This window comes from Aegilops tauschii, chromosome 2, assembly GCF_002575655.3.
Source record: "Aegilops tauschii subsp. strangulata cultivar AL8/78 chromosome 2, Aet v6.0, whole genome shotgun sequence".
Taxonomy (NCBI): Eukaryota; Viridiplantae; Streptophyta; class Magnoliopsida; order Poales; family Poaceae; genus Aegilops; species Aegilops tauschii.
In genome coordinates, this window is record NC_053036.3 from 493,891,265 (window position 1) to 493,963,353 (window position 72,089).

The following is a 72,089-nucleotide window of genomic DNA, read 5'->3' on the forward strand; positions in this document are numbered from 1 at the left end:
CCTGTCCATGAGGCACCTCGAGTACGCGGCAAAGGACGCTTACGATGCGTATGAGATATGGAGCCGCCTCACCATCATCCAGGAAGGGCTTCGCCGGGCAAAACTCGACAAGGAGTAGACCAGGAAGCGCGCTAGGTCCTGTGGCGACTATGAGTACTGAAGCAGGTGGTCCCGGCCAATAAAAGTATCTAGAACATTGCTCATGCCATTCTAGATTTCTCATTAGATTTGCTTTCCCTCAAGACTGCCGTTTACTTGTTACAAAATTAGGTTTGCTTGTGTCGCATTTAACCTTGTAGTTTGCTTGTAGTTTACATGCCTTTTGCACAAGTTTATTTCCAGTGCACCACAATAGGCACTTATGTGCCTATGTGCCCCTGATACCAAGGGGACCGTGTGTAACTTGGCTTCACGTCGTTTTATGCAACATTCTAGACGTCAACCAAAAGATTCACCTTCTCTGTGATAAGTTCATTAATGAGGCCTAATGCCTTCGAAAACACATGGAGCTCATAGTCCATGCCCCCCGCAATGAAAACGTGTCAGTGAAAGCTTCTTTAAAGCAGAGGCACACCTTCACGTCCTTGCATCACGATCCTTTCGCGTCCGTACCTCCCTTAGAATCACGTCCGTGCCTCCAGTTCGTTACGTGCGTGCCTCTACGTCGGGTAAAACCGTACTTCTTTCGTGCGTAACATGTTAAGAAAGTTTCTGACAACAAAAATATCAGCAAACCGAGCATTACGTCCACCCTACTGGCACTAAACGTGACGTCATCGAAAATGCAGAGGCAGGAGCGTGCCTTACGGCCAGCTTCCGACGTATCGGGTCTGTGAAGATTTTCTTCCTTCTTAAGATGGGACGTGACTATCGCAGAGGCAAAGGATCCATCCTTCACCTCCATGCCTAGACAAGAACGACGATCGTGCTTGTAACAGTGAAGTGTATAGATGATACATTAAGGAGACATTAGGGACCACCTTGCACCTATTTCATACGTGACCGTGCCCGTTCCGTCGCCACATTCATGCCTCTCACAAAAGTAATAGCCGTGCCTCTGCCACACAACATATAAGTGGAAAAAAAATTCTTTCTACACTTATAAAACCTGGAATGTCCTGGATAAATGTATAATCCCATCTTGCGGTAAAACCATGCAAGACGGTGCTTCTCAGAAGCACATCTGTGGATTTTTTGCGCATGATGTTGAGTGCCTCTCTAGAATCTAACCATGTTGAAACCATATTCAACTCTAACCACACTGAAATCTCTAGAATCAAATATGTGCCCTAGTTGAGACGTTTATTTTGTACTTGAAACTGCAATCTATAATAAAACAATACAGTGTAAAAAACATACGCCTTCCGACCCAAATATGGTACTGGAAACTGCAATTTGTAATAAAACATACACCTTCCGTCACAAATTAATTGGCTCAACCTTGTACTAACCAGTACAATGTGAATTGTACGGCCTGGTATGAAGTTACCGCAAAGTTGACACATTTATTTTGGGACGGGGTAGTACTACTACTTAAGAACAAAGCACGATTGCTGACATGGAAACGAAACTGTCTCCGTTCTGACATCGACGATTGCTTGACATTGTTCAATCTTTACAGGCATACAAAACATGGAAAGCATTAAAACCATGGAAAAGCAAACATCTACCAACAAAACTACACTACTCCCGTCATCGGAGATGTCCACTATCTCCATTCTGACATCGACGTCGTTGGCCTCCGCCTCTTGCTCCGCATCCAGCTCGTCGAAGAGCACATCGGTCTTCGCCTGTTCTTCCCGGAGGAAGCGCCGGTTGGACTTCACATACGCCTCATCTTGGATGGACTCTAGGATAGCGGTCTGCTCCGCCATCAAGGCCGACTCACCGAGATAGAACTCCGCCTCGTCTTCCACGTCAACCCACTCCTCCTCGTCCTCGTCTTCCTCGTCACCAGCCTCTCCTCGTCGTCCTCATCATCTCCCTCCTCGTCGTCCTCATCATCCTCGTCCACGCCTTCCTCGTCGTCCTCGTCATCCTCGTCCACGCCTTCCTCGTTGTCCTCGTTATCCTCGTCCACGCCTTCCTCGTCGTCCTCGTCATCCTCGTCCACGCCTTCCTTGTCGTCCTCGTCATCCTCATCCACGCCTTCCTCGTCGTCCTCGTCATCCTCGTCCACACCTTCCTCGTCGTCCTCCTCATCCTCGTCCATGCCTTCCTCGTCATCCTTGTCATCCTCGTCCACGCCTTCCTCGTCGTCCTCCTCATCCTCGTCACCCCCATCCTCTTCCTCCATCACATCTCCCCCCACTGGATCACCCCCCTCCTCTTCCTCCATCACATCTCCCCCGCTGGATCACCCCCCTCCTCTTCCTCCATCACATCTCCCCCCACTGGATCAACTCCCTGCATGAGCTCCGACGCATCCCCCTCCACTTCCTCCACCTACCCAATCTCCTCCGGCCCCGGCGAGTCCGGAGACATGCCCGCTGCGACCCAAGCGGCGCGCCTCGAACGGATGTCCTCCTGCAACTGAAAGCGATGCTCGAGAGTAAGCATCGCATAAGTAGTTATCTTGTGCCGAACCATGGCGGGGAACGTCACAAACGAAAACAGGAAGATGGATGATTTCCTAGGATTGCCGGCGAAAGAGGGAGAAGCAGGATGATGTCTAGTGGTGGCGGACGCCGCTCGGCTTAAATACCTGCTCCTTGACCTCGGGCGATGAGCCGGAACGGTGACACGCGGCGTTCACTTCGCCGACGGATGAGACGGTCGTCGGTCCTTTTGGATTCCGCAGTGCCGACACGTGGCGTTCACTCTATTAAATACCTCCACCTCCCCAAGAACGGCGTCACCGGAGGAAATGCCCGTCGGACCCTTGGGTTTCCGGAGCGGCGTCCACGTGGCGTTCACACTGAATACGAGGAGACGCCCGTCGAACGGTGGGGTTTCTACAATCAACACACCAATGTGACTCTGTGTAATGCATAACCGTGCCTCTCCTGGCTTCATAGTTGTGCCTTTCAGTGCCAACGATTCAACAGACTCATTTGGAACACCAAGACAAACTAGCGTCACTCTACACAATGCTACGTCGTGCCTTCCTGGGACCCATGACCGTGCGAAGAATATACCACACCAGCGTCTCTCGAATAGGCCATTCCGTGCTTCATAGAGTAAACCGTGGGTATTCACATCTGAACCAATTCCGCTGGGTCTCCCCAATTAAAGAACCTTTGTGCGCTGAACGGCGGTGCCTCTCCGTCTGATCGAGTCGACGGAATCATTCGGAACACAAACACACGGGAGCGTGACTCTATATTATACGACAACATGCCTTTTAGCGCTTCACGCCTCTGCCTGTGACCCTTAACACTGCCACGAACGTCCACGCCATCGTCAGTGCACAAGTCATGTCGCTATCTGGTACAGAAACGTAGCTGTAGTCACTTCACGCCCGTGCTTCTAATAAAAGAAGCGCCACGCAACTCAGCACAGAGCCGTGGCTTTTAAAAACAAGGAAATTACGCTTTTAAACACCTCGACTCTCGAATGGGTCACTCGCAAAGTAAACATTTGGCGTTAACATCTAAACCCATTCCGCTTTGTTTCAACAATAAACTTACGAAACATGACTCCCTGACAGACCCAACCATGCCCTCTTGGAATTCATTTCCGTGCCTCTTCTTCTGAACGAGTCAACGAAATCATTTCGAACGCAAATACAGGCGAACGTGACTCTATATAAAACCACGCCATCTGGAACACCAAGACAAACTAACGTCACTCTACACAATACCACGCCGTGCCTTCCTGGGACCCATGACCGTGCGAAGAATATACCACACCACAGTCTCTCGAATAGGCCATTTCGTGCCTCACAGAGTAAATGGTGGGTGTTCACATCTGAACCAATTCCGGTGGGTCTCCCCAATTAAAGAAAGAACCTGATGGTGCCTTTGTACGCTGAACGCCCGTGCCTCTCCGTCTGATCGAGTCGACGGAATCATTCGGAACTCAAACACACGGGAAAGTGACTCTATATTATACGGCAGCATGCCTTTTAGCGCTTCACGCCCGTGCCTGTGACCCTTAACACTGCCATGAACGTCCAAGCCATCGTCAGTGCACAGGCCATCGTCCGCGGCTATATTCACTTCACGCCCGTGCTTCTAATAAAAGAAGCGCGACGCAACTCAGTACAGAACCATGGCTTTCAAAAACAAGGAACTTACGCTTTTAAACAACTAGACTCTCGAATTGGCCACTCACAAAGTAAACAGCTAGCGTTAACATCTAAACCCATTCTGCTTTCTTTCCATGATAAATGTACGAACGTGACTATGCGAAACACGAAACCATGCCCCCATGGGATTCACGTGCGTGCCTATTTTTCTCAACGAGTCAACGGAATCATTTCGAACACAAATACAGGAGAACGTGACTCTATATAAAACCACACCATGAATTTGTGGGATGCAAGCCCGTGTGTGTGACCCGAAACACTGCAACACAGAAAAGCCACGAACGTACAAGCCTTCATCAGTACACTAGTCATTACAATACTAGGTTCACAACCGTGGATGCAGAGACTTCACGGGCCGTGCATCATAAGTAATGGCGCCTAATTACAATGATACTCGAAACCAAAATACATTTTGTTGACAAGGTAGCTGACAACGAGATTTCACGAGACAAGGTGAGAAACTCCACTCCACTTCTTAACAACACCAGACGCACACAACAGCCAGGGACGCCGCTGTATACCTAGTCCCCACCGACCTTGTTGCTGGTTTGCTCCCGGTGCAGTTCATCAATCTCCTTCTTCAGCGCCTTCATATTCTCGTCATGTCGCTTCACAGCCGCGGCCGATTCCTGCAATGACCGGATGTGCTCTTCAAGGAGATTTCTCGTCTCAGTCGTAATTTCTACGATCCTTGCATTCGCCTTCTCCAAATCTTCCTTTGTTTCCTCGCAAAGCTTCTTCCACGCATAGGTGATCTCCAGCAGCTGCTCGTACATTTTGTCAGCTTTGGAATTGAAACCAAAGCATTCATCTCATCGACCAGATTATTGAGAGTAACTAACAAGGACCTCACAGCAGCTGTCGTCGCCACCCCACTCACCATTCCCTTCTCTCTCGAGCGACAGCTGCTCCCCAATTCTACAGCAGGGGACTTCTGTTCAAGACCATGACGCAGACTAACCCTACCTCCAATTGACTGTAAATCAGTATCAGCAAGACACCCGCATCAAATTAGGAGTCAGCTGACCACAATAATTCATGTTTCACAAACTAAATCAAAGCAGCCGAAAGAAAGAAAAACGAATGAAGGAGAAGCAGAAACAGGGTCAACTTACAGACGAGGAACCCTCGCGAGCCGGGATCTCCTCCCGCGACAGGGCACGGCGGTCCAGAGTAGCCTCCTTCTGCCCAGCCATGGCGGAGATGGTCAGTGAATAGAGATGAGCAAGAGGAAGGGAAGGCCTGGCGGCGGACGAAGGGAGGAGTAGAATGTGGCTAGGGTTTCGAGACTCCATCCGTCCGCCTTAAATAGCCGGAGCCAAGCCCCGGGCGACGAGCCAGAGCGGCGTCACCGGAGGAGACGCCCGTTGGACCATTAGGTTTCTGGAGCGGCGCCACGTGGCGTTCACTCCCGAATACGAAGAGACGCCCGTCGAACCGTTGGGTTTCCGTGATAAACACACGAATGTGACTCTTGGTAAAGCATAACCATGCCTCTCCGCGTTGCACGGATGTGCCTGCCGTTGCGAACGGTTCAACGGAATCATTTGGAACACGAAAACAACATAACGTGACTCTTCACAATACCACGCCGTCACTTCCTGGGACCCACCACCGTGCAAAGAATACACCACAGCAGCTTCTCTCGAACAAGCCATTCTGTGCCTCACCGAGTAAACAGTGAGTGTTCACATCTGAACCCTTTCCGCTGGGATTCCGCAATTGAAGAAACGAACGTGACTGTGGGTAAGACAAAACGGTGCCTTTCTGCTGGGTTTCCATCTGATCGAGTCAACGGGATTATTCGGAACACAAACACAGACGAGCGTGACTCTATATAATACCACACCATGCCCGTGCCTCTCCATCTAATCGAGTCCACGCCTCTATCGAGTAATATACGAAACATCAACAAAGAAGCGTGACTGTGCTTTTGAAAACAAGGAAACAAGCTTTCAAAAACAGCGTCTCTCACATAGGCCATTCGGTGCCTCACAGATTCAACAGTAAGTGTTGGCGTCTCAACCCATTCCGCTGGGTTAAAGAAATGAACGTGACTGTGCGTAATGAAAAGCTATGCCTCTATGGGCTCACCGGCCGTGCCTCTCCTTCTGATCGTGTGGACGGAAGCACTCAGAACAAAAACACAGGGGAGCGTGACTCCATATTATACGGCACCATGCCTCTTAGCGCTTCACGCCCGTGCCTGTGACCCTTAACAGTACCACGAACGTCCTCGCCATTGTCAGTACACAACTCATGTCGCTGCCTGGTACAGAACTGCGGTTGTATTCACTTCACGCCCGTGCTTCTAATAAAAGAAGCGCGACGCAACTCAGTACAGAACCATGACTTTTAAAAACAAGGAACTTACGCTTTTAAACAACTCGACTCTCGAATCGGCCACTCACAAAGTAAACAGCTAGCATTAGCATCTAAGCCCATTCTGCTTTCTTTCCATGATAAACGTACGAACGTGACTATGCGAAAAACGAAACCATGCCCCCATTGGATTCACCTGCGTGCGTGCCTATTTTTCTGAACGAGTCAACTGAATCATTTCGAACACAAATACAGGCGAACGTGACTCTGTATAAAACCACACCATGAATTTGTGGGGTGCAAGCCCGTGTCCGTGACCCCAAACACTTCAACACACAAAAACCACGAACGTACACGCCTACATCAGTACGCAACTCATTACAATACTAGGTTCACAACCGTGGCTGCAGAGACTTCACGTCCCGTGCATCATAAGTAACGGTGCCTAATTACAATGATACTCGAAACCAAAATACATTTTGTTCACAAAGTAGCTGACAGCGAAATTTCACAAGACAAGGTAAGAAACTCCACTCCACTGCTTAACAACACCAGACGCACACAACAGCCAAGGACACTGTTGTATATCTAGTCCCCACCGACCTTCTTGCTGGTTTGCTCCCGGCGCAGTTCATCAATCTCCTCCTTCAGCGCCTTCATATTCTTGTCATGTCGCTTCACAGCTGATGTCGATTCCTGCAACGACCGGGTGTGCTCTTCAAGGAGATTGCTCCTCACAGCCGTGATTTCTACGATACTGGCATTGGCCTTCTCCAAATCTTCTCTTGTTTCCTGGTAGAACTGCTGCCACTCGTAGGTGACCTCTAGCAACTCCTTGTACGTTCTGTCAACCTTTGTAATTGAAAAAAGGCATTCATCCCATTGACCAGGTTAATGAGAGTAGCTCCAGCTGACTGTAAATCACTATCAGTAAGACACACCCGCATCAAATTAGGAGTCAGCTGACCACAATAATTCACGTTTCACAAACTAAATCAAAGCAGCCGAAAGAAAGAAAAAATGAATGAAGGAGAAGCAGAAACAAGGTGAACTTACAGACGAGGAACCCTCGCGAGCCGGGATCTCCTCCCGCGATAGGGCACGGCGGTCCAGAGTAGCCTCCTTCTGCCCAGCCATGGTGGAGATGGTCAGTTAATAGAGATGAGCAAGAGGAACGGAAGGCCTGGCGGCGGACGAAGGGAGGAGTAGAATGTGGCTAGGGTTTCGAGACTCCGTCCGTCCGCCTTAAATAGCCGGAGCCAAGCCCCGGGCGACGAGCCAGAGCGGCGTCACCGGAGGAGACGCCCGTCGGACCATTAGGTTTCTGGAGCGGCGCCACATGGCGTTCACTCTCGAATACGAAGAGACGCCCGTCGAACCGTTGGGTTTCCGTGATAAACGCACAAATGTGACTCTTGGTAAAGCATAACCTTGCCTCTCCGCGTTGCACGGATGTGCCTGCCGTTGCGAACGGTTCAACGGAATCATTTGGAACACGAAAACAACATAACGTGACTCTTCACAATACCACGCCGTCACTTCCTGGGACCCACCACCGTGCAAAGAATACACCACAGCAGCTTCTCTCGAACAAGCCTTTCTGTGCCTCACCAAGTAAATAGTGAGTGTTCACATCTGAAGCCTTTCCGCTGGGTTTCCGCAATTGAAGAAACGAACGTGACTGTGGGTAAGACCAAACGGTGCCTTTCCGCTGGGTTTCCATCTGATCGAGTCAACGGGATTATTCGGAACACAAACACAGACGAGCGTGACTCTATATAATACCACACCATGCCCATGCCTCTCCATCTAATCGAATCAACGCCTCTATCGAGTAATATACGAAACATTAACAAAGAAGCATGACTGTGCTTTCGAAATCAAGGAAACAAGCTTTTAAAAATAGTGTCTCTCACATAGGCCATTCGGTGCCTCACAGATTCAACAGTAAGTGTTGGCGTATCAACCCATTCCACTGGGTTAAAGAAACGAACGTGACTGTGCGTAATGAAAAGCTATGCCTCAATGGGCTCACCGGCCGTGCCTCTCCTTCTGATCGAGTGGACGGAAGCACTCGGAACAGAAGCACAGGGGAGCGTGACTCCATATTATACGGCACCATGCCTCTTAGCGCTTAACGCCCGTGCCTGTGACCCTTAACAGTACCACGAACGTCCACGCCATTGTCAGTACACAACTCATGTCGCTGCCTGGTACAGAACCGCGGCTGTATTCACTTCACGCCCGTGCTTCTAATAAAAGAAGCGCGGCACAACTCAGTACAGAACCGTGACTTTTAAAAACACGGAACTTACGCTTTTAAACAACTCGACTCTCGAATCGGCCACTTACAAAGTAAACAGCTAGCGTTAGCATCTAAGCCCATTCTGCTTTCTTTCCATGATAAACGTACGAATGTGACTATGCGAAAGACGAAACCATGCCCCCATTGGATTCACCTGCGTGCGTGCCTATTTTTCTAAACGAGTCAACTGAATCATTTCGAACACAAATACAGGCGAACGTGACTCTGTATAAAACCACACCATGAATTTGTGGGATGCAAGCCCGTGTCCGTGACCCCAAACACTTCAACACACAAAAACCATGAACGTACACGCATACATCAGTACGCAAGTCATTACAATACTAGGTTCACAACCGTGGCTGCAGAGACTTCACGTCCCGTGCATCATAAGTAATGGTGCCTAATTACAATGATACTCGAAACCAAAATACATTTTGTTAACAAAGTAGCTGACAGCGAAATTTCACAAGACAAGGTAAGAAACTCCACTCCACTGCTTAACAACACGAGATGCACACAACAGCCAGAGACGCTGCTGTATATCTAGTCCCCACCGACCTTCTTGCTGGTTTGCTCCCGGCGCAGTTCATCAATCTCCTCCTTCAGCGCCTTCATATTCTTTTCATGTCACTTCACAGCTGACGTCGATTCCTGCAACGACCGGGTTTGCTCTTCAAGGAGATTGCTCCTCACAGCCGTGATTTCTACGATCCTGGCATTGGCCTTCTCCAAATCTTCTCTTGTTTCCTAGTAGAACTGCTGCCACTCATAGGTGACCTCCAGCAACTCCTTGTACGTTCTGTCAACCTTTGTAATTGAAACCAAGGCATTCATCCCATTGACCAGGTTAATGAGAGTAGCTCCAACTGACTATAAATCAGTATCAGTAAGACACACCCGCATCAAATTAGGAGTCAGCTGACCACAATAATTCATGTTTCACAAACTAAATCAAAGCAGCCGAAAGAAAGAAAAAAATGAATGGAGGAGAAGCAGAAACAGGGTGAACTTACAGACGAGGAACCTTCGCGAGCCGGGATCTCCTCCCGCGACAGGGCACGGCAGTCCAGAGTAGCCTCCTTCTGCCCAGCCATGGCGGAGATGGTCAGTGAATAGAGATGAGCAAGAGGAACGGAAGGCCTGGCGGCGGACGAAGGGAGGAGTAGAATGTGGCTAGGGTTTCGAGACTCCGTCCGTCCGCCTTAAATAGCCGGAGCCTACCCTCGGGCGATGTGCCAGAGCGGCATCACCGGAGGAGACGTCCGTCGGACCATTAGGTTTCTGGAGCGGTGCCACATGGCGTTCACTCCCGAATACGAAGAGACGCCCGTCGAACCGTTGGGTTTCCGTGATAAACGCACGAATGTGACTCTTGGTAAATCATAACCATGCCTCTCCGCGCTGCACGGATGTGCCTGCCGTTGCGAACGGTTCAACGGAATCATTTGGAACATGAAAACAACATAACGTGACTCTTCACAATACCACGCCGTCACTTCCTGGGACCCACCACCGTGCAAAGAATACACCACAGCAGCTTCTCTCGAACAAGCCATTCTGTGCCTCACCGAGTAAACAGTGAGTGTTCACATCTGAACCCTTTCCGCTGGGTTTCCACAATTGAAGAAACGAATGTGACTGTGGGTAAGACCAAACGGTGCCTTTCCGCTGGGTTTCCATCTGATCGAGTCAACGGGATTATTCGGAACACAAACACAGACGAGCGTGACTCTATATAATACCACACCATGCCCGTGCCTCTCCATCTAATCGAGTCCACGCCTCTATCGAGTAATATACGAAACATCAACAAAGAAGTGTGACTGTGCTTTTGAAAGCAAGGAAACAAGCTTTTAAAAACAACATCTCTCACATAGGCCATTCGGTGCCTCACAAATTCAACAGTAAGTGTTGGTGTATCAACCCATTCCGCTGGGTTAAAGAAACGAACGTGACTGTGCGTAATGAAAAGCTATGCCTCTATGGGCTCACCGGCCGTGCCTCTCCTTCTGATCGAGTGGACGGAAGCACTCGGAACAGAAACACAGGGGAGCGTGACTCCATATTATACGGCACCATGCCTCTTAGCGCTTCACGCCCGTGCCTGTGACCCTTAACAGTACTAAGAACGTCCACGCCATTGTCAGTACACAACTCATGTCGCTGCCTGGTACAGAACCGCGGCTGTATTCACTTCACGCCCGTGCTTCTAATAAAAGAAGCGCGATGCAACTCAGTACAGAACCGTGACTTTTAAAAACAAGGAACTTACGCTTTTAAACAACTCGACTCTCGAATCGGCTGCTCACAAAGTAAACAGCTAGCGTTAGCATCTAAGCTCATTCTGCTTTCTTTCCATGATAAACGTACGAACGTGACTATGCGAAAGACGAAACCATGCCCCCATTGGATTCACCTTCGTGCGTGCCTATTTTTCTGAACGAGTCAACTCAATCATTTCGAACACAAATACAGGCGAACGTGACTATGTATAAAACCACACCATGAATTTGTGGGATGCAAGCCCGTGTCCGTGACCCCAAAAACTTCAACACACAGAAGCCACGAACGTACACGCCTACATCAGTACGCAAGTCATTACAATACTAGGTTCACAACCGTGGCTGCAGAGACTTCACGTGTCGTGCATCATAAGTAACGGTGCCTAATTACAATGATACTCGAAACCAAAATACATTTTGTTAACAAAGTAGCTGACAGCGAAATTTCACAAGACAAGGTAAGAAACTCCACTCCACTGCTTAACAACACCAGACGCACACAATAGCCAGGGACGCTGCTGTATATCTAGTCCCCACCGACCTTCTTGCTGGTTTGCTCCCGGCGCGGTTCATCAATCTCCTCCTTCAGCGCCTTCATATTCTTGTCATGTCGCTTCACAGCTGATGTCGATTCCTGCAACGACCGGGTTTGCTCTTCAAGGAGATTGCTCCTCACAGCCGTGATTTCTACGATATTGGCATTGGCCTTCTCCAAATCTTCTCTTGTTTCCTGGTAGAACTGTTGCCACTCGTAGGTGACCTCTAGCAACTCCTTGTACGTTCTGTCAACCTTTGTAATTGAAAAAAAGGCATACATCCCATTGACCAGGTTAATGAGAGTAGCTCCAGCTGACTGTAAATCAGTATCAGTAAGACACACCCGCATCAAATTAGGAGTCAGTTGACCACAATAATTCACGTTTCACAAACTAAATCAAAGCAGCCGAAAGAAAGAAAAAATGAATGAAGGAGAAGCAGAAACAAGGTGAACTTACAGACGAGGAACCCTCGCGAGCCGGGATCTCCTCCCACGACAGGGCACGACGGTCCAGAGTAGCCTCCTTCTGCCCAGCCATGGCGGAGATGGTCAGTGAATAGAGATTTGCAAGAGGAACGGAAGGCCTGGCGGCGGACGAAGGGAGGAGTAGAATGTGGCTAGGGTTTCGAGACTCCGTCCGTCCGCCTTAAATAGCTGGAGCCTAGCCTCGGGCGACGAGCCAGAGCTGCGTCACCGGAGGAGACGCCCGTCGGACCATTAGGTTTCTGGAGCGGCGCCACGTGGCGTTCACTCCCGAATACGAAGAGACACTGGTCGAACCGTTGGGTTTCCGCGATAAACGCACGAATGTGACTCTTGGTAAAGCATAACCATGCCTCTCCGCGCTGCACGGATGTGCCTGCCGTTGCGAACGGTTCAACGGAATCATTTGGAACACGAAAACAACATAACGTGACTCTTCACAATACCACGCCGTCACTTCCTGGGAACCACCACCGTGCAAAGAATACACCACAGCAGCTTCTCTCGAACTAGCCATTCTGTGCCTCACCGAGTAAACAGTGAGTGTTCACATCTGAACCCTTTCCGCTGGGTTTCCGCAATTGAAGAAATGAACGTGACTGTGGGTAAGACCAAACGGTGCCTTTTCCGCTGCGTTTCCATCTGATCGAGTCAACGGGATTATTCGGAACACAAACACAGATGAGCGTGACTCTATATAATACCACACCATGCCCGTGCCTCTCCATCTAATCGAGTCCACGCCTCTATCGAGTAATATACGAAACATCAACAAAGAAGCGTGACTGTGCTTTTGAAAACAAGGAAACAAGCTTTTAAAATCAGCGTCTTTCACATAGGCCATTCGGTGCCTCACAGATTCAACAGTAAGTGTTGGCGTCTCAACCCATTCCGCTGGGTTAAAGAAACGAACGTGACTGCGTGTAATGAAAAGCTATGCCTCTATGGGCTCACCGGTCGTGGCTCTCCTTCTTATCGAGTGGACGGAAGCACTCGGAACAGAAACACACGGGAGCATGACTCCATATTATACGGCACCATGCCTCTTAGCGCTTCACGCCCGTGCCTGGGACCCTTAACAGTACCACGAACGTCCACGCCATTGTTAGTAGACAACTCATGTCGCTGCCTGGTACAGAACCGCGGCTGTATTCACTTCACGCCCGTGCTTCTAATAAAAGAAGCGCGACGCAACTTAGTATTAAAACCAGACGCACACAACAGCCATGGAGGAACGCCAGCTCGTATTAAAACCGTGCCTCGCGTGAGTACACTTCCGCGCCTCTTACAGGGGATCATCTCCCAGGAAGGCACATCTGTAAACACACACACCCACTCCCGTGCCTATCCATGTGAATGAGAAACCGGAATCATATGGACCGCAACTACGCACGTGTGGCAAAAACGTGCTCCCCGCGGCCCCACGAAGTGCCCCTGGTGGAAGCACAACCGTGCTCCTACTAATAACACGCGACATCCATGCCCAGAGCCTACTCATCTACATGTACCAACGAACAAAACAACACGACGACAATGCAACGCATAAATGCCTTACAAATTCTTGTAAGTACAAAAGGCCACATGCCCCAATGCAACGAAAAAACACGCTTCAAGCTCTCTGCCTACACTCCTGCAACGTTCTTGATGGGCTGGTGGGCGAGCGCATCCTCAATCTGCTTCTTTGTCGCCTCATGACCTTCCTTCACAACAGCATACGAATCCTCAACCAGGCTCTTGTACTTGACGAGGACCTCAGCCTTGTCATCCATAAGCTACTCCGCTTCGCCCGACAGCTTCTGCACCAACGCATGGCTCTGCTCATACAGATTCTTCCAGCGGGCGGCCTCCTGATCCTTCTGGTGGAGCTCTTTGAGAAGCTTCTCATTCTCACACAGAGATCGAAATATGAGACCAGTGGACTTCTCCACATAGGCATTGCTTTGCTGCACCAACTTCTCTAGGCGAGCAATGAACTGCTGCTGCTTAATTAGCTCATCGAGCACGTCGTCGCTGGCTAAGGAATTCGGTACTGCCATCTTGCCGAGATCGTCTCCATGGAGAATGCGCTTGTGGGAGGATTTGCCTCCACGCAAGAGATCGTTCGACACCTGGGCAACGGGGCAGGATTTCCCTGCCGCCGCTACAGCATAGAGGCGGCACCTCTCCCTTCTTTCCGCGGCTTTGGTCCTCGCTGCCTGGTTGCTTGAACACCCAGAACCCCTCTTACCTGCCATGGCACAAGCAAGGAGCTACCAGCTAGAAAGAGGTGCCTGTCTCTGGACAATTGTGGACGTGGAGTGTTCCATGAATAGGTACCTTTTTATAACACATGCACACCGGTCAGACGGTCAAACAGAGTAACCGACGCCTTGAATTCTCACAATCTCTCTTAAATACCTCGAACTCTACACGCCTGGGAAACACAAGTACTATCATTTCATCTCCCCGTGCGTTCGCCCACACTACAACCACTCAACTTCTTTCCAATGGTCCGTATATATTCAACAGAAAATATCTCAAACACAGTTAACTTACTGTGTACGTCTGTCTGTATTCCAAAGAAATTACTGTCGAGTTCATACTATTATCCATTGCCATTTTTGTTTTGAAATGATATTTATATCAAAATCTTACTATATCCGTGAATTAACTTGCACGCCTCTCCAGGTGATACCTTAGTGAAAACGTCCGTAACACACACAGGCACGAACGTGACGCTCTCTAATAACAAATAGTGCCTCCCTGGAATGCGCCACCGCGACTCTCCACAACAATGAGTCACAGTGACTCGCCAGAGAAAATACATGTAACACACGCGTGGACAAACGTGACTCTGGCTAATAAGAAGACTTGCCTCTGCCGGATTCACGTCCATTCCTCTCCAAGAGGACGAGTGAGCGGAATCATTTGGAAGTACCAAAGGCATATACCCGTGTTACCGAGACCCTGACCAACGCGTTAACATGCTTCCCTTGAGTTCATCTCCATGCCTCTCCAAATGAACTGGCGAGCGGAATCATTTGAAAGACAAAGGACCATGAAACGTGACTCTCGCTAATAACAAACAGTGCCTCCCTGGAACGCACCACCGCAACTCTCCACAACAAAGGAACGAGTTGACAAGGAAAACATTTTCCATACACACCGTCAGGAGTGTGCCTGTTGCATTGGTAACACAGTGCCAACTCGGCTTCACTTCCACGCACCTCACAGTAACTCGCCAGAGAAAATTCACGTAACACAAGCGTGGACAAACGTGACTCTGGCTAATAACAAGACTTGCCTCCGCCGTTTTCACGTCCATTCCTCTACAAGAGAACGAATGATTGCAATCATTTGGAAATACCAAAAGCATACACCCATGGTAACAAGACTCTGACCAATGCATTAACATGCTTCCCTTGAGTTCATGTCCATGCCTCTCCAAAATGAACTGGTGAGCAGAATCATTTGGAACACAAAGAACCATGAACGTAACTCTGAGTAACGCCAAGCCATGCCCCTGTGGTTCACACAACAAAACTAAAATAAAAAAAATGCTAACATCCCACCGACTAACAGTTAAGACGGCAAGTAAAAAACAAGCTCATGGAAGTACACAAAAAGTTGCATCAATCATGATGTCCAAATGGACGGTCGAAGATTCGAGACGCTTCGCCATTTCCATAAGAGGGTGAGCGCTGGTGGCCTCACTTCCATGCACCTCATCGTGGAACGTCATAGAAAACATCTATAACACGCGCATGCACGAACGTGACTCTGGGTAACACTAAACCATGCCTCCGTGGATGTCACCACACTAAAATAAAAAAACGCTCCCGCAGTTGAGCAAGCAAGGATAAAAACAAGCCCATCGAAGCCCACAGAAAGTTACACCAATCTTGATGTCCAAACGGACGGTCGAAGATTCACGACGGTTGGACCATTTCCCTCTCTCCCTCCACTACTCTCTTCCTTTTGCTTTCGCACCGAAAATCTCGAACACTTCACCAGTTCCCCTCTCTCGAACACCCTCCTCTCTCCTTCTGCCCGCATTGTCCAATCCAGCAGACCAACCAAAAATCCAAATCGCGTTCGCCTCACCCACCAACCGCCATCCACTTCGAGATACAGACAGTCGGTCGGTGCCCGCGAAAGCATCAAAAACCTCTCCCGGCGGCGGCGACGACTGACGACGACGACCCGTTCTCGCGACTGACGGCGACGACCAGTGCTCGCGGCGACTGACAAAAACCAGCCGATGGATGCGACGAATCCCTCACAAGCAATCGAAGGTAAAAAAATATTAATCCATTACATTCCATTACCACAGTTCGATCAAAGCGATTTTCCCCCTTTTTGACGGACATGAACCCTAACCGCCACACAAAACCGTGTTTCCAAAAAGTCTGTCTAGACTTTTCTAGCAAAATTGAACTAAGATAGACACGCGTGCAATAGGATGCTACCCCTACCCGCCGTAGAAATCTGCTTGCAAGATATTTGCCTATAACGTACTATGCATGCCAGAACTATCTAGGACACCGCTCTAGATTCAAACCATGAGAGCATCCTTAAATTCAAAACCTAATATTTACAAGAGATTCTATATATCCGTTGATTGTATCTGTTTCAAATTATGTGCCTCTCTCGTATTAACATCCGTGCTCCAATAATAGATCTAGATGTGTGCTTATAGCGTGAAACAACCTGTGCCTCTCCAACAATACCCTTTTTTTGTCCACGGGATGCATCTCCTCTTTTTGCTGTGAAATTCAATTATGCTTCTACTGCTGCTAACGCCTAAGCATTTTGATGCAGCAAGGAATGGTAATAAGGAAAATAGGGTACCTGCGGAACAGCCTGCCGTGCAGCAAGGTACTATAAAAGGCTCACACAATCCATATAACAAAAACTATGTAGCAGCAGTAGTAAGTTAACCACTAACGTCCACACAATCCTGGGAAATTACACTTCAATGAAATTTTTCACACACTATGTGTATTATTATTCATTCGAGAGCATTTTATCTCACCCTCTAAACCTTACAATTATTGCTCCAATTTACAAAATATCATTTGTACTGTATTTTTTCCTATAAAAAAAGACTTCCCCTCATTGATATGGACTTGACAGCAGCCATACTACTCACACCTGACCCTAATTTCTATCACTGATTGGCCAAACCAAGAGTTAGGAGGAAGACTTGATATAACAAGAAAACAATGGATTGATCGCCTTTTTATGTCAAGGAATGAAAGAAAAGGGCTATCTTATGAATCCATGTAGATTAAGTTCCAGAATCTTTTTTTGCAGTCGTGGAAGACATAGTTTTAAAACTATATCCCATTTATTTCGATGTTGCTACGTAATCTTTTTGTTACATAATCATCGTGCAGGTGACGGAGGTGCAGGAGGAGATATTGAAACGATTTTGTCTGAACTTAATAGTGCATATGCAGAACAACCACTCATCTCTCCTGTCCCGTCAGAAAAAAGAACGAAGCAGAACATGGACAACGAAGCACCCGAGCAAGTGCCAGCACTAGCTTCCAGCAGGGAGGGCCACAAAAAGCAAGTGACTAGCAGCAGAAAAGAGAGGCCATCAGAAACCAAGACTGTCGATCCTCCTAGAGCAAAAAGACAAAAGAGAATGGACAAAACTCAACTCATCAGCGACGGTGCTACCTTGCAGCAGCAGCCAAGTCCTCTAATGGTGCTCCCGCCAGCAGTTACAGGCGTCGAGAATGAACTAACTAAAGCCAAGAAGAAAAACAAAAGACAACGGCTGGAAGAAGACAAGGATGATGCCAGCAAAGAGTCAGAGCGGGATGCTGCCGACGATGACGATGATGATCTCATTCGTACAGAGGGCGATGACGCCGCAGGGGACAATGGTGGTGCCGCAGAAGACCGCAACGATTATGTAAAACACACTTTCTCTACAGATATTTGCTACCGCTTTTCACCCATGAAAACCAAACCATCCTCTATAACAAAACCCTCTTTTCTCAACAGGTAAAGCCAAGACAGAAGCGCACAAAGAGGAGAAACACAAGTGGAAAAGAATTGGCAGCACCAATGGATGATGAACAGGAGGCAACAAGAAATAAGGACAAATGCGAAATCAAGGCAGGAGCAGCATTTGATCAGGTCAATAGAGCATGGAAATTACTCTAAGAACATCATCGGCAAGATGTTAGGACAGCCGGGTTTGAAAGCATAGAGGAATGCCAAGTAAAGCGCTCCATCTGCAAACCGCTTGCAGCACACATGTACGACAACCTGGACATATAGAAAGCATGACAATAACATTCGGTGAAGCTGATCAGCAGAAAGAAATCAAGATTACCAAGGAAGCTATACACAAGGTGTTTGGATACCCAAACGGCACGGAAAAGTCAGCACCAAGGCCAGAAAAGAGCCCAACTTCAATGAGCGAACTGATCACAGAACTTGGCCTCAAGAAAATGGATTTCCATCACGACGGTCTGTTTAAAGAACTAGGAAAATTGCTGAAAGTAGATGACGAACAATCGAACAGGAAATCGGTTAAAATATTTTTCCTTATTTTTTTCCACAACGTTGTCTGTGGAACAACCTCCCCTACCTTCAGCAAACAAGCCATTATGGTCAAGGACTTGGACTATCCAGAAATGGCAAAGATGGATTTCTGCAAGGTAATCGTCGAAAGTATTAAGGAAGGAGCCAAGATATGGCAGAAGCACAGGTTGCTACCTCAGGAAGAAAAGAACAAAAAGCATCTCAATGGTTTGGCACAGGGACCAGTAATAATGTACATTGACTCCCTGCTGCTGCCGACCGACACAATAGAAATGCGCAAGATTGCAAAGACAATGGACAAGACATCATTACCGCGAGCAAACCACCTAAAAGAGAGTGACCTAAAGAAAATAGCTAGAGCGGACATGAAAAGGGACGAAAAAGCACGACCAGATGACTATGAATTTGGCAAGATAAAGGTATATCCCTATTGAATATATATGCATTATCCCTTATAAAAACTGTTTCCAGTCTAACCAATACCATTCTGCCGAAACAATGCAGACATGGAAAGGAACAACAGAGAGGATCTTCTATGCCAGCACAGCAACACCTTCGTATTCAATACAGATGATACCAGCACAACAACAGGAGCACCAGCAAACGACCAAGCTACTACCACCCCAACCAAGCGCCAGGACAAAGCACATGTCAGCACGAGTGGAAGCAAGGAACCAGTCACAGGCACCAGCACAGGATCATATGAAGTATTCGAAGGATAGAAGAAATGTTGAAACAAGTACTCGACGAAACAAAATAGATACCCGGAATAAGGACCAGAGCTGGACACCAATGCAACGAACAAGAGGAGGAATTAGATGAAAACATGAAGAACTCAGTGGTGCAACAAAAAATGGCCCTGATTGATTCTCTCGGACAACTTAGACAATTTCAGGACATTGTTTGCAGAGTGAGCTTACCAGAAGAGACAACGCTGAAGTTGCAGGATCGAGCAGACGCAGGAGCCACAGCTGCACTTATACATGCCAACCACACGAAAGAAGTCATAGCCGCAGCAGAACCAAGAGGGAGGAGAAAAAGAAAGAAGGAAGAACAAGACCAACAAAACAAACATGAAAGGAATAAAAGAATAACAAAATCAAGAACACAGACCTCGAGAATTAGCCAGAGGGAGACAAAAGAACATAACAAGGTGCAAAAAGAGCAAAGCAAGGAGCACGTATCAACCAATACAGCAAGTGCCGAAGGATAGCAAGAACAAGGTAGAAAAGTAGCTGCAGAAGCAGAGAATCAAGATGAGAAACAGGTAAATGAGAACAAATACGTCATCCATGTGACTCGAAAGCGATGCTTTCAAACTTGAACTTAAAAAATCTGTCTTCGATTCTGTCAGGGACACGGCAACAGAACGCCACCGAAACATAAAGGCCAACAGCAGCATGTCGTCAAGAACACCGAGCAAGAGGATGGACACAATAGAACAAGCAACCCAACAATAGATAATGCTCCCTCAAGAGCGTCAACAGGAGCAGTACAAGAGACGAACAGGATCGGAGGCAGCAAAGACGTGAGTATAAAAATCAGTCTCTTCTTTCTAAAAAGTCTCTTCTCTCTAAACTAGAAACGGTCTTGAATTAACTGACAAATCTGCAACAAAATATACACTCAGCCGGACAAGTATCATATCGACGCTCCCGCAAACGAGGCACGGGCTGATCTAGCATCGACCGTTAACAGCACGGCAGAAAAACAAGAAGAAAACAACAAAGAAGAGGTAAAACTTCCAAACCCACTTTGCCCAAATACCGTCAACTCATATTGTTTCATCTATCAAGTATTACAAGCACAGCAAAGAGAAGAGGATGCCCATGCAAAACAGAAAGTTGATATAGAAGAGCTTTTCAGCACAAGAGCATTTCAGATGACCGATACAGGGGAGAAAGCCTCAGACACTCCACCTAGTGACACACCCAAGGCTGGTGTACAAAGCAAAGAAAAAGTGGACGCACAAACGGATATCCCAACCACCGGCGCAAAGGTAAAATTCAACAAGAACCATTTTTCCAAAATTTATAAGAAATGTACTGCCCAGTACAATCTGTCACAGTAATACAAGAATTACAAGCAATCAATCTTGCTTTTCCTTTTTCATGAAACACAGGAAACAAGCGAGAACGGTCATGCCGAAGAACAGCAAGGAGTACAAACAGAACAAACCAAAAAACAAGGGCAAATGGTGACTAAAATGGTACCCAGTACGCCGACCAAAGAGCAGTCTTCACGTGACAAACGCAACCGAGAAGACATGCCACCAGCATCGAAGACCAACGAGGTAAAGCTACACGCACCTGCTCCTACAACGTTAGAACAAAAAAGTTATGTATGCACAGATGAAGTCCAAACTTTATTTACATTTTTTGATTGAACAGAAGAAAGAAACAAATGAAGCAGAAGATGTGCCTCAAGAAGCAATAGAAAGTGCTGCTACCGCTCGACAATGTACAAAACTCCAGAAGACAGAGAAGAAGTGACAGGCACGGCACCAGAGAGATTGAATGTAGAGGTCAAGCTACAAAACCTCTTTCTATAGCATATAAAAAAATGCATCCACAGAAAGAAACACTAACACATTTTAATTACTTTTTGCGTTCCGACAGATGCAAGAAATAGAGTAGAGCACCAATATTCAAGACCAACAAACACAACAACACAAAGTAATGGAACAAGCAGAAGATGTTCTTCCAACAACGAACAGCGTAACCGACGTAGACCAAGCCAGAAAACCTTCGCTGTCCGGGCAAGAAATAACAGGGATGGCAACATCGACGCAAAAGATTGAAAAGGTAAAGTGAGATAACCTACTTTTAAGGAAATTAGATATTTGAGTGAACAAAGACACAAATGCAATCTCATTCACCTACCTCTATGTCTCAACAGCCACAAGACAAAAACGACGACACCATGGATGAACAAAATGAGAAAGATCCAGATGAGCTCCAAAAACCTCCACTCACCGAAGAAAAGGTCGAAGAGGCAGCACCGGCAGAAACGACTGAAAAGGTGAAGCTACAAAAAAATTTCAAAGACACACTAAACATCTAAGTATTTTTCTTAGGGAACGGACACTAAACTACAATGAAAATAACGAGCATATTTAATTATTTTTTAACCATGCTTTTGCACGATAACGCAGAAACCTCAACAAGACACGCACACGGACACAAGCAAAGAAGCAAAGGGCCACAGTGCATTGGAAAATTATGTAGCAAACATTCCAGAGAGAGTCAGACAACAACAAGAAAAAGGCCGCACCATCAGACAAGAAACATTGTGCTGTAAAAGATGTTGCCGCCACAAACACGACGGTAACCCAGGACGTCACTCAAACAGAACGTGAACCATTGATCATACAAAACCTGGCCATCAAAGAAGGCACAAAAGATGAAGGGATTGAACGCCTGTACAACAACGTCATGACAGCGAATAAGGACAAAGGGTAAGTTCATCTTACCACCAAAGAATTATTTTCTTCCAATGATTTCCTCCCTTAAACATTTTATATGTATACCTGTAAATATATAAATATATATATATATGTTGCAGGCATGAGTTTTTTATAAATACAGAGACGTCAACAGTAACGGTCAGCCTCATGGCAGAAAGCTTCGAGATTGGAAAGACAGTGCGCAGCAAAACCATGGCAGTCATGCTACAGACGTTGAAAAAGCAATTTAGGGGCACAAAGAGAAAGATCCTATCAATATACAACACCGTAAGTAAAGCTCAAGTTTCAACAATGAATATCACTCTATCGATCAATCAACCTTTCTGTACAATTGAATTTACAAATCTCTTTTACGCACATGTGACAAAAAAAGCAGGCATCAATACGCATGGCCAACCACGAAGATCCATTGGAGTTCAAAAATAAAGACGAAGCACACATCAGAGACAAGACAATGCCTAAAAGGCTTAAAAGATTCCTTGATCTGGAAGAAGGAGAGAAACTACAAGATTTCGACATGGTAAGCACATCTCATCTTACAGATAAGAGATACAATATCGGCACTACAATTTCGTCTAACGATCAACAAATCATGACTAAATCCAAGAAGGATCCCTTATTTATTTATTTTGCATTTTGCAGTTCTTTCTACCAGTTTGCATAGGCGGGCCTGTTCGACAAGGAGTTGTGTGGCACTACTTCGTTGTTACAATTAACATGAAAAAAGAGCGCTTTTAACTCCTTGACTCTTTACCAGTTGAATATGAAGGCACAATGGATTACTTCAACACAGTAACAAGCAGAGTAAAGAGGATATGGAAGCAAATAAGCAAATTGCTCCAGCTGTCTCCAAGTAGTATTGACCATTTCGAAAAGGTCAAAATGCAGGTGCCACTTCAGGGAGGAACGTAAGCACTACAAACCTTTCTCCTTTTCCTTACTCACTGTAACAATTAAATTATTAATGCAATCCATAAAAAACATAGGACGTTAGGACAGCTTCACCTAAACTGCCCAACCATCTTTGGACAACGACAATAACCAATCATCCTTCTACCTGCAGACTCGACTGTGCGTTCTATATGTTCATGAACGCAAAGCACAGCACCGACGGTGGAGAAACAGTGTCACTAACAAAAGAACAAGTCCCGGAGTTGAGGAAGAAAATTCTCTATCAAATAATCAACCAATACAGAGATACGGCCGCGCTGTCATTAATCAACTACACCAAAGGTTTCTCTTTCTGGAGACAACAAAGTAAAATTCTACTTATATAATTTTCAGAGACACACCAATAAGTTTTTATTTTTTATTTTAACAGATATGTTGAACTCTGAGGTCGATATGGAAGACAGTGAAATGCAACGAATACATTGTGACATAATTCAAGAAGAGATTCCTCCAACTCCCGAGCACATTGGAACGAGCGCTCAAGAGATAAAAGTTATTGACATTAATGACACAAGCAGCGATGAGGAGAAAACAGATTATCATGTGAGCAGCAAGGATACAACCAAGGCGTCTGAAGAAGCACTCATGGAAGAACAAGCCCAGACAGATGCTGGTTTACAGAGGGAACAACACGCGCAGCCAGACACTGATTTACAAAAGGAAGACGAACGGAAAGATCCACCGATAGAACCAGACAGACCACCCCCACATAAAAAGATAGAAGACATAATAGGCTCTCCTTTAGAAGGTGATAATAGGACAAAGAGCGTACCAAGTCGCCAACAAGAGCTTTCCAAACAGAACAAGAACCCTGTTGACGAAGATCGCAAACCAGGAACATCACCCGAGGTGAAACATGCACAAGAAGAAAAGAAGCAGAAAGAGAAGGATTTAATGGAAAAGATACTTGAACAGAGGAAACGCGATGCTGCAGTCTCAGTAGAACTGAGCATCAAAAACAATAGCACACAAAAGGAAACACCAACACCTGGGCAGCCTAACGAGCAGGCGCAGCTATGTAACGACAAGAAAAAGGCAAGGCATCTTGCAAGAGTGCAGACAAGTTCCCCAAAACCCTCAACGATTCAATCATCAGAAATCAGCTCATCAAACATAATCTCAATTAAGAGACCATTGAAACGACCAAAAAAGGAATCTGAGAAAGTCAAGGCTGCATCACTTGTTCCAGGAGATTTCATTTACAAAGAAAAGGCCATACAACTCTATAGATATCTGATGAGCCGACTAGGACAGAAAGAATGCGCAGGGTAAGCAGATTCTCCTAGTTCCATGGAAACGATTACAGAGAGCTGCAGATTCTCTAACATCCAACTAACCATTCACTCACCTACTTCCAAACCATCCTTGCTTGCAGAGAACCGCTATATAAAAGCTCAAAGCGAGAAGACTGCATTTCAGCAAAATCCTTCATGGAACAAGTAGGAAAAGAAGAAACACAGATGGAGGGCTCCATGCTAAACGCATTACTGGAGGAATGGACAGAACAAGAACAATTCAACCCAGACGACAAAACTGTACTCCCTGGAGATTTCGCAAATGTATGCATACCTCACCCACAAAAACACCACCGTCATTACTATGATAGAATATTTAACTAAAACCACACACTCTCTTTCTTGAAGCTGCTGCTCGGTCTCAATTATAATAAAGGAGAGCTATCAGAATTCAACGAGGACAATGCACTAAAAGGATTTCAACTCCTCGCGGGAGGTAAAAACATCTTGCATTCGAAGATGGTAAGTTCAGTATTATTACTGAGCAAATCACCTGTTCTCTTTGAGCTTCAACAATTAAATGAAATTCAATTTTTACATCAACAATGATCCCCTCTCTCAACGTAGATCATGATACCTCATCATACAGACAACCACTACACGCTCTATGTACTGAACAAGTACAGAGATAGCATCGACATCCTTGACTCACTGAACTATGTAAACTACGCCGATTTGTCTTGGAGTCAACACCACGTGCATCGAGCAGAACTGGTACATACTTTTTGTACATTGATTTGCTCTTTTCCTCAAGATAGTATGATACTCTTACTTTTCTCAATGTCGCACCCAAACAACAAAACCATAATGCAATAACAGATGAGAAGGATGTCCGTGCTGATGAACAGGCACCACAAACTAAAACACAAGAACGAACCAGACTGGGGAAGGATAGCAGAAAGGCCTCACAGGGTCTGCACACCAAAGCAAGAAGGAACACAATGCGGTCACTTCACGGCCCAATTTGCGAAATACTATAATGGGAAAGAACTGGTCAAGGACAAAGAGGATTTTCATGTAAGTTACCAGTACATACACGTCAAATAACTTGATTTCTTTATTACCGTAATTAGTTTATTAACAATTGTGAACAACATGTAACTATAAACCATACATTTTGACATGCCTGCAGCCCAGCAAGGTCGATGCCGAATGGAAACCGGAGTACGTATACACACTCATATTCGGTAAAACCAACAAAATAAAGCACCATCAACTTCCTGGAAAACTCAAAGATTTCAAACCAGAGACTACAAACCTTTTTTCACCCATGAAAGGTAATATAACTATTTTCATTTTTACCATCAGTCAACATGACTAGAGCTTCAAATATGTATTTTAGAAACAACAGCCATAATTTTTTATCTGTTTTAACAGAGCTAGACGAAAAAAACCAGCATCAATCAGGGAGCAGCAAGAAATACCCGCAATACCGGCATTCGTTTATACACGTGGATAAGGCAAACGAGCTCTACGACATAGTCATGAGTGACACGTGGCAGGACGAATTCAAAAGGTAACTTGGTTCCTTTTACACCTGAAATTAGTTAAAGTTAGGCAGCAATCACACAAATAAGACAGGAAACTAGAAAGAACCTTAAATTCCTGTTTATCTCAGCTTGCTTCCCAACAAAAATTTCTTCTACTGCCCTGTATGTAAGCAGAAAAGTAGTATTCTCGAGAGATCAACCACAGAGCAACAGCACAACTCTTACTGGATCAAAGCTAAAGAAATATTTGGGCCTGCAAACAAGAAAAAACGTCAAGGAATGGAAAAGAAGGTGCTCGATGAGTTAGCAGAAGCATGGGAAAGCAGCAACCAAACTATACACAAAAGACATAGACTATTATTAGGCCCAAGCTATGTAGAGGTAAATTTCAAAAAAAATCACACTGATCATATAAACTCATCTTTTTGCAACTATTGTTTAATCTCTTGCTACCAATCTATTTCTTCTAACTCGTTTTTATCGTTTTTTATTTGTTGCCTGCAAAATATTCTGGGTTTAAAGGATAAAAGAAAATCTATGAAGAACTTCAAAGATGATTTCACACGAGAAAAGGATATCCTGGTTCCTTTGTTCCTTAAGAAATGTCAATCAGCGAAACTCAAAACAGCAAAAATGGTAATAGCGTTTTCCATACAACAAAATAAAAATAAGCATTTCAAATAGAATACTATATTCTAAACTCTCCTCTAACAATAAAACTTTTGTACCACAGGTATTCATGCCATTTGAAAAGGAAGACCGATACACACTATTCATGCTCGACAGATATAGAAGGAAGCTTCAAATCATCGAACCTGAAGAAACCTCCCTTGAAGAATTGAAGAGGCAAGAATACCTGAAAAATCAACGTGATCGACACGTGCATGATGGCAAACTAATTAAGCAGATTGCTAACATGGAAATCAACAAAGCCAACAAAGAAAAGGAGCATAACAAATACCACAACCGTAAAGACAAACTGATAAGAATTGTAAATAACGCCATCTTTCAGTTTTACAAATTACACTACATCTCTCTCTAAAACAAAAACAAAATGCAATTCCCATGTGCCCAGGTTTAAAGAAGTATACGAAATATTACTGGGTGAAAAATTCGAAAAGGAAAAGACTAGATGGGATGTTCAATTTTTACAGGGCGTTCCAAAGGTGAACAAAGGTGAAACTCCATTTGCTGTTCTAAGGTTCGCGCATCTCTTTGATGGCAACCACTTCGTCGAAGAGATAGATAATTTTGACGTAAGTTTCGCTTAAAACTCGCAATAAATCTGCTAGATATCATACAACTGCATGACCTAATACTGATGTGTTTTTCTCCTTTTTTTCATTGAACTTTTTATAGGATGGCACGGAACAATGGAAAGAACAACAACTGTGCAGGCTACTATTTAGCGATCAGAATACAATCGAACCCAGCAAAATGGGCGATGAGATTAGAAAGATCTATGACGACATCACAGAATAAAAAGTTGTTGATAAGCGAACGAGCCTATCGATATGAGTGTTCTATATCAGATAAATTTTACATTAGCTATTTCCCGTTTAAATTCGGTACTAATACTAATATAGTTGTAGAAAGAGTACCTCTTTTTGCCTGGACTTCAAGCAGTTTAGCTTTAACCGTGTTAACGGTCTCACATTCTTGGTATATAGAGAATCAAAGTTGATTTACCAATGAGTCGCGAAATGCTATGGTTCTTACATATGATTTCTGAATTTATTCAGAAGTAATTCGAAACATAAGAAAATGGTTTAACCGCACATCATACTGTGATAATGAAGCAACAGACTATTTGTATTGATGTAGTTCCTTGATTCTTCAGTAACCAAGCATTCGAACAAAAGCCAGTGCCCCTAAACACTTCCGAGCCTCTTGCGGCTTCACCTCCGTGCCTTTCGTGCCTGCATACACGTGCCTAACGTATCACGCCCCGCGACTCTTACATGGTCGCGGTACCACGCCCGTGTGTCTTCACAAACGTCACAACCGTGCATCTCTAACCGAGCATTCCGACATATGCCTCTGCAACCACACTCTTGTGCATCCGCAAGGTTGATACCCATGCATCGAGAAGCCCCAATCCCGTGCCTTGCGTACCTGCATGCACGTGCCTCATGGTGTCACCTGACACTTGCCATGACTCTTACATGCCCCATGGTGTCACACACCCCTGGCTCTGCACACTTCCAAACCATGACCCTGTAACTATGTACTCGGACCTCACATCTCCTATCCGTCCACGTGCCTTTGGATGCTTTGTGGTGCCTTCATTTCTGTAGAGACTTCACTTCCGTGCCTCCGGCCCCTGTAGTAACACATGCCGGTGGCTCTAGAGACTGCAAACATGTGCCTCTCTAACTGCATATTCTGGCCAATGCCGAGCTTGTGTACACAACTAAACTGTACTTAGCGTCCAAAGACTGCTTTGTATTTTGTTGTTCTTAGAGAAAAGAGCAACATTACTACTTCAAAATAACATGTTTGCCGAATAAACATAGTACTTAGCAAGCTAAATAACTTGTTCAATCACATAAACAAACTACAAACCTGACATAAGCAAACTTGTTTAACCTGATACACATGACACTAGAAAATGCTATGTTCTAACACAAGTAAACTACGAACTTGAAACAATAGAAAGGACAAGCAGAAACACAAGCAACTCCAAGGCCAGTTTTCTAAGTTTTTGTCATCACTAGTAGCCGTAGTAAGGATCGTCATAATTCTTCTCTGCCTCTTTTGCACTCTCCAGACCTTCTCTGATGTTTTCAATTCTCTTCCACGACTCGTAGGTGGTGTACGCATCTATCGCTGCATACTCGATGAGGTAATTTGGCAGTGGGCTGATCCCCCATAGTTTATGATCTTTAACCCTGTCAATCTTATTCTTCATCTGTTTGTAGAACGGGTGGATCACGCTCCCTGCAACATCAGCCAATGAGTGGAACCTCTTTCTTCCCTTGTACGGAACTCTCCATTTGCGCTGGATGTCGATGTACTTGTCGGGGTTGATCTCCAAGCTAGATCTTCGCAGCATCTCTTTGTCACCTTCAATACTGAAGCTGGCAAAGGTGTAGAACCTGTCCTCCTTCAGGAAACGGCGCAGGTGTTGGAAATATGCCCTAGAGGCAATAATAAAATGGTTATTATTATATTTCCTTGTTCATGATAATTGTCTATTGTTCATGCTATAATTGTGTTATCCGGAAATCGTAATACATGTGTGAATACACATACCACAACATGTCCCTAGTGAGCCTCTAGTTGACTAGCTCGTTGATCAACAGATAGTCATGGTTTCCTGACTGTGGACATTGGATGTCATTGATAACGGGATCACATCATTAGGAGAATGATGTGATGGACAAGACCCAATCCTAAGCATAGCACAAGATCGTGTACTTCGTTTGCTAGAGCTTTTCCAAATGTCAAGTATCATTTCCTTAGACCATGAGATTGTGCAACTCCCGGATACCATAGGAGTGCTTTGGGTGTGCCAAACGTCACAACGTAACTGGGTGGCTATAAAGGTGCACTACGGGTATCTCCGAAAGTGTCTGTTGGGTTGGCACGAATCGAGACTGGGATTTGTCACTCCGTATGACGGAGAGGTATCTCTGGGCCCACTCGGTAATGCATCATCATAATGAGCTCAATGTGACCAAGTGTTTGGTCAGGGGATCATGCATTACGGTACGAGTAACCTGACTTGCCGGTAACGAGATTGAACAAGGTATTGGGATACCGACGATCGAATCTCGGGCAAGTAACGTACCGATTGACAAAGGGAATTGTATACGGGATTGATTGAATCCTCAACATCGTGGTTCATCCGATGAGATCATCGTGGAACATGTGGGAGCCAACATGGGTATCCAGATCCCGCTGTTGGTTATTGACCGGAGAGTCGTCTCGGTCATGTCTGCATGTCTCCCGAACCCGTAGGGTCTACACACTTAAGGTTCGGTGACGCTAGGGTTGTAGAGATATTAGTATGCGGTAACCCGAAAGTTGTTCGGAGTCCCGGATGAGATCCCAGACGTCACGAGGAGTTCCGGAATGGTCCGAAGGTGAAGAATTGTATATAGGAAGTCCAGTTTCGGCCACCGGGAAAGTTTCGGGGGTCACCGGTATTGTACCGGGACCACCGGAAGGGTCCCGGGGGTCCACCGGGTGGGGCCACCTATCCCGGAGGGCCCCATGGGCTGAAGTGGGGAAGGGAACCAGCCCCTGGTGGGCTGGTGCGCCCTCCTTGGGCCTCCCCTGCGCCTAGGGTTGGAAACCCTAGGGGTGGGAGGGGGGCGCCCCACTTGACTTGGGGGTTAAGTCCCCCCCTTGGCCGCCGCCCCCCCTTGAGATGGGATCTCTGGGGGCCGGCGCCCCCCCTGGACCCCTATATAAAGAGGGGGAGGGAGGGCAGCCGCACCCAAGCCCCTGGCGCCTCCCTCTCCCTCCCGTGACACCTCTCCCTCTCGCTGAGCTTGGCGAAGCCCTGCCGAGATCCCCGCTGCTTCCACCACCACGCCGTCGTGCTGCTGGATCTCCATCAACCTCTCCCTCCCCCTTGCTGGATCAAGAAGGAGGAGACGTCTTCCCCAACCGTACGTGTGTTGAACGCGGAGGTGCCGTCCGTTCGGCGCTTGGTCATCGGTGATTTGGATCACGACGAGTACGACTCCATCAACCCCGTTCACTTGAACGCTTCCGCTCGTGATCTACAAGGGTATGTAGATGCACTCTTTTCCCTCTCGTTGCTAGAAGACTCCATAGATTGTTCTTGGTGATGCGTAGAAAATTTTAACTTCTGCACCAATCCCCGACAGTGGCATCATGAGCCAGGTCTATGCGTAGTTTCTATGCACGAGTAGAACACAAACTTGTTGTGGGCGTAGATGTTGTCAATTTTCTTGTCACTACTAGTCTTATCTTGTTTCGGCGGCATCGTGGGATGAAGCAGCCCGGACCGACCTTACACGTACGCTTACATGAGACAGGTTCTACCGACTGACATGCACTAGTTGCATAAGGTGGCTAGCGGGTGTCTGTCTCTCCCACTTTAGTCGGAACGGATTCGATGAAAAGGGTCCTTATGAAGGGTAAATAAAAATTGGCATATCACGTTGTGGTTTTGGCGTAGGTAAGAAATGTTCTTGCTAAGAAACCTATAGCAGCCACGTAAAAACTTGCAACAACAATTAGAGGACGTCTAACTTGTTTTTGCAGCATATGCCTTGTGATGTGATATGGCCAAAAGGATGTGATGAATGAAATATATGTGATGTATGAGATTGATCATGTTCTTGTAATAGGAATCACGACTTGCATGTCGATGAGTATGACAACCGGCAGGAGCCATAGGAGTTGTCTTTATTTTTGTATGACCTGCGTGTCATTGAACAACGCCATGTAAATTACATTACTTTATTGCTAAACACGTTAGCCATAGAAGTAGAAGTAATCGTTGGCGTGACAACTTCATGAAGACACGATGATGGAGATCATGGTGTCATGCCGGTGACGAAGATGATCATGGCGCCCCGAAGATGGAGATCAAAAGGAGCAAAATGATATTGGCCATATCATGTCACTATTTGATTGCATGTGATGTTTATCATGTTTTACATCTTATTTGCTTAGAACGACGGTAGCTTAAATAAGATGATCCCTCACGATAATTTCAAGAAAGTGTTCCCCCTAACTGTGCACCGTTGCGAAGGTTCGTTGTTTCGAAGCACCACGTGATGATCGGGTGTGATTGATTCTAACGTTCGAATACAATGGGTGTAAGCCAGATTTACACACGCAATACACTTAGGTTGACTTGACGATCCTAGCATGTACAGACATGGCCTCGGAACACGGAAGACCGAAAGGTCGAGCATGAGTCGTATAGAAGATATGATCAACATGAAGATGTTCACCGATGTTGACTAGTCCGTCTCACGTGATGATCAGACACGGCCTAGTTGACTCGGATCATGTTTCACTTAGATGACTAGAGGGATGTCTATCTGAGTGGGAGTTCATTGAATAATTTGATTAGATGAACTTAATTATCATGAACTTAGTCTAAAATCTTTACAATATGTCTTGTAGATCAAATGGCCACGCTAATGTTGCCCTCAACTTCAACGCGTTCCTAGAGAAAACCAAGCTGAAAGATGATGGCAGCAACTATACGGACTGGGTCCGGAACCTGAGGATCATCCTCATAGCTGCCAAGAAAGATTATGTCCTAGAAGCACCGCTAGGTGACGCACCCATCCCAGAGAACCAAGACGTTATGAACGCTTGGCAGCTGCGTGCTGATGATTACTCCCTCGTTCAGTGCGGCATGCTTTACAGCTTAGAACCGGGGCTCCAAAAGCGTTTTGAGCAACACGGAGCATATGAGATGTTCGAAGAGCTGAAAATGGTTTTCCAAGCTCATGCCAGGGTCGAGAGATATGAAGTCTCCGACAAGTTCTTCAGTTGTAAGATGGAGGAAAATAGTTCTGTCAGTGAGCACATACTCAAAATGTCTGGGTTACATAACCGCTTGTCTCAGCTGGGAGTTAATCTCCCAGATGACGCAGTCATTGACAGAATCCTTCAGTCCCTTCCACCGAGCTACAAGAGCTTTGTGATGAACTTCAATATGCAGGGGATGGAAAAGACCATTCCTGAGGTATATTCAATGCTGAAATCAGCGGAGGTGGAGATCAAAAAGGAACATCAAGTGTTGATGGTGAATAAAACCACTAAGTTCAAGAAAGGCAAGGGTAAGAAGAACTTCAAGAAGGACGGCAAGGGACTAGCCGCGCCCGGTAAGCCAGTTGCCGGGAAGAAGCCAAAGAATGGACCCAAGCCTGAGACTGAGTGCTTTTATTGCAAGGGAAGTGGTCACTGGAAGCAGAACTGCCCCAAGTACTTAGCGGACAAGAAGGCCGGCAACACCAAAGGTATATGTGATATACATGTTATTGATGTGTACCTTACCAGCACTCGTAGTAGCTCCTGGGTATTTGATACCGGTGCGGTTGCTCATATTTGTAACTCAAAGCAGGAGCTGCGGAATAAACGGAGACTGGCAAAGGACGAGGTGACGATGCGCGTCGGGAATGGTTCCAAGGTCGAGGTGATCGCCGTCGGCACGCTACCTCTACATTTACCTACGGGATTGGTTTTAAACCTCAATAATTGTTATTTAGTGCCAGCTTTGAGCATGAACATTGTATCAGGATCTCGTTAATTCGAGATGGCTACTCATTTAAATCCGAGAATAATGGTTGTTCTATTTATATGAGAGATATGTTTTATGGTCATGCCCCGCTGGTTAATGGTTTATTCTTAATGAATCTCGAACGTAGTGTTACACATATTCATAGTGTGAGTACCAAAAGATGTAAGGTTGATAATGATAGTCCCACATACTTGTGGCACTGCCGTCTTGGTCACATTGGTGTCAAGCGCATGAAGAAGCTCCATGCTGATGGACTTTTACAGTCTCTTGATTACGAATCATTTGACACGTGTGAACCATGCCTCATGGGTAAGATGACCAAGACTCCGTTCTCCGGAACAATGGAGCGAGCAACCAACTTATTGGAAATCATACATACTGATGTGTGCGGTCCAATGAGTGTTGAGGCTCGCGGTGGCTATCGTTATGTTCTCACTCTCACTGATGACTTGAGTAGATATGGGTATGTCTACCTAATGAAACACAAGTCTGAGACCTTTGAAAAGTTCAAGGAATTTCAGAGTGAGGTTGAGAATCAACGTGACAGGAAAATAAAATTCTTACGATCAGATCGTGGAGGGGAATACTTGAGTCACGAATTTGGCACACACTTAAGGAAATGTGGAATAGTTTCACAACTCACGCCGCCTGGAACACCTCGGCGAAATGGTGTGTCCGAACGTCGTAATCGCACTCTATTGGATATGGTGCGATCTATGATGTCTCTTACCGATCTACCGCTCTCATTTTGGGGCTATGCTTTAGAGACTGCCGCATTCTCTTTAAATAGGGCTCCGTCGAAATCCGTTGAGACGACACCGTATGAATTATGGTTTTGGAAGAAACCTAAGCTGTCGTTTCTTAAAGTTTGGGGATGCGATGCTTATGTCAAGAAACTTCAACCTGAAAAGCTCGAACCCAAGTCGGAAAAATGCGTCTTCATAGGATACCCTAAGGAAACCATTGGGTATACCTTCTACCTCAGATCCGAAGGCAAGATCTTCGTTGCCAAGAACGGGTCCTTTCTGGAGAAAGAGTTTCTCTCGAAAGAAGTAAGTGGGAGGAAAGTGGAACTTGATGAGATGACCCCTCTCGAACCAGAAAGTAGCGCAGCACAAGAAAATGTTTCTGTGGTGCCTGCACCGACTAGAGAGGAAGTTAATGATGACGATCATGATCAAGTTACCACTGAACTTCGTAGGTCCACAAGGACACGTTGCGCACCAGAGTGGTACGGCAACCCTGTCATGGAAATCATGTTGTTGGACAACGATGAACCTTCGAACTATGAAGAAGCAATGGCGGGCCCAGATTCTGACAAATGGCTAGAAGCCATGAAATCCGAGATAGGATCCATGCATGAAAACGAAGTATGGACTTTGACTGACTTGCCCGATGATCAGCGAGCCATAGAAAATAAATGGATCTTTAAGAAGAAGACAGACGCGGATGGTAATGTGACCATCTATAAGGCTCGACTTGTCGCTAAGGGTTATCGACAAGTTCAAGGGGTTGACTACGATGAGACTTTCTCACCCGTAGCGAAGCTGAAGTCCGTCTGAATCATGTTAGCAATTGCCGCATACTATGATTATGAGATATGGCAGATGGACGTCAAAACGGCATTCCTTAACGGCTTTCTTAAAGAAGAATTGTATATGATGCAGCCGGAAGGTTTTGTCGATCCTAAGAATGCTAACAAGGTATGCAAGCTCCGGAGTTGGAACATTCGATTTGATTAGCTGATCAAAGCGTTTGGGTTTACACAGACTTATGGAGAAGCCTGTGTTTACAAGAAAGTGAGTGGGAGCTCTGTAGCATTTCTCATATTATATGTGGATGACATACTGTTGATGGGAAATGATATAGAATTCTTGGGAAGCATAAAGGCCTACTTGAACAAGTGTTTTTCAATGAAGGACCTTGGAGAAGCTGCTTATATATTAGGCATCAAGATCTATAGAGATAGATCAAGACGCCTCATTGGTCTTTCACAAAGTACGTACCTTGACAAGATATTGAAGAAGTTCAATATGGATCAGTCCAAGAAGGGGTTCTTGCCTGTATTGCAAGGTGTGCAATTGAGCACGGCTCAATGCCCGACCACGGCAGAAGATAGAGAAAAGATGAGTGTCATCCCCTATGCCTCGGCCATAGGGTCTATTATGTATGCCATGCTGTGTACCAGACCTGATGTAAACCTTGCCGTAAGTTTGGTAGGAAGGTACCAAAGTAATCCCGGCATGGAACACTGGACAGCGGTCAAGAATATCCTGAAGTACCTGAAGAGGACTAAGGATATGTTTCTCGTTTATGGAGGTGACGAAGAGCTCGTCGTAAAGGGTTACGTCGATGCTAGCTTAGACACAGATCTGGATGACTCTAAGTCACAAACCGGATACGTGTATATTTTGAATGGTGGGGCAGTAAGCTGGTGCAGTTGCAACCAAAGCGTTGTGGCGGGATCTACATGTGAAGCGGAATACATGGCGGCCTCAGAGGCAGCACAAGAAGCAATCTGGGTGAAGGAGTTCATTACCGACCTAGGAGTTATTCCCAATGCGTCGGGCCCGATGACTCTCTTCTGTGACAACACTGGAGCTATTGCCCTTGCCAAGGAGCCCAGGTTTCACAGGAAGACCAGGCATATCAAGCGTCGCTTCAACTCCATTCGTGAAAATGTTCAAAATGGAGACATAGATATTTGTAAAGTACATACGGACCTGAATGTAGCAGATCCGTTGACTAAACCTCTCCCTAGAGCAAAACATGATCAACACCAGAACTCTATGGGTGTTCGATTCATCACAATGTAACTAGATTATTGACTCTAGTGCAAGTGGGAGACTATTGGAAATATGCCCTAGAGGCAATAATAAAATGGTTATTATTATATTTCCTTGTTCATGATAATTGTCTATTGTTCATGCGATAATTGTGTTATCCGGAAATGGTAATACATGTGTGAATACACAGACCACAACATGTCCCTAGTGAGCCTCTAGTTGACTAGCTCTTTGATCAACAGATAGTCATGGTTTCCTGACTATGGACATTGGATGTCATTGATAACGGGATCACATCATTAGGAGAATGATGTGATGGACAAGACCCAATCCTAAGCATAGCACAAGCTCATGTAGTTCGTTTGCTAGAGCTTTTCCAAATGTCAAGTATCATTTCCTTAGACCATGAGATTGTGCAACTCCCGGATACCATATGAGTGCTTTGGGTGTGCCAAATGTCACAACGTAACTGGGTGGCTATAAAGGTGCACTACGGGTATCTCCGAAAGTGTCTGTTGGGTTGGCATGAATCGAGACTGGGATTTGTCACTCCGTATGACGGAGAGGTATCTCTGGGCCCACTCGGTAATGCATCATCATGATGAGCTCAATGTGACCAAGTGTTTGGTCACGGGATCATGCATTACGGTACGAGTAAAGTGACTTGCTGGTAACGAGATTGAACAAGGTATTGGGATACCGACGATCGAATCTCGGGCAAGTAACGTACCGATTGACAAAGGGAATTGTATACGGGATTGATTGAATCCTCAACATCGTGGTTCATCCGATGAGATCATCGTGGAACATGTGGGAGCCAACATGGGTATCCAGATCCCGCTGTTGGTTATTGACCGGAGAGTCGTCTCGGTCATGTCTGCATGTCTCCCGAACCCGTAGGGTCTACACACTTAAGGTTCGGTGACGCTAGGGTTGTAGAGATATTAGTATGCGGTAACCCGAAAGTTGTTCGGAGTCCCGGATGAGATCCCGGACGTCACGAGGAGTTCCAGAATGGTCCGGAGGTGAAGAATTGTATATAGGAAGTACAGTTTCGGCCACCGGGAAAGTTTCGGGGGTCACCGGTATTGTACCGGGACCACCGGAAGGGTTCCGGGGGTCCACCGGGTGGGGCCACCTATCCCGGAGGGCCCCATGGGCTGAAGTGGGGAAGGGAACCAGCCCCTGGTGGGCTGGTGCACCCCCCTTGGGCCTCCCCTGCGCCTATGGTTGGAAACCCTAGGGCTGGGGGACGCCCCACTTGACTAGGGGGGCAAGTCCCCCCCTTGGCCGCCGCCCCCCCCCCCCTTGAGATGGGATCTCTGGAGGCCGGCGCCCCCCCCCCCCCGGACCCCTATATAAAGAGGGGGGAGTGAGGGCAGCCTCACCCAAGCCCCTGGCGCCTCCCTCTCCCTCCCGTGACACCTCTCCCTCTCGCTGAGCTTGGTGAAGCCCTGCCGAGATCCCCGCTGCTTCCACCACCACGCCGCCGTGCTGCTGGATCTCTATCAACCTCTCCCTCCCCCTTGCTGGATCAAGAAGGAGGAGACGTCTTCCCCAACCGTACGTGTGTTGAACGCGGAGGTGCCGTCCGTTCAGCGCTCGGTCATCGGTGATTTGGATCACGACGAGTACGACTCCATCAACCCCGTTCACTTGAACGCTTCCACTCACGATCTACAAGGGTATGTAGATGCACTCTTTTCCCTCTCGTTGCTAGAAGACTCCATAGATTGTTCTTGGTGATGCGTAGAAAATTTTAACTTCTGCAACGATCCCCAATAGCAGGCTCTTGGGCCTGCAAGGGGGATGACACATTTAAGGTGGATCCATCAAGTATCCACCAAGTACATTCTTATATAGTACGTCTAATTCATGGATGAAATTTTTTCACAAACTACTATGCAAAGTTTAGAAATTAAATACAAACATCAACATGTTATCTGCTTGTTAGCCACGTTACCACATCAATTCAAGGAACTGAACTATACTAGAACATCAAGTATAGAAACTACACTTCACAAAAAAATCTCGTACATCAAATTCATAAATTAATCCAGTGCATCAAATACATAAACTCATCTGGTGAGTCAGGTTCAATATATATTCTGTTGCTTCTACTTCAGAAACTTCACTCATACATCAAATCCATAAACCAATTTAATCAAATTTCAGGGTGCATAACTAATTAAACAGAAGCACGAAGAGGTTGGATTTGTAGGATGGTTCACCATTTTGTTGCCGCGGTGATGTGGTACACCAGACAGAGTTCCTCCACGCATAACTGCAGAACCACTGCCCTCTGCGGAGGTTCGTCTTCCCTGGTATACTCGACATCAACGCCGATATACTGAGGGTACAAGCCGCAGACCCTCATCAGGATCCTGCTGATCATCTTGTCGGCTTCGTCAGGATTGCTGGTGCAAACGACATCCAGCTTTTCCTTGTCGTGGATGTGAACCTCCTTGAGGTGCCTTATATAGTTGTGCTTCTGAGCGGGCACCTGAACGTCGTCGACCTCACTGCTCTGGTCGGAGGTCTCACCACGGGGACGCTTGGCAGATGGTTCCTCCGCCATTACGCTCCTCCAGCGATGGCGGCCTTGAGACAGAGATTGTGAGGAGTTGCTAGTTGAGATGGAGCGGCAATGATGTTTTCGGAATTGAGCGGCTATGGAAGCGAAGTTTCCCTTTTGTGGCAAGGTTTGGGTCGTGGAGGAGGCGGTTGGACGCGGCCTCGTCGTGGTAGTGACGGTGGTAGACATGCACTCGCCGTTGCTGTGCGTCGGGGCAACCGCCGAGTAGCAGTGCTCGCGGTTGCCGGGAAAAAGCAACCGTCAAAGCGTCCGATTAAGCACGAAACAAATGTTTTTGCATAAGCCATTTAAGCACATACTGCACTGGCACGCCTAGATAGTGTGCACTCCGTTCAGTTACTAAGCACGTACTATGTTGAACTGCTCGCACCTTTCCCGACGCACGCCGCTACTACCACACGACCAACCGATACTCTCTGAGTACTATTCGCACCAATGCCTCTACTACAACACTTCCCAACGCAACACTCTCACGTGCCCGTGGTGACACAAGCTGATAACTCTAAAGACTTCACAACCATGACTCTCTGAGTAAGTCTTCGGATGCATGCCCCTTGCCACCACACATTTGTGCATCCACAGAATTGATACCAGTGCCTCTATAATTCCAACGTCGGTGCCTGTAGAGCCTGGTGTTCCATGCCTCACAAGTCAATTAAGACGCTATAGCGAACAAAAAAACACAGCCAGGCGGCACGAATCTTGATGCTAAAATCAGACCGTCGAAGATTACAGACGGTTCCATCATTTCCATCTCTCCCACCTCCACTACTCTCTTGCTTCCTCTCTTCCACAGTAAATCTCAAAACATTCCCCACTCACACAAGGTCTCCTCCTCCGTTCAGTAGACGAGCCCAAATTCGAAGTGCAGTTCCCCTCACAAAACAACCGCCACCGCGCTTCGCCAACCACCCTCCCACTTCGAGATACACACGGTCAAATGGTGCGCCAAACAACACAAAGTACCCACCCGACAGCGACGAAGCGAGGACTTCAACACAGCCGGTGGAGATCACAAAAAAAAGAAGAATGGACAGAATAGGCCAATGGAGGCGAGAAGCCGAACACAAGCAATCGAAGGTAAATACCAATCTATCCCATTGCATTCCTCGAGGTAGATCATAGTGATTTCTCCATTTCCAGGGACAGCAACCCTAGCAACAACAAAAACCGAGTTTTGCACTATCCAAAATCAACTTGTCTAAAAAATTTAAGTACCGTACACACGGGATTTAATAGAAACGCTACTGCTCCCCGCTACGGAATGTTCACCACACGATATGTGCTTAAACGTACTATACCTGCCACATCACTAACTAGAATACCTCAAACGATTCAAATACTGCGAGCATACTGAGAGCTCAAACTTGGTAATTACATCAGATTTTCTCTGCCCGTTGTCCCTTGATTGTAACTGTTTTCAAATTAAGTCCCTCATGTCTGTCACTGCGGTGTTTTTACCTCAGTGCCTCCTGTACCTGCATTCGTGCCTCCTGTGCCTTCAATGTCGCGCCTTATGTGCCTACATCCACGTGCCTCGCGTGACACTTGACGTGACTCCTACGGGACCCGTCGTGCCACGCCCACGAGAGTGCACGTACGTGCCTGTGGTGCCTGCATTTCAGTGCCTTACGTCCCTGCACCCACGTGCCTCACGTATCACTTGCCAAGACTCTTACGTGCCCCGTCGTGCCACGCCCACGAGACTTCCCAATCGTGGTTCTCCAACCGAGTAGTCGCACCCATGCCTCTGCGCCAAACTTTTTGTGCATCCAGAGAGTGCACACTAGTGACTTGAGAAAACACACGTACGTGCCTATTTGTGGATTCACCTTCTCTGCCTTCCATGCCTGCACCCACGTGCCTCACGTGCCTAACGTAACATGCGCCGTGCCTCTTACATGGTCCCACTGCCACGCCCGCGTCGCTCGTGAGACTTCACAACCGTGCCTCTCAACCAAGCATTCTAACACATGCCTCTCCCAACGCACTTTGTACTACATCCACAGCGTTGATACCCGTGCCTCGAGACGCAGCATGTCCGTGCCTGTGTTGGCTTCATTTCCGTGCCTTCGATGCTTACATCCACGTGCCTCACGCGACACTTGTCTGTCCCGTGGTTCTCTAACTGCCTGTAGAACCCACACTTCAGTGCCTCCTGTGACTGCATCTACGTGCATGTAGAACCTGCACTTCCGTGCCTCGTGTGCCTGCATCCACATGCCTGTAGAGAGGCTCCACTTCAGCACTACCACATGACTTCACAAACGTGGTGCCTTCATTTCTGTGCCTTACGTCCCTGCACCCACGTGCCTCACGTGTCACTTGCCGAGCCTCTTACGTGCCCCATAGTGCCACACCCACGTGACTTCACAATCGTGGTTCTCTAAGCGAGTAGTCGGACCCATGCCTCTGCCGCCAGACTTTTTGTGCATCCAGAGAGTGCACATACGTGCCTGTGGTGCCTGCATTTCTGTGCCTTACGAACCTACACCCACGAGCACAACCTGACACTTGTCGCGACTCTTACATGCCCCGTAGTGCCACACCCACGTGACTTCACAACCGTAGTTCTCCGAGTACTCAGACCCATGCCTCTGCCGCCATACTTTTTGTGCATCCAGAGAGTGCGCGTACGTGCCTGTTGAGCCTGCATTTCTGTGCCTTACGTCCCTGCACCCATGTGCCTCACGTATCACTTGCCGAGACTCTTACGTGCCCCGTCGTGCCACGCCCACGAGACTTCACAATCGTGGTTCTCTAACCGAGTAGTCGGACCCATGCCTCTGCCGCCAAACTTTTTGTGCATCCAGAGAGTGCACACTAGTGACTTGAGAAAACACACGTACGTGCCTATTTGTGGATTCACCTTCTCTGCCTTCCATGCCTGCACCCACGTGCCTCACGTGCTTAACGTAACATGCGCCGTGCCTCTTACATGGTCCCACTGCCACAACCGCGTCGCTCGTGAGACTTCACAACCGTGCCTCTTCAACCAAGCATTCTAACACATGCCTCTCCCAACGCACTTTGTACTACATCCACAAGGTTGATACCCGTGCCTCGAGACGCAGCATGTCCGTGCCTGTGTTGGCTTCATTTCCGTGCCTCCGATGCTTACATCCACGTGCCTCACGCGACACTTGTCTGTCCCGTGGTTCTCTAACTGCCTGTAGAACCCACACTTCAGTGCCTCCTGTGACTGCATCTACGTGCCTGTAGAACATGCACTTCCGTGCCTCAAGTACCTGCATCCACATGCCTGTAGAGAGGCTCCACTTCAGCACTAACACGTGTCTTCACAAACGTGGTGCCTTCATTTCTGTGCCTTACGTCCCTGCACCCACGTGCCTCACGTGTCACTTGCCGAGCCTCTTACGTGCCCCGTAGTGCCACACCCACGTGACTTCACAACCGTGGTTCTCTAAGCGAGTAGTCGGACCCATGCCTCTGCCGCCAGACTTTTTGTGCATCCAGAGAGTGCACATACGTGCCTGTGGTGCCTGCATTTCTGTGCCTTACGAACCTACACCCATGAGCACAACCTGACACTTGACGCGACTCTTACGTGCCCCGTAGTGCCACACCCACGTGACTTCACAACCGTGGTTCTCTAACCGAACACTCGAACCCATGCCTCTGCCACCAGCATGTGGTTCTCTAACAGGGTTGATACCCGTGCCTCGAGAAGCAGCATGTCCGTGCCTGTGTTGGCTTCATTTCCGTGCCTCCGATGCTTACATCCACGTGCCTCACGCGACACTTGTCTGTCCCATGGTTCTCTAACTGCCTGTAGAACCCACACTTCAGGGCCTCCTATGACTGCATCTACGTGCCAGTAGAACCTACACTTCCGTGCCTCCTGTGCCTGCATCTACGTGCCTGTAGAACCTGCACTTCTGTGCCTCATGTGCCTGCATCCACATGCGTGTAGAGATTCTCCACTTCAGCACTAACAGTCTCAACACTAAAATAATAATAATATTGTAGCACAAAAAAACACCCAAGCCAAGCATAACGAATCTTGATGCTCAAATCGACGGTCGAAGATTAGAGACGGTTCGATGGTTTCCATCTCTCCCTCCCCCTTCTACTAGCTTGCTTCCCCTTCCGCAAAGTAAATCTCGAAACATTCATCACTCCCGCACGCTCTCCCCCTCCCTTCTGCACACAAACACAAATTCGAAATCGAGTTCGCGTCACCGGACAACCGCCACCGCGTTCGCCAACCACCCTCAAATCCGACATACAAACAGCCACACTCTGCCCGCGACAACACAAATAACCCCGCCGGCTCCGGCGACCAACGGCGAGGACTTCAACAGCGGCGGCGGAAATCGCAACAAAAAAAGAGCAACGACACAATAAGTGGATGGAAGCGAAGAACATCGCACAAGTAATTGAAGGTAATTATCATTCTATCCCACTCCATTCCACCGGGTAGATCGTAGTGATTTTTCCACTTCCAGGAACAGCAACCCTAGCCACCTCTACCAAGGAGTTTTCCAATAACCTAAATCAATTTTCCTAACAAATTGAACTAGCGCAGAGATGAGATTTAATAGAAATGCTACTGCTCTCCGCCCTGGGATTTTCGCCATACGATTTGTGCTCAAAGGTAAAAAAAAACCTGAAACATCAGTAACTAGAATACGTCCATAGATCCTAACCCCGCAAGCATCCTGAGAGGCCAAAACTGATAACCGTATGAGATTTTCTACATCCCTTGTCCCGTCAATGTAACCGTTTTTCAAATTAAGTGCCTCTGGTGTGAAATACCGTGAACAAAGAATAGGTGTACCCTGTGCTTCTAGGGTAAAACAACCCGTGCCTCTCTATCCATGCAAATTTGTTTTCACACCACGCAGGGTTTTTTCCTGTGACACTCGACTCTGCTTCTAACACCTGCCCATTTTTCATGCAGCAATGACAAATCCTCACGAAGAAGCTAAAACCCAGCAAAATATTGACGAAGACCCTGCTGAAGAGCATGCAATCCAGCAAGCTCCTGTCAAAGGTTTGAGCAAAAGTCTCCACTGTCCATCTACAAAAAACTATACTGAGACATTAATAACTTAACTGCTATCCTTGACAACAATAACTTAACTATGTCTACAAATAAAACTACCTGCCACTTTTTATATATTTCTTTATAGAAAACATTAAAAATGTTCGCACACTATCTTATTTTTAATTCAAAAACAGTAACTTACCCAATAAATCTTCAACTATCATTGATGATATTCCTCCCAATATGAAATATCACCTGCAGAGTGCATTTTTGTCTCAGAAAATGCTTCACCCTAACTTCACTTCCCCAGCTGCACTCATAACCATAATTAATATTTTCTTCCATCCCCTGATTAGCTCAATCGGTAACAGTAGTAATAACCTATCTTAACCCAAAAAAAGAAAACTAAAAATCCCCTTTGGGAGTTTCACATTCCTTATGCATAATCATGGAAGATATATATTTTATATGTATATCAATTATTTTAGGACAAAAGAATATCCTTTTTTGTTACCTGGTCATTATACAGGACATGAAGACGGTGATATTGAAAGCGCAGAAACAGACAGCATGTCTCCTCATTCATCAGAAAAGGACACAGAACAAAACATGAGGAACAAACCACCTGCGGAAGAAATGATAACTTACACCAGGCTCAACAGGATTAAACATCTAGCAACAAGCAAAAAAAGAGAAAATTAGATACAAGCACTGTTTTTACTCCTGGAGCAAAAAGGCAAAAGCAAAAGGACAATGCTGAAAACATCGTCGACACTAGTACCTTGCAGCATCAGTCATTACCTCTAATGGTACTCCCGCCAACAGCACCTACCGCCACGATGAAACAAGGTGAACGCAAGAAGAAAAACAAACGACAAAGGGTAGAAAAAGAACAAGACGATACCAATAGCAAAGGTTCAGATACCAATGATGATGACGACGACAGAGAACATGATGCAGATTTCATTCCTACAGACGGCGATGATGCCGAAGAGCACGACAACGACGCAGAACATGACGACGATGTAAAAACACACTTATGTACTAATTTTGAATACCACTATTCAGCACTCATGATCTAACGTTCCTTTCTAACAAAACCCTTTTTTTTCTTCTGAAACAGCCCAAATCTGGCCAGAACGACAGAAAGAGGAGAAAGACAAGCGGAAAAGAATTGGCAGCACCAACAGTTGATGAAGAACAGCAAGAAACAAACGAAGAAGAATGCCAAATCAAGGCAGGGGCAGCATTGGCTCATGTCAAGAAAGCATGGAATTTACTTAAAGACCGTCACACGCAAGATATTAGGACGGCAGGATTTGGCATCATAGAGAACTGCAAAATAACGCGCTCCATCTGCAGACCGCTTTCAGCACACATCTACGACAACTGGACATAGAAAGCATGATAATAACCTTCGGTGATGGTACCGAAGACAAAAAAATCAAGATTACCAAGGAAGCAATACACAAGGTGTTTGGATACCCAAACGGCACGGAAAAGTCAGCACCAAGGCCAGCGAAGAGCTCAACTTCAATGAAAAACCTGATGTCAGACCTTGGCTTCAAAAATACAAATTTCAGGCCAAAAGAACTATGCATGGAGCTAAATAAATTGGTGGAACTAGATGACGAACAGTCAAACAGGAAATTAGTTAAAATATGTTTCCTTATTTTTTTCCACAACGTTGTCTGCGGGTCAAGCGCCGCTATCTTCGCCGCCCGACAAGCTATAATGGTAGAGGACATGGATTATCCAGAAATGGCAAAGATGGATTTCTGCGAGGTAATCGTCGAAAGTATTAAGGAAGGAGCCAAGATATGGCAGAAGCACAGGGATTTGCCTCAGGAAGAAAAGAACAAAAAGCATGTCAATGGTTTGGCACAGGGGCCAGTAATCATGTACCTCGACTCCCTGCTGCTGCCAACCGACACAAAAGAAATGCGGAAGATTGCAAAGACAATGGACAAGACCTCATTACCACGAGCAAACCATCTCAAAGAGAGTGACCTAGCAAAAATAGCTAGAGCAGATATGAAAAGGGACGGAAAAGCACGACCAGATGACTATGAATTTGGCAAAATACAGGTATAGCTATATTGTACATAAATCAGTCCTTCCCTTTTTGAAAACGGTTTCCATTCTAATCAACTCCATTCCACCGAAACGATGCAGACATGGAAAGGAACAGCAGAGAGGATCTTCTATGCCAGCACAGCATCAACTTCGTCTTCAATTCACCAGTTAGCAGGAGAACATCGCAAACAACAGCAACACTAGAACACGACCAAACTGCTACCACCTCCACCCAAACGCCGGCGCGAACCACGTGTCAGCACCAGTAGAAGCAGGGAACCAAAAAAAAGCATCAGCACAGGACCAGAAGAAAGATTCCAAAGGATAAACAAATTGTTGGAAAAAGTGCTCCATGAAGCAGAACAGATACCCGCAGTAACCACCAGGGCTGAACACCAATGCAACGAAAAAGAAGAGAGATTGGATGAAAAAAACAAGAACTCAGTCGTGCAACAAACAATTGCCCTGATGGATTCATTAGAACAACTCAGACAATTTTAGGACATAGTTTGCACAAGGTATCTGACAGACAACGCGACCCTGCAGACACTAGAGCAAGCAGATCCAGCAGCCTCAAGTACACTAGCCGATGAAATCGTAGCCACAACAGAACCAATAGAAAGAAGAAAAAGAAAGAAAGAAGAAGAAGAAGAGAGGAAGAGAAGAACAAAATCAAGGGACATAGGCATTGACAAGAAGAAGATAAAGCGGCAAAAACAGGTAAATAAATAGTAATGCATGGTGCCATACGCACCCTAAAGCAAACCCCTGTTTTCATACCTCAACTAAAAAGAACGGTCTCAATGCTTTCAGGAACGTACCAATAGCACGCCAGGCCAAGATGAACTCCAACAGCAGGATGGTGTCAACAACCCCAAAAACAAGAATGAACGTAACAAACAAAGCAACCTCACAACAGACAATGCTACAACAACAACTACCCCAACACAAGCACAAGATACGATCAACGTCAGAACCTGTGAAGAGGTCAGTATGAACATCCATTTTTCCTTTCAAAACTGGATAGAGTTATAAGTTAACTGACAAACCTCCAACAAAATATAGGCTCAGCTGGAGAACAATCAAGTCAGCAGCCCCGCCAACCAAATGCAAGAGGCTGACCCACAATCAACCGTTAGCATAACAAACGACAAAGAAGAAGAAAACAACGAAGAGGAGGTAAACTTCCATAGCCCACTATACCCCACACCGAAAACTCATAAATGGCATGAAAGAAAGTGAACCGCAAACTCATGTTGTTTGATCTCCAGGTATCACAAGCACTGCAAGACCAAGAGACAACCCATGTTGAAATTGAACCCCATAGTGAACCTCAAACAGACGAAGGCGTCACAGAACAGGAACTTTGTGTACAAGAGATTTCCAGTGCCACAACATTGCAGACCACCATCACGAGTACAAAGGAGAAAGCCCAAGACATCCCAGCCGATGAGAAACAAGAGACTGTTATACCTGACAAAGAAACAGTCGATGCAGGCACGAATAACCCAGTCATCAACATGGAGGTAAAAATTCAACAACAACAACCACTTTTCAAAATATTTATGATGTCTGAACTACCTAATACACCCCGCCACCGCAATACAAAGATTATAAGGGATGTCTCACCCTGTTATTTGAACAAATGCACGAAACAAACGAGTACGCTGATCTCGAAGATCAAGAACTTCAAACAACAACATCTGAAGAGGTGAGGTTACAAAGCTCAGACACAAATGAAGTTCAATTTATAATTTCAATTTTTATTTAACAGGAAGAGGAAGCAAGCGAAAGCACTGGCATAGACATTCAACAAGAAAAACAAGAGGACAACACGAGACAAGGAGAAGCCGTAGTTCCAGCAGTAGACAGTCCTGCAACTCCAGAGAAAGAGGTCTTATAAAAAAGAAATTGTAACTGAACAGTCAGAGATGCACCCATTTCTTAAATATTTTTTGTGTTGGTGCAGGTACAAGAAGCTCAAGAAACCACCAATAATCAAGACCATCAAACACAACCAGAGGAGCCCAATAAACAACCCGAACATGTTCTTCAAACGGTAGACAATAATGCCACTGAAGACCAAGCCACAAAAAATTCACTCACCAAACAACAGGTACCAGAGACAGCGGCAGCGTTAACGACTGAAAAGGTAAACTTACGAAACCTGAACCATGAAATTATAAAATTGTTGCGTGCACAATCAAATAAACTCCAACCTACCACATTTGTATTCACTCCAATGCACTCTCACTTTGCCGCCTCTATGTTTGAACAGCTGCAAGAAAAAAACAAGGTCAGTGACGATGAAGCAAAATAAAGAGCAAGAGAAGGACCCAAAACCACAACTGAACGAAGAATCAGCAGTAGCAACAACAAATACAGAGGTGAAAACACATAATACCTCTTCACGAACCTATAGTTCAAAAACACGCATTTGACATTTCACTACTTTCCTGCATCGCAGAGAGAGGAGACCAATGAGCAAAAGGAGGGCACTGAAGAAGGGCAACATGTTCTTCAAAAGGCAGACATCAACGTCACAGAAGACCAAGCCCCAAAATATTCACTCACCGAAAAACACGCAGCAGAGACGGCAGCAGCGACAACGACTGAAAAGGTAAAGTTACATAAGCTGATCCTATCAAAGTATAGAATAGCTATGTGAAACCTCAAATGCACTGCCACTTAGCCACCTGTGTGTTTCAAAAGCTACAAGACAAAAACGACGGCAGCGGCGATGAACTACAAAAGAAAGAAGAAGAAGATGCCCAAAAACCTCCACTCAACGAAGAACAAGCATAACATTCAGCAGCAGCAACGAGAACAGTAGCAGAGACAACAAAAGCAGCAATGATTGAGGAGGTAAAGTTACATAAGCTGATTCTACGAAAATATAAAGTAATTCCATGAGAACTCAAATGCACTCAAACTTAGCCACCTTTATGATTGAACAGCTGCAAGACAAAAACCATGACAGTGACGATGAACACCAAAACAAACAACAGGAGGATACCCAAGAAACTACACTCAACGACGAACGGGTGGAACAGTCAGCATCACCAATGACAACTCAACAGGTGAAGTTGCACAAAATTTTTCCACAAAATTACGACTTAATCACAATCAAAATAGCTCAAACCACGCACCAAACGCTTCGCTATTTTCCCATAACATCTGCTATAATTAAAATAAAGTAGCAAGTTAAATTATTTCAATGCTTTTTCAATGATAATGCAGAAACACGAAGAAGGCGAACACGGAGATACAAGCAATTAAGCAGACACACACATTGTTCCAGAGAAAGAAGCAGAAACCATCGAAGAAAACCCTACACCGTCGTACGATGCCAATTCCCCTGGCAGAGAGGTCTGTGCCAACCAGGTCGAGACTGAAAAACAAGACGGAAAAGACCACCAGCAAGACACGACGGTTGACAAGGAAAAACATGATGCCAAGAAAGGCACACACGACTCAAATGAGGATGGAGCAGAAACTGAACAAAAGGGTACAACGCAAAAAGAAGAACATAACATGCCGCAAGAAGCAGAAGGAGAACAAGAAAGGAACAACACTGGACAGGACATATCTTCTAGCATCGAAGCAGGCAAGACAATAGAAACTTAATTACTATCTTGTGATCTTGTGACTTGGAATTATTTACATCGCCATGGAGAAAGGGGACAAAGATAGTGATTCCGTCAACAAAGCCATCGAACACCTGTACAACGCTAGTATGCAAGCCATGGACACAGAGAGAAATGTAAGTTCATGCAACTAACACAAAACACATTATTACACACGATCATTTTGACTGTATCATGTGTAAACTAAAACATTTTTCTAAATATACTTTGCAGGGATGAGCTTTTCATTACAACGAACAAGTTTGATGTCAATCTAGGCCATGTCCCCGAAAGCTTCAAGGTCGGTAAATCAGTACGCACCGAAGCAATCGAGCCCATGCTAACAATCTTGAGAAAACAACTAAATGGCACAGGGAGAAAGATTCTGTCGTTAAGCAACATTGTAAGTAAAGATCACGGCAAAAGAATCACGTTTAAAACAATATATATATATATATGACTTTATAAATAGATAAACTTCCCCTATAACTGGACTTACAAATTCCCTTTGTGTATCTGTGACAAAACAAGCAGCACTCGATAAAGGAAGCCGACGACGAAGATCCAATGTGCTATAGAAATAATGATCAAGAACACATTAGAAAAAAATTACTACCTGCCAGGCTTACATCATTTTTCAACATGCAAGAAGAAGGAAAACTGCAAGATTATAACATGGTAAGCAGATCAGCTTGCATATATGTTATGCAAAAGTTCTCTTTTTTATTTTATGTTTCTAAATATAAGAAGATTTCCAAATATTTTCTTTTTATTTTTTGTTTTGCAGTTCCTTCTACCATGTTCGTTGCGCGGGTTTGAGCAAGACGAAAATACAAGTCATTACTTCACCATTACAGTTAACATGCAAAAACAGCGCTTTGAACTCCTTGACTGTTCAACTGCATATCCAGGCACAATAGAATTCTTCAACAATGTAACCAGCAAATTAATGAAAATATGGAAGCACGTAAGCACAGAGCTACAGCTTTCACAAAAAAGCATCGACCATTTCAAAAGGGTCAAACTGCAGGTGCCACTTCAAGGAGAAGACACGTAAGCACTTCCAACATTTCACTTCTTTCTTTTTTTCAATGCAAGATTCACTACTACAATTACTGAAATAATTATGTTCTTTCATCTTTTCAATGCAACAATTACCACTACCATTGCTCCAACACTTCTCTTCTTTTGGTTTCTTGAATGCAACAACCTTACTAGTACCATTCCTCTACATGCAGAATGGACTGCGCATTCTATATGTACATGAACCTGAAACACTACTCCAATGATGGAACAGCAGCAACCTTAGAGCCAGAACAAGTACCAGAGTTGAGGAAAAAATTCTATATCAACTAATCAGTCAACACAGAGGGAATACCAAACTGTCATTAATCAAGTGTACAACAGGTTAGTCTTTTCAGAAACTAAACCTTACAATTTTGTCACACTAGAAGAAGTAATATTCTTTTTTTAATTATTATTTTTTGATTCTAACAGATATGCTGAAGTATGAAGTCGATATGGGAGACAAAGAAATGCAACAGACAGAATGTTGCGTACTAGAAGAGTTTCCGCCAAATCCCGAGCCAAAAGAACTTATTATGCATGCGACAACCACAAAAGAGCATGAAGTTATTGATATATCCAGTAAACACAAAGAGGTTATGGATGTCAGCAGCCACGCCGTCGCCCAAGAATCTTGCACAGGCCACGAAGAAAAAGATCCACCAATAGAACCAGATCAACCACCACCAAACGACAAGATACCACACCATGCTGAAGAGGAAACGGACGAGCAAAATATCAACAGCAATACCCCAAGCACAGAGCAACTTGAACAAACAGGCACTGATTTAAAAGAGGATGGCACAAGCAACGACGTACCAAATACACAAGAACAGGTTTTCGAGCAGAAGAAACAACTTGTTCTTCTTCAAGAAGAAACAGGCTCGACAAGCAATCAGCGAGGCACCTCCAGCACCATCTCTTTAGACTTCCTAAAACCCAAAACAACGAAAAAGCATGAAGAAGTTGATGAATTTCTTTTAAGCCTTGACCCGGACCAACTGAAGCAATACGGTATGCTTAAACAGATGGGCTAGACATTCGATGAAATCAAAACAGCAATGATTTACCAGGAAGACTTTGAGTTCAACAAAAATCCCACGTCGTATGTGACAAGCTTGCAGCAAGAATCAGGAGAACACTCAATGCCTCAATCATCTAAGAACAGCTCAGACAAGAAAATCTCGGTCAAGAAGAGGCCGGTAAAGCCTTCAAGCAGGCTCCATGAAAAAATCATGATTGCTACTTTTGTCCCAGGAGATTTCAAATTTATGAACAAAGCCAGAGCACTTCATGAATACCTATTCAGCAAAGAAGGACAGGACGAATGTGGAGAGTAAGTACATTCTCTTGTCACAACAAAAAATAAAGAAATGTTGCCCCTTTTAAAACCAACCTAACTAATGTATAAACTTTTTCTGCTTGCAGTCTAAACGTATATATTAGCTCGAAGCGACCCGATTGGATTACAGGAAAACAAATAATGGAACAACTACAGAAAGGAGATGATGGACAGATGGAGGGCTCCATCGCAAACGCATTGTTCGAAGAATGGACAGTGCAGCAACAATACAACACAACTGATAAAGCCATACTTCCCGTAGAATTTGCAAACGTATGAACTCCAATTTGACAAAAACACTTGCATCATTTCAGTTATTACAAAGATTGAACTAAAAAGTAGAAAACTTTTTGGTCACAGATCGTGCTCGGTGTTAAAATTGGAGAAAAAGGAGGACTAGCAGAATTCAATGAGGACGAAGCATTGAAACAGTTTGCATCCCTTGTAACAGGGAAGGAACTTTTAAAGAAAAAGCTGGTAAGTTAATAGAAATATACAAACATAATTCATTCTTCCTACAGATTGCACATTTACATGTTATTTAATTCTCCTGACAAGAATGAACTTTAACTCACTCTGTCTCCAAACACCGCAGATTATGATACCTCACAACACAGCTAAACACTACACACTGTACGTGCTCAACAAGTGCACGAGCTCCATCGACATACTTGACTCACTGAATTACAGACACAGAGACGGAAAAATACATGGAAAACACACCACAAGGATCACCCAGAACTGCTATGTCAATTCAACCTTGTTTTCTAATTGGTTTTCCAATTCCTGCATTCCCTTTATTAATGGCAAAACCCAACAATAACACCAAACCGTAATCACAGATTAAAAGGATGCACGCACTCATGAAGAAGCATTACGGCGAAGCGGAGCTACGAGCCAACAGCGAACCAAACTGGTCGAGGATAGCAGAAACACCTAACAGAGTTTGCGTGCCAAAACAGCAGGGTACCCAATGCGGACACTTCATGGTTCAATTTGCAAAATACTGGATTGGCATTGATCTCATAAAAGATGATGAGGATTTCGATGTAAGTGAATAGTACGAGAGTAGCAATTTTAACTTTTACAAGCAGCACTACTTGAATACTTCAATTATCTCATCAAAGAAAAATAAAAGAATATCCAATGACCTCCATGCAGCAAAGCAACGTAGATGCCGAGTGGAAACCAGAGTTCCTTTTTACAGCCATATTTGGTGAAACAAACCAAGTAAAGTGCGAGGGACTACCTGGAAGAATCAAATAATTCAAACCAGAAACTTCAAAGTTCTTTTCCACCAACAAAGGTAAGAAAATCATTTCTACTTATCTTTTTTTTTGTAATAACCTACCCATCCCACGGTTCACCAATGTCTTTCGTCTCACGAGAGCTTACATATTACATATCTGCTTCCGCTGACAGAAACAGATGAAACAAAAAGGGAAAAAAGACGAAGCACCAGTCCATACCAAAACATTCTCATTGCTCCCAACACACAAAGGAGGCGTCCGACCTCTTCCATCTAGTCATGAGCGACAGCTGGCAGGAGGAATACAAAAATTGAGTTGTTTTCTATTCCACCTCAAAATAGTTGGACTGAGGCCAAAATAATGTAAAAATCTGTTTCTCACTGACCGTGACCTCCAAAATTATTTTATCTCCCTGTCGCGGCAAAACTATATTTAGGCGCATCCGTAGGGACAGTGAAAGCACGCAAATTACTGGAGCCCAACTGAAGGCAGTATTTGGTCCAAGACCAGCACAGACGAACATACCACATCATATGGAAAAGAGGGTCCTCGATGACATAGCAGAAATCTGGGAATGCAGACAAGATTCAAACAGAGTGACAGAGTAATATTAGGCCCAAACTTTGCAGAGGTAAACTTTTAAAAAGAAAAATCTTGTCTATATTGCAACACCTACTCTTTTTATATTGTTACACAGCTCTTTTTTCTAACAGTTTTTTTCATCATAAATATTGCTTGCAGCATATATTGGATATTACAAAATTTAAAAATTAATTGCAAAAAACAAAGAATCAGCTGGTCCCCATGTATCTCAAGGAAAATCAACGGAAAAAGCTCTCAACAGCAAACATGGTAACAACCCTTTCCTCCATGACAAAATCACAAAATATGTGTTCTATTAAATTGCTTTATATTAAACTGTCATCTAAGCAACAAGTATTTTGTACGCAGATATTCATTCCAATGGAGAAGCATGAAACACAAAGTTCACATTATTGATCCTCGAGAAACGACTCCAGAGGAATTTGAGAAAGAAAAGATAGACATCGATAAATTGCATCCAAAAGAAGCATGTCGAGTTCTTCACGAAAATGAAGATGCTAAAAAAGAAAGAGAAAGACAGTTTCAGGAATATCATGTTCATAAGTCGGCAATCGTAAGCATTTATACATAACAATTTTTTCAGTTTTACAAGTTGCAATATTTAAAAAATTAATTACAAAATGCAATATTCCCAGGTACCTAGGTTTAAAGAAGTCTTCAACATCATACTAGGACAAACAATGAATGCCAAGGGTACAAGATGGCAGATTCATACCGTGCAAGATGTTCCAGTGGTAGAAAAGGGAGAATCAACATTTGCTGTTTTCAAGCTTGCATTCATCTACAATGGTGAAAAGTTTGTCGAAGACCTGGAAGATTTGACAGTAAGTTTATATATATTTACTTATAAACAACTTATATGCACAAACTCTAATAATATACTTCTCTTCTCGGCAAAATTTCACGGGATGAGGTCGAAGACTGGAGGGCAGAGGCAATGTACATTCTCTTAAGTAGCGAGATGAATCAAGTCAAAGCTAATGAAATGGGTGACGAGATTAGCAAGATCTTCAGCAAAAATGAAGACTAAAACTTTTGATTTAGCCCGCGAGGCTAATTCTATGTAGACGTGACAAAACAGTTTATCAATAACTCACATTTCTATGTAATGTAATTAGAAATTGCGTGTTCATGTTAAAAAGAGAACTATTTCGACAACAGTGCCTCTTACATCATCAGAGAGTGCCACTAAACTATAAACAACAATGCCTCTTTTTATTTGTACGACAGCAGTGACTCCCAAAACGAACCCTTACGCATGACTCTGGAGACCACCCTCCCGTGCCTCCAGAGGCGACATGGCCTTGTGCCACCAAAACCTGGGTTACCATGCCTCCGGGCAATATCCACACACACACACACATACCCTTACGCGTGACTCTGGAGACCACCCTCCCGTGCCTCCAGAGGCGACATGCCCTTGTGCCACCAAAGCCTGGGTCACCATGCCTCCGGGCAATATCCACACACACACATACTAAGAGCGCCTCAACCGTGGCTAGCTCCTACGCACACGTGACTTCACATGCTTCAAACCCGTGCCTCCGGAGGCAACATACCAATGCCTTCGTAGTATGCACACATGTGCATGCACACACAAACCTATATATCCTCAACAAAGCCTAGCTCTTAAGCAGACGTGACTGCACATGCTTCAAACCCGTGCCTTTTGAAACAAAGCAGCTTGCCTTTTGCATGACCTGCTATATAAAAATTAAACGAGCCGAAGGCGAGCAGGATGTTCCCTCGCGCCGGAGGCGCCGTGTCACACCACGAGGGACAACGCGGCACACGAACCAGCACGCTGCATGACCAACACACACTTCGACATATGCCCCCCTTCAAGATGTTTATGAAAATTAAACGAGCCGAAGGCGAGCAGGAGGTGTCCTCGCGCCGGAGGCGCTTTTCTTCAATTTAGTAAAGTTATACACCCGTGCCTCTCCTAGTGTTCACCTGTGCCTATAAAGAAGTCACACGATTGAACGATTCTGGAGACTGCCGTTTTACATTAAAAAGTTGTTTTTTTTCTTTACTTGAAAGGTCACATTTGATAGTGTTGGTAGTCCCCGCCCGTAACTACCCCATAAATCTCCATTACCCGGAAATATAATGGGAACAAAAAGGGAAACGAGAAAGGGAAACAGGGAACCAACCGCGCGAACTGGTATTTTCTTTGTGTTTTCGTGCGGAAAGGGAAAACGGAAAATTCTGGTAGTTGGAGGGTCAAACTGCAAAATGCACCAAACCACAAACCGGAAAGGGAAAACCGGGAACCAACCGCGCAACTGGTTTTCCCTTGCGGGAGCACTCCGCGCGCGACACTTGTCACACGCGGAGTGCTCCCGAACCGCTCGTTACGAGCGCTCCGAAGGAGCGCTCGTTAACTAGTTGCTCCCCGAAGATAGGCATATTTTTTCTAATATCCTCAAAATGATTATTTTAATTGAGAAACTGAACTGTTCGTGTGTTTCGGGCAAGGCCGGGCTTGGGTTTGGGATTTTGAGTTAGGATTTTGTCAAGCCCGGCAAAAAACACGAACCCACCTAGAGGATGATCAAGTCTACTGCAAGCTCAGCCCCGAAAATGGCAACCGATGTCTGAGGCTCAAGTTTTCCACGCCATGGCCTCTTTGTTTTGCTTGATTTTAATAAAACCACTAAATAGTGAAAATGCATGTGCACAATCCAATTACCCTGGAAACCTACAGGATAAGAAACTATGTGATGGTTTTTCTACGGAAAACCATATAATTTCATGGTAGAGTGAACTTGTTCGAGCCGTATAAAAACCATATGAATTGATGGAAAATTTCTTGGGAGGTTAGACTCAATAATAATAATAACAAATTTTTGCGAATGAGACTCAATAATAATTAAAATTGGGTGGAATATGGTGTGTCGAAAAAGTTTTTTTAGCCTTTTGACCTATATCATCAAACAACCAAAGAACCTTTTCCGAGGACATGAATCCTACAGAGTGTAGATGCTTGGTCCATGTCATTTCTTAGCAAAGACCTATTTTCCAATATTAAATTATGCTTTGAGCCACATGTTCCTCACATTGTGATTGTTTGAACCAAATTTAAGTACGAAGATACCAATTTGAACTAATAAATAAAATATCCTCCCCATTCTTATGTGTATTTCCTCTCTGTTAGGCACGATGCATGATTTGACATCTATTTGTTGATATATCGTGACATATATGTGAACTTTATCCCATGTGTTGTAATCTACAAGTCCTTTGAGAAATAATTGTTGATAAATCAATCATGTTGCATACAACTTGAGAATTTTTTTTCTAGTCTTATCATGTCCAGGAGAAAGGGAGCGGCATGCCCACATATGGTGTGATGTGTCATCCTTGTTAATTCTACATTAACCTATTATGTGGGTCTGATCTTTCAGGTTGAGGATGTAACTTTAAGGGGTCCTTTGGTTAAAAGGTTTCTGGAAAAGAATTTTGAAGGATTATAACCCTTAGGAATTTTTCTACGTGGGTTGTTTGATCCATGTGATTGCAAACCATCACAACTTTTTCTTTGGATTCACATGCACACGATTTCATAGGAAATTTTTCATCCACTCCAATCTCTTGCAAAAGATTTATTCTATGGTCCAATCAAGCAAACTAAGAGCTCATTTGGTTGGCATTTTTTCAGAGGATTATTATAAGATTTCGACCCTCAATAGCTTTTATGTCAAACATTCATTTTTGCAGAATAGAAGACTACATTCCTTAGGATTGTGTTCATCTTGACCCGATACCTGCATATTCTTAGCAGTAGGTGAGAGCTCATGGAAATTTTCTGGGTTGGGGAGGGCATCCTAATCCCTTAATTTCCCTATTTCTTTTATTTGAACATCCTAGAAACTGAATCAACTATAAAATACTGAAGGTTTCACATGATCAAGGCACTGCTACCCTATGTTTGCCATATTGCTGCGGTTTTAGGGCATATTTGGTTCTACTAGTTCTCAAAGGAATTTCATACGATTCCAACGAAGATGAATTTATCATCTAGAGTCTATTCGATAAGAAATAAATTTGTCAAGATCGTATGGATTGGTTTTTCTACAACACCGTTCCATAGGATTCCTAACGAGAGGTAGACCCTTGTAGAAAAAAACTTTTGAGTCTTTCACAACTTTGTGATGCACCAGGATTCGACTAGGCTGCATGGTCTTCATGAATTGGAGGGGAAAAGGGGAAGAATACAGAAGAACACAAGGAACACACGAGGATGCCTAGGATAGCGTCATCCACTTAGTGCATATCCAACAACAAGCATCTTGATTACACAAGCTTGTGGATGGTAACTCAAAGCAATAACCCTCTTGCAACCAAATTACCTACTCGTTTGGTAAAACCGATTCAAATAATATCCAAAGGAAAGAGATGTGCAATGTAGGGTTTTCTTCTCCAAATATGAATAGGGAGGTCTTGTATCAACCCGTAGGAAGGATAGATTCATCACCGAATCGGTGGCCTTGAATACTGTTGGGGAACGCGGTAATATCAAAAAAATTCCTACGCACACGCAAGATCCATCTAGGTGATGCATAGCAACGAGAGGGGAGAGTGTTGTCCACGTACCCTCGTAGACTGAAAGCGGAAGCGTTATGACAACGTGGTTGATGTAGTCGTACGTCTTCATGATCCGACCGATCCTAGTACCCAAAGTACGGCACCTCCGTGATCTGCACACGTTTAGCTCGGTGACGTCCCACGAACTCTAGATCCAGCTAAGGTCGAGGGGGAGTTTTGTCAGCACGACGGCGCGATGACAGTGATGATGAAGTTACCGACGCAGGCCTTCGCCTAAGCACTACAACGATATGATTGAGGTGGAAATCTGTGGAGGGGGGCACCGCACACGGCTAAACAATCAACTTGTGTGTCTATGAGGTGCGCCCCTCCCCCGTATATAAAGGAGTGGAGGAGGGGAGGGTCGGCCCTCTCATGGCGTGCCCAAGGGGGGAGTCCTACTCCCGGTGGGAGTAGGGTTCCCCCTTCCCTAGTTGGAGTAGGAGAGGAAGGAAGGAGGAGAGAGGGAGAAGGAAAGGGGGGCCGGCCCCCACCCCAATTCGGATTGGGTTTGGGGGGCGCGCCCCCACCTTGGCCACCACCCCCTCTCTCCCACTAAGGCCCAATAAGGCCCATAGACTCCCCGAGGGGTTCCGGTAACCCCCCCCCCCCAGTACTCCGGTAAATGCCCGAACTCACCCGGAACCATTCTGATGTCCAAACATAACATTCCAATATATCGATCTTTATGTCTCGACCATTTCGAGACTCCTCGTCATGTCCATGATCACATCCGGGACTCCGAACAACCTTCGGTACATCAGAACACATAAACTCATAATACCGATCGTCATCGAACGTTAAGCGTGCGGACCCTACGGGTTCGAGAACTACGTAGACTTGACGGAGACTCATCTCCGGTCAATAACCAATAGCGGAACCTGAATGCTCATATTGGTTCCTACATATTCTACGAAGATCTTTATCGGTCAAACCGCATAACAACATACGTTGTTCCCTTTATCATCGGTATGTTACTTGCCCGAGATTCATTCGTCGGTATCTCAATACCTAGTTCAATATCGTTATCGGCAAGTCTCTTTACTCGTTCCGTAATGCATCATCCAGCAACTAACTCATTAGTCACAATGCTTGCAAGGCTTATAGTGATGTGCATTACCGAGAGGGCCCAGAGATACCTCTCCGGTACACGGAGTGACAAATCCTAATCTCGATATACGCCAACTCAACAAACACCTTCGGAGACACCTGTAGAGCATCTTTATAATCACCCAGTTACGTTGTGACGTTTGATAGCACACAAAGTGTTCCTCCGGTATTCGGAAGTTGCATAATCTCATAGTCTGATGTAACGCCCACGATGCGGCTATATCTCCCACATGTCGAGGCACGACTTAGAGGCATAACCGCATTGTGGTTTTGTCGCAAGAAGGGTCATCTTCACACAATCCCATGTAATGAACAAGAATGGGATAAAGAGTTGGCCTACAATCGCCACTTCACACAATACATGAATAAAACATACATCAATCAGAGTACACACATAGGTCCGACTACGGAACCAAAAGAAAAGAAGACAACCCAACTGCTAGATCCCTGATCGTCCCAACTGGGCTCCACTACTGATCAACATGAAAAGAAACAACACAATGAACAAGATCTTCATCGAGCTCCCACTTGAGCTCAGTTGCGCCACCTGCACTGGTATCCCTGGCACCTGAAACTGTTTTGGAAGTATCTGTGAGTCACGAGGACTCAGCAATCTCACACCCGCGAGATCAAGACTATTTAAGCTTATAGGAAAGGATGGTGTAGTGAGGTGGAGCTGCAGCAAGCACTAGCATATATGGTGGCTAACATATGCAAATGAGAGCGAGAAGAGAAGTAACGGAACGGTCGTGAACTAGCAATGATCAAGAAGTGACCCTGAACTCCTACTTACGTCAAACATAACCCGAAACCGTGTTCACTTCCCGGACTCCGCAGAGAAGAGACCATCACGGCTACACACGCGGTTGATGCGTTTTAATTAAGGTCAAGTGTCAAGTTCTCTACAACCGGATATTAACAAATTCCCATCTGCCACATAACCGCGGGCACGGCTTTCGAAAGATAATACTCTGTAGGGGTGTCCCAACTTAGCCCATTATAAGCTCTCACGGTCAACGAAGGATATTCCTTCTCCCGGGAAGACCCGATCAGTCTCGGAATCCCAGTTTACAAGACATTTCGACAATGGTAAAACAAGACCAGCAAAGCCGCCCGAATGTGCCGACAAATCCCGATAGGAGCTGCACATATCTCGTTCTCAGGGCACACCGGATGAGCAGTCCGTACAACTAAAACCAGACCTCAAGTTTCCCCAAGGTGGCGCTGCAAAGGGCTCTAGTTCGGACCAGCACTCAGAGGAACACTGGCCCGGGGGTTTAAAATAAAGATGACCCTTGAGTCTACAGAACCCAAGGGAAAAAGGCTTAGGTAGGCAAATGGTAAAACCAAGGTTGGGCCTTGCTGGAGGAGTTTTATTCAAAGCGAACTGTCAAGGGGGTCCCATAAATCACCCAACCGCGTAAGGAACGCAAAATCAAGGAACATAACACCGGTATGACGGAAACTAGGGCGGCAAGAGTGGAACAAAACACCAGGCATAAGGCCGAGCCTTCCACCCTTTACCAAGTATATAGATGCATTAATTAAATAAGAGATATTGTGATATCCCAACATAAACATAATCCAACATGGAGCAATCTTCATCTTCACCTGCAACTAGCAACGCTATAAGAGGGGCTGAGCAAAAGCGGTAACATAGCCAAACAATGGTTTGCTAGGAAGGGTGACAAAGGTTAGAGGTTCATGGCAATATGGGAGGCATGAAATAGCAAGTGGTAGGTAGCGTTGCATAGCAATAGAGCGAACAAATAGCAAGCAAAGATAGAAGTGATTTCGAGGGTATGGTCATCTTGCCTGAGATCCCGCAAGGAAGAAGAACGAGTCCATGAAGAAGACAAGCGGACGAAGTCGAACAAATCCTCACAACTCCGGAACGAAATCGAAGCTAACGGGAGAAGCAAACTGGAAAGAAACAAGCAACATAGTAAACAACCACCACATACACATGGCATGATGCACAATCAAGTATGATGCATGTCCGGTTTAATGAGCATGGCATGGCAAAGTGCAACAAACAATACTACAAATTAAATGGAGCTCAATATGCAACGAGTTGCATATTGACGAAACGCCACCTTCGAGTTATTTAGTTCGCTCTTGTTTAAGTAACCAACAATATTAAATGTTGTTAACCATGGCAAGGGGTGAAGCATAATTAAACAACCTATCTAGGCAAGTTTAAATGAGGCCGGAAATAACAAACGACAATACCGGAAAATCCCCATATGTCATTTAGCAATTTTAAAGCAAACATCAATTTTAGACATTTTAAATGTTGTTATCATGATGCGGATGAACATATGCAAGGTATATGCAATTTTGTGAAAATGTTGACATGAGCATGTTATGAAGCATTTGTTACCGTGGTGGAACGAAAAAGGGTGCCACGGCAACGAATCCGAAAATGATGCCACGGCGACATATCGGTTCCAATAGCTCGTGGAGATACCGGCGCAAAGAGAATTGTGCGGATGTGTGAAACGCGCAAGAGATGGTGGGGTGCTCCCGGATTCCGGGTTCCCACGGTATGGCGGCATGGCAAAGAAACGAGTGCAGTGTGCGACGAACAAGTCGGGCACGGTGCAAACGCAAGCAACTCAAACAACACATGCTTTCGTTCCACGGACGTCGACTCGGGTTATACCTTCGAGGCGTGACTTTTCGGAACGGATCAAGTTCGTAGAGGAAGTAGTTGTACACGGCGACGGTATTAGAAGTAGTGGTTCACATCTCACAATCGTGCAAACTCCGTAGATGTTCGGGGTCGTCGGTAGAGGTACTTGACGCAATCCATGCAAACGGTGCTTGTTCGGGCATCGGTCTTGACGAAGGTGTACTTGGCCAACGTAGTGGTACTCGACGTCTTGTCGAACCCAAGGGACGGTAGTCGTACACGACGCGTTGTGGAAGTAGTTGAACTCGCGGTCTTCGCGGCGACGGTAGTCGTACATGTATTGACGAGGTACTTGACGTTTCGGTGTGTAGTCGTTCGAGCGTCCGTGTGGTCTTGCCGATTCCAAGGGTCTCGGTGGAGGCCATGGCACTCCCTGGTGGCACCGAGGTGGTCTAGCAGCAGCAGCAAGGGCGTCGGGGAGGTGATGGCCATGGCGGGACTTGGCGCACGGAGGAGGTTCGAGGAGGCAGCGTTGAGGAGGAACACCGGCGACGCGGCTGCGGGCACCAAGAGGCATGGCTCCGACGGACAGGGCCGAAGACGAGAGAAACAGGACCCGCACAGCAGGTGCCACCGGCAGCGCACGTCCATGTCACACGCGAGGACAAGCAGGACGTCGAGGAGTACAGCAGAGGCGACGGGCGAGGCCGAGACGAGGTCGACGACGGCCGGGACGGAGGGAGCAGAGGGGAGGCGGAGCAGCGGTTGGTGGCGACGAGGAGAAGCAGGAGGAGAGGCGGCGCGAGAGGAAGCTCGCGAGGGGGAGCTCCTGGAGGCTGGCGGCGCCATGAGAGGGGGCCTGCAGAGGGGAGGAGGCACGGCGGAGCGGAGGGCTCGGGGCGCCGGCGGTGGAGCTTGACGGGCGGATCCAGTCTGCCGGCGCCCGAAGCGAACGGAGCTCGGGGCGGAGGAGCTTGGGCGCGGGACGGCGGCCTGGTGGCGTTGGCGCTCCTGCGGGCAATCATGGCGGCGGTTTAGAGGCGCGACGGACAGCGGCCGTTGCCAGAGGCGGGGAGGCCGGCTCGAGGAGGATGGAGGCGAGGGGATCGAGCGCAGGGAGGAGACGAGAGGGAGATGGGGATCGGGCGATGGGTGTGTGGTGGCGCAGGAGGAGAACGAAGGGAGAGATGGGCTCGGTCTCTTGCGGCTAGGGTTAAGGGGCGCGGGCTGGGCCTTAGAGCTGCGGCTGCAGGAGGCCCAAGTGGCCGGCTGGGGTTCTCTCTCTTCTCTCTCCCTTATTTCTTTTAGCAGAAAAGTACTAGAGAGAAGAAAAAGAAAGATAGGGTTAGGGAAAGGATTTGCACATGCGGGTAATTTTCCCGGACTCACAAAATATGCTCGTTCCAAGAAAAACGGAGTGGGTAAGATTGCACGGTTTAAATTCAAATGGTTTGAACAAGGAGTAGGATTACGAAGTGACCAAAAATGTTGAACATTTAGGAAGGGCCTCGATAAGAGGGAAAAGAATTGTTGGCAAAGCTTGGAGGTGAAACTTGAAGTGGAAATAGGCATGGGAATTAATTGCAAGTGTGTTCCGGTTAATTCCAAACTAATGGAATATTTATGATAGCTCCATAAATATTAGGAGGATATGTTATAAAGAGAAATCACCATGTGAATTCCCTCGATTTAAATGGATCGAAGATCCATGCAATTTATTTAGTTGAGTTTTGATGCAAAGATTAATGACATGATGGCATGATGACATGATGCAATGCAAAAATAAAAGAGCAAGCACCAAAAGAAACACACGGCGATCACGAAAATAAGGAAGTCTTCTGAAGCGTCGGTCTCGGGGCGTTACAACACTCCACCACTACAAGAGGATCTCGTCCCGAGATCTAGGATGGCACCGGAGATAAACGGAAGGGGAAGAGAAGAGGTAAAACAAATTGCTTCTTTGACAAATGAGTGAAACCAAAGAACCTTGAGAGGTCGCAAAGCTAGAGGAAAAGACACAACGGAGATGAACAAAATTTAAAACACTCCGTTCAGCAAGAGGAACAAGGAATATTGCGAGAACCTTTGTAGGTTGAAGAATATGAAACAAGAGCTTAACGGCTCAAAAGGAATATGAAAGCACACCGGTAGAAAAGAGAAACAAGGAACACCATGTGAACCTTGAGGTTAATTGACACGATAGATATTTAAACCACTCCGGTTAAAACAAGATAGGGAAGGAATAAGAATGATAAAATTTGGGCAGCACTCTGACTGTAAATGGAAGGAATTGAACATGATCTTGACAAGATGAGAGGATACTCGATGAATTTAACAACACACTGCCTCCGTAACTAATGAAAGAATGGCACAAGGGGTAAGAAAGATTTCAGACAGCACTCCGGTTGAGGAAGGAGACAAAACTTGATAAGATGAGAGAACTCGAATGAAAACACGACACTACGGCTAAACGGATAAGAAAGGAAAAATTACATGATCTTGACAAAACAAGATGATTTGTCGAAGAGAGCAACATCACAAAGCCTCCGGAAACAATGCATGATAGTTAGATAGTTGGAGGGAATAGAACGAAGAATGAAACCAACATCTCCTACAAATGAATTGTAAAGAGCATCCTTACGAAGTAGGATTGAACGGAGTTGTTGGAAGAATCAACAACGAAAGAACAAGCTTGTTGTGGGCTTAAGGAAAACATCTCAAACTTGAGGTGAAATTCTGCCACTAACGGAAACAATTGCTTGCTTGAGATCCACGAAGAGATGAAAACTTCTTCCACCAAGAGGAGAAGGAGAAAACTTGGATCATTGATAAGCACCATAATAGCAACATTCCTTAGGGAAGGCTTTAGGTGAAACATGACACAAGATAGATCCAACGAAGAGATTGGTGAATTTAAAATATCACATTCTTGACAACATGTGAATCATGAAACGCGAACTCAAATTGTCAAGAATGACATAACACCACCTCATATGATAAGTTAGAACGAATTGCACTTCGGAATGCAAGAATGCTTGAGCTCCAACAAGAATCTTGAAGAACACTTCGAGAATGAATTAAATCCTTGATGAACCACATGTAGAGCCTCCATGAAGAACTCCGGTAAAAAAAGAATGATCAAACGAAAGGGAAAATTGAAAAGAACTCCGGGAGAAGCCTTGCAATGATTAGATGAAGCTTTGAAATGATATAATTGAAATAACTTGGAGCTCCGGAAAGAAAGATGAACAATTGAAATCAAGAATTTTGATGAACCTCCGGAATAAGGAATTAATCACTTGGATGAAACATGAATAAGAATTACATTATGCTTAGCCTTCACCAATTTAGATTGATGACAAGCAACGGATTCTTGCATACTACTTATTCTCGTAGAAAAGATTAAGATAGATATTGCACAAACTTGGGAAGGTCTTCATCGAACCATCGGTAGAATAGAAACAACTAATAAATTGATATGATAACGAAGGAAGAGAAATCTTGAACGAACCACCGTAAGAATTGGAAAATGAAAGTAGCAAAGGCACAATTCACCGAGAAGATTTAGAAAAATGAATAAAGATACTTGACAGAATATAAATATATGAGAACGAAGAGATCACGAACTGATTAGAGGATATTTGAATGATGCACCGGTAAGATTTGGAGAACGAGAGCTGAAAGCTTAGAACGAAGAAATCTTCTGAAATGATGGCCTTTGGATGACCAAGAAACGAAAACAACTCTGAAATGCTCCGGATGGGTAAGAAAAGAATTACACAATTGGAAACAATTATGAGAGGATGGCATCAAGTTAGAACCATGAATCTTCAAGAGAACGGAGCAAGATTCACGAGAAATTCTTCTTCGGTCTTCAAATGTTGAGAATCATGATGAGAAACACCACCATGAATTATTGAGGCACTCCGGAATGAAAAATTAGAAAGGTTGAACCAACGATGAAAAGAATTTGAAAGATCTTGGAGAAAGACATTTGACTGATGATAATTCATTCTTACGTCAAACTTTGCAGTGAATTTTAGAAACTCCGGGAAAATTAGAAGAGTCAGGTAAGATCCTGGAAAAAGACCTGTGGGTTAGGGCCCACTCAAAAGATACACCGTTAAAATGATTAAAAGAAAGATCGCGCCGGTTGAATTACATGGCTTGAATGTGATAACAACCTCGAAATAGCTTGAATGGATTTGGAATGGAAATGCGAATCTTCATAGATATCTTCAGCACTCCAGATAACATGAATAGCAAGAGGTGGATGATTAAGAGATGCACCGACATGAGAAAGTATATGAAACGAGGAAAAGAATACGATCAACACTGAAGCTTGAATTGAATCCACCGAAGAAGAAAAAGAATGAAGAATGAAAAACTTGAAGAACATCTTCATGAGAACCACCGAGTAAGAACATTGATTGAAAAGAATGAAGGGACTTCACATGAATAAAATGGATACTTGGTTAAGACATCTAATTCCTTGAAGAAAAAGGGTGGGAGGGCGGGAAAAATAAAGACAATTTGGGACGGATGAAACAAACAACGTTAGGAAAAACTGAGAGGTGCTCTTGTGAATGTTGAAATGATCGGATCCACTTGAAGAGAAGCACGCCGATTGGAAAAGAATTAACATGACGATCTCGATGATCAAGAAGGATTAGTATTCACATAGCAATATAAGAACACCGTTTAGGAAAGGTATGGATTCAACATTTGACTTCGAAGCAACTCGAATACCACAAATAAAACAAAACAAAGGATTTGGCTTGCAGAATAAGCCGGAACAAACATATGATAGAGATTTTGTCCGAAGTTTTCGTGGTGGGGCCCACACGGGCTCGATCGTACAGCACCATCATGTACAAGGCAGTGCACATGACATACGAAGCGTCCCCGAGTCGGCATACCCAAGGACTCTTTAAGACACTACGAGACCACTGTAAAACCAACCGTGTACAGGCGGACCACTAGACGTCGAACCCCAATCTCATATCATGCGTCTGTCGGAAAGATATCCTAAGAGCTACTTGAATTCCCACTTATAAACTCCCGAAACTTTCTGGTTATGCAATCAGGTGTTGGGGATACAGGGGACACAAAAATATATCACCCAAACTAACAATACCTAGATCCAGCTGTATCCATCCGTCAACACATAACCAAGAAACCTTCGGAAATCATTTACCTCAACCTTCGAAAAGCATCCGTTATACGAGTTATGGCAATACTCCCGAACTCCCGCCCCAGTACTGGGTGGCGTCGAGGTGATCTCACCAACAACTGCATAAAAGAGATTTCGATGTCGGCGAAACTCAAGTATTCCAGAACTGCAATGATAAAATTGTGACGACAACACCTCGGAGCTCAACTCCCCGGGACACTGCCACAACCCCTAAATGTCAGGAGGCACCAAGAACAATGTTCTCGTCACAAAACCATCGGAACGATTCCAAGATACCCGCGTGATCCTAAAATTTTTTTAGTGAAATTTGAGGAGAGAAGAGTCAAAACTTCTACGTCAGGAGGCCTCACCAGAGCGACGAAGGGACTGAGGAGTAAAAAGAATCCTACTCTCCGATATATATAATCCTAAGACTCAAAACATTCTCTTTTTTTCTAGACTCAACAACGCCAGCGATTCGATCAAGCAGGGGGCTCCTAAGTCGGGGATGGCTCTGATTACCAACTTGTAACGCCCACGATGCGGCTATATCTCCCACGTGTCGAGGCGCGACTTAGAGGCATAACCGCATTGTGGTTTTGTCGCAAGAAGGGTCATCTTCACACAATCCCATGTAATGAACAAGAATGGGATAAAGAGTTGGCTTACAATCGCCACTTCACACAATACATGAATAAAACATACATCAATCAGAGTACACACATAGGTCCGACTACGGAACCAAAAGAAAGGAAGACAACCCAACTGCTAGATCCCTCATCGTCCCAACTGGGCTCCACTACTGATCAACATGAAAAGAAACAACACAACGAACAAGATCTTCATCAAGCTCCACTTGAGCTCAGTTGCGCCACCTGCACTGGTATCCCTGGCACCTGAAACTGTTTTGGAAGTATCTGTGAGTCACGAGGACTCAGCAATCTCACACCCGCGAGATCAAGACTATTTAAGCTTATAGGAAAGGATGGTGTAGTGAGGTGGAGCTGCAGCAAGCACTAGCATATATGGTGGCTAACATATGCAAATGAGAGCGAGAAGAGAAGTAACGGAACGGTCGTGAACTAGCAATGATCAAGAAGTGACCCTGAACTCCTACTTACGTCAAACATAACCCGAAACCGTGTTCACTTCCCGGACTCCGCAGAGAAGAGACCATCACGGCTACACACGCGGTTGATGCGTTTTAATTAAGGTCAAGTGTCAAGTTCTCTACAACCGGATATTAACAAATTCCCATCTGCCACATAACCGCGGGCACGGCTTTCGAAAGATAATACTCTGCAGGGGTGTCCCAACTTAGCCCATTATAAGCTCTCACGGTCAACGAAGGATATTCCTTCTCCCGGGAAGACCCGATCAGTCTCGGAATCCCGGTTTACAAGACATTTCGACAATGGTAAAACAAGACCAGCAAAGCCGCCCGAATGTGCCGACAAATCCCGATAGGAGCTGCACATATCTCGTTCTCAGGGCACACCGGATGAGCAGTCCGTACAACTAAAACCAGACCTCAAGTTTCCCCAAGGTGGCGCTGCAAAGGGCTCTAGTTTGGACCAGCACTCAGAGGAACACTGGCCCGGGGGTTTAAAATAAAGATGACCCTTGAGTCTACAGAACCCAAGGGAAAAAGGCTTAGGTAGGCAAATGGTAAAACCAAGGTTGGGCCTTGCTGGAGGAGTTTTATTCAAAGCGAACTATCAAGGGGGTCCCATAAATCACCCAACCGCGTAAGGAACGCAAAATCAAGGAACATAACACCGGTATGACGGAAACTAGGGCGGCAAGAGTGGAACAAAACACCAGGCATAAGGCCGAGCCTTCCACCCTTTACCAAGTATATAGATGCATTAATTAAATAAGAGATATTGTGATATCCCAACATAAACATAATCCAACATGGAGCAATCTTCATCTTCACCTGCAACTAGCAACGCTATAAGAGGGGCTGAGCAAAAGCGGTAACATAGCCAAACAATGGTTTGCTAGGAAGGGTGACAAAGGTTAGAGGTTCATGGCAATATGGGAGGCATGAAATAGCAAGTGGTAGGTAGCGTTGCATAGCAATAGAGCGAACAAATAGCAAGCAAAGATAGAAGTGATTTCGAGGGTATGGTCATCTTGCCTGAGATCCCGCAAGGAAGAAGAACGAGTCCATGAAGAAGACAAGCGGACGAAGTCGAACAAATCCTCACAACTCCGGAACGAAATCGAAGCTAACGGGAGAAGCAAACTGGAAAGAAACAAGCAACATAGTAAACAACCACCACATACACATGGCATGATGCACAATCAAGTATGATGCATGTCCGGTTTAATGAGCATGGCATGGCAAAGTGCAACAAACAATACTACAAATTAAATGGAGCTCAATATGCAACGAGTTGCATATTGACGAAACGCCACCTTCGAGTTATTTAGTTCGCTCTTGTTTAAGTAACCAACAATATTAAATGTTGTTAACCATGGCAAGGGGTGAAGCATAATTAAACAACCTATCTAGGCAAGTTTAAATGAGGCCGGAAATAACAAACGACAATACCGGAAAATCCCCATATGTCATTTAGCAATTTTAAAGCAAACATCAATTTTAGACATTTTAAATGTTGTTATCATGATGCGGATGAACATATGCAAGGTATATGCAATTTTGTGAAAATGTTGACATGAGCATGTTATGAAGCATTTGTTACCGTGGTGGAACGAAAAAGGGTGCCACGGCAACGAATCCGAAAATGATGCCACGGCGACATATCGGTTCCAATAGCTCGTGGAGATACCGGCGCAAAGAGAATTGTGCGGATGTGTGAAACGCGCAAGAGATGGTGGGGTGCTCCCGGATTCCGGGTTCCCACGGTACGGCGGCATGGCAAAGAAACGAGTGACAGCGTGCGACGAACAAGTCGGGCACGGTGCAAACGCAAGCAACTCAAACAACACATGCTTTCGTTCCACGGACGTCGACTCGGGTTATACCTTCGAGGCGTGACTTTTCGGAACGGATCAAGTTCGTAGAGGAAGTAGTTGTACACGGCGACGGTATTAGAAGTAGTGGTTCACATCTCACAATCGTGCAAACTCCGTAGATGTTCGGGGTCGTCGGTAGAGGTACTTGACGCAATCCATGCAAACGGTGCTTGTTCGGGCATCGGTCTTGACGAAGGTGTACTTGGCCAACGTAGTGGTACTCGACGTCTTGTCGAACCCAAGCGACGGTAGTCGTACACGGCGCGTTGTGGAAGTAGTTGAACTCGCGGTCTTCGCGGCGACGGTAGTCGTACATGTATTGACGAGGTACTTGACGTTTCGGTGTGTAGTCGTTCGAGCGGCCGTGTGGTCTTGCCGATTCCAAGGGTCTCGGTGGAGGCCATGGCACTCCCTGGTGGCACTGAGGTGGTCTAGCAGCAGCAGCAGCAAGGGCGTCGGGGAGGTGATGGCCGTGGCGGGACTTGGCGCACGGAGGAGGTTCGAGGCGGCAGCGTTGAGGAGGAACACCGGCGACGCGGCTGCGGGCACCAAGAGGCATGGCTCCGACGGACAGGGCCGGAGATGAGAGAAACGGGACGCGCACAGCAGGTGCCACCGGCAGCGCACGTCCATGTCACACGCGAGGACGAGCAGGACGTCGAGGAGGACAGCAGAGGCGACGGGCGAGGCCGAGAAAAAGTCGACGACGGCCGGGACGGAGGGAGCAGAGGGGAGGCGGAGCAGCGGTTGGTGGCGACGAGGAGAAGCAGGAGGAGAGGCGGCGCGAGAGGAAGCTCGCGAGGGGGAGCTCCTGGAGGCTGGCGGCGCCATGAGAGGGGGCCTGCAGAGGGGAGGAGGCACGGCGGAGCGGAGGGCTCGGGGCGCCGGCGGTGGAGCTTGACGGGCGGATCCAGTCTGCCGGCGCCCGAAGCGAACGGAGCTTGGGGCGGAGGAGCTTGGGCGCGGGACGGCGGCCTGGTGGCGTTGGCGCTCCTGCGGGCAATCATGGCGGCGGTTTAGAGGCGCGACGGACGGCGGCCGTTGCCAGAGGCGGGGAGGCCGGCTCGAGGAGGATGGAGGCGAGGGGATCGAGCGCAGGGAGGAGACGAGAGGGAGATGGGGATCGGGCGATGGGTGTGTGGTGGCGCAGGAGGAGAACGAAGGGAGAGATGGGCTCGGTCTCTGGCGGCTAGGGTTAAGGGGCGCGGGCTGGGCCTTAGAGCTGCGGCTACAGGAGGCCCAAGTGGCCGGCTGGGGTTCTCTCTCTTCTCTCTCCCTTATTTCTTTTAGCAGAAAAGTACTAGAGAGAAGAAAAAGAAAGATAGGGTTAGGGAAAGGATTTGCACATGCGGGTAATTTTCCCGGACTCACAAAATATGCTCGTTCCAAGAAAAACGGAGTGGGTAAGATTGCACGGTTTAAATTCAAATGGTTTGAACAAGGAGTAGGATTACGAAGTGACCAAAAATGTTGAACATTTAGGAAGGGCCTCGATAAGAGGGAAAAGAATTGTTGGCAAAGCTTGGAGGTGAAACTTGAAGTGGAAATAGGCATGGGAATTAATTGCAAGTGTGTTCCGGTTAATTCCAAACTAATGGAATATTTATGATAGCTCCATAAATATTAGGAGGATATATTATAAAGAGAAATCACCATGTGAATTCCCTCGATTTAAATGGATCGAAGATCCATGCAATTTATTTAGTTGAGTTTTGATGCAAAGATTAATGACATGATGGCATGATGACATGATGCAATGCAAAAATAAAAGAGCAATCACCAAAAGAAACACACGGCGATCACGAAAATAAGGAAGTCTTCTGAAGCGTCGGTCTCGGGGCGTTACATCTGAGGAACATGTATAAGTCATGAAGAAAGCAGTAGCAATGAAACTGAAACGATCATAATGCTAAGCTAACAAATGGGTCTTGTCCATCACATTATTCTCTAATGATGTGATCACGTTCATCAAATGACAACACATGTCTATGGCTAGGAAACTTAACCATCTTTGATTAACGAGCTAGTCAAGTAGAGGCATACTAGGGACACTCTGTTTGTCTATGTATTCACA

The 72,089-nt window shown here is 45.6% G+C and overlaps 2 protein-coding genes across 2 annotated transcripts in view; one reads left to right on the plus strand and one right to left on the minus strand.

Moving 5' to 3' along the window:
* LOC141041164 (uncharacterized) overlaps nucleotides 1-118 on the plus strand; it is a 624-nt gene extending 506 nt beyond the window's left edge. Inside the window, exon 2 of the mRNA XM_073507280.1 lies at nucleotides 1-118. This exon is cut by the window's left edge and continues 302 nt beyond it. Within this exon, the coding sequence (XP_073363381.1) occupies nucleotides 1-118 (118 nt within the window).
* Nucleotides 119-28,640: 28,522 nt separating this feature from the next.
* On the minus strand, nucleotides 28,641-38,531 carry LOC141041165 (uncharacterized). Its single transcript, XM_073507281.1, has 2 exons — nucleotides 38,185-38,531; nucleotides 28,641-29,067 (listed from the first exon to the last, which is right to left on the minus strand). The coding sequence occupies exons 1-2, from the start codon at nucleotides 38,529-38,531 to the stop codon at nucleotides 28,641-28,643; spliced, it is 774 nt and encodes a 257-aa protein (XP_073363382.1).
* Between the last annotated feature and the right edge of the window lie 33,558 nt (nucleotides 38,532-72,089).

What these genes read in the sequence shown, in the direction of transcription:
- LOC141041165 (XM_073507281.1), bottom strand. Translation starts at nt 38,531, where the DNA reads ATGGCGGAGGAACCATCTGCCAAGCGTCCCCGTGGTGAGACCTCCGAC. An exon ending in ATCACCGCGGCAACAAAATG is followed by an intron (nt 29,068 to 38,184) that starts GTGAACCATCCT and finishes TATTGCCTCTAG; the next exon opens with GGCATATTTCCAACACCTGC.